The sequence below is a fragment of the Amphiura filiformis genome, chromosome 8, assembly GCF_039555335.1.
Source record: "Amphiura filiformis chromosome 8, Afil_fr2py, whole genome shotgun sequence".
NCBI classification, from domain to species: domain Eukaryota; kingdom Metazoa; phylum Echinodermata; class Ophiuroidea; order Amphilepidida; family Amphiuridae; genus Amphiura; species Amphiura filiformis.
In genome coordinates, this window is record NC_092635.1 from 60,498,570 (window position 1) to 60,567,529 (window position 68,960).

At 36.7% G+C, this 68,960-nt stretch overlaps 3 protein-coding genes and 1 pseudogene across 3 annotated transcripts; all 4 read left to right on the plus strand.

Moving 5' to 3' along the window:
• Nucleotides 1-1,343: 1,343 nt before the first annotated feature.
• On the plus strand, nt 1,344-12,124 carry LOC140159642 (uncharacterized). The gene is made up of 5 exons (XM_072183137.1): nt 1,344-1,407; nt 2,809-3,084; nt 4,336-4,608; nt 10,654-10,767; nt 11,238-12,124. The coding sequence occupies exons 1-5, from the start codon at nt 1,344-1,346 to the stop codon at nt 11,585-11,587; spliced, it is 1,077 nt and encodes a 358-aa protein (XP_072039238.1). The 3' UTR covers nt 11,588-12,124.
• Nucleotides 12,125-18,887: 6,763 nt separating this feature from the next.
• LOC140158326 (uncharacterized) lies at nt 18,888-21,468 on the plus strand. The gene is made up of 4 exons (XM_072181422.1): nt 18,888-19,151; nt 19,408-19,518; nt 19,816-19,891; nt 20,002-21,468. The coding sequence occupies exons 1-4, from the start codon at nt 18,974-18,976 to the stop codon at nt 20,672-20,674; spliced, it is 1,038 nt and encodes a 345-aa protein (XP_072037523.1). The 5' UTR covers nt 18,888-18,973; the 3' UTR covers nt 20,675-21,468.
• Nucleotides 21,469-45,196: 23,728 nt separating this feature from the next.
• LOC140159310 (uncharacterized) lies at nt 45,197-62,833 on the plus strand. The gene is made up of 8 exons (XM_072182736.1): nt 45,197-45,442; nt 49,914-50,240; nt 52,807-53,010; nt 54,155-54,481; nt 56,448-56,651; nt 58,408-58,488; nt 60,143-60,230; nt 60,620-62,833. Exons 1-8 carry the CDS (start codon nt 45,379-45,381, stop codon nt 60,912-60,914), a joined length of 1,590 nt encoding a protein of 529 aa, XP_072038837.1. The 5' UTR covers nt 45,197-45,378; the 3' UTR covers nt 60,915-62,833.
• On the plus strand, nt 57,624-57,742 carry LOC140159745 (small nucleolar RNA U3; annotated as a pseudogene).
• Nucleotides 62,834-68,960: the final 6,127 nt, after the last annotated feature.

Sequence of the window (68,960 nt, forward strand, 5' to 3'; positions counted from 1 at the left end):
CTCTGAATTATGTCCAACACATCATCGACGTATCTTTTCCACATCTTCGGTTTGCAGTCTAGTCTAGGGGTGCTGTAGCTACCGCTTCTAGCTTCTCTAACCACTCCATAAACGAAGAAGTTGGATGATGTCGTCAGCACTCAATTTTGTTCTATCTTTAAGAGATTTTTCTAGTATCTCTCGATTACGTATACGATCCACTGCTCAAAACAAAAACATCACTTCTGGGAAATGTCAACAAGCCGTTTCGCGGGAAAAGCAGTGGACCAAGTCACTTGTGATCAAGCCATCAGCCCCGATGGCGAAAGCTAAAGTAGTGAGTATGATATTCACTCTCACATTTTGTAGTATGAATTTTGTATGTATTATATTCTTGTTATTTGATGAGTGAAAAATAAATGAATGAATGAATGAATGAATGAATGAATAGTACTTGTTTAATGGATTTGTCCAGCAAAAATGTTTAAATTATTTTGGGTGTAATTTATCGAAATTTTTGTAAATCTTAATTCAAACTCGTTATATTGGTTATTTTGAATAGATGCTTGACCTTTAATGTAATGAAAGAAAACTTAACGCTTGTCAGAAATCGAATGGTCATGACATTTTCGAGGATATTTTGATCAATTCCAAGAATGGGATTTTGGACTTTTACTCCTTTTATATGGACTGTGTAATCTGTTTTGAAAATGTCACGCAATAATGTGTTTTCTCAAAAAGATTTTTTTTGTCTACACAAAAGAAGAAATACAAGTAAAGATGTACATGTATATACAGTAATTATTAAAAATTCCTCAGTCTCACGGAAAACCCCCCTTTGAGGGGCTTTATCACTGAATGACCTTTTTTGGTGTCAAAGCTCTCACCGAAAGACCACTAGTTTCGAACTGGTGTCCGCACATCCCCGTCACTTCCAAAGTCAAGTTCACCCCCATCCAACATTCGCATGGTAACATTATTAGTTGGTCACCGTATTGCATGAGGAAAGTTTTGTTCCGGAAGTAAAGATAAGTTTATATAAAATAGAACAAATAATGCCTCTACGTGATATGATACTACGCAATCAGCTGTGCAGGAACTTCCCCGTTTATATTGTCGATATTAATTTTGACGTTGGCATACTGAGACCAATGACCAGCACAAACAACATTTCCTTTTGACATTATATTCTTTGTATAAGGAAGTATAAGGAACCACCGTTGAACGTGGGTGTTTTGTATAACACGGAAATGTGAAATTGAAATGCTACCACATAATTTCTCACGATTCTGAGTTAGTATTTGCCATGTTAGCCTAAGTAATTTGGGAATAGCCTATTTGTCACCTTCACCAGGACTTCAATCATGAGTGCCGTGTCAAATCTGGGAGTGCTTCTCTTCGTGATCACAATTTCAACTGTGACCGCAGGTAAGAACATCGAACTTTGAGTTACTCATTATATCCACCTGACCCACTGTATTTGAATAATTTATAATGATTGCGAGTAGTGAGTTGAAGTGGTTCATCAGAATTCCCTAGAGAGGGGTAGCTATGCTGACGTAAGTGAGGCTCTTAGGGAGTGTTCATAAATACTTTTCGCTTGTCAAATCTTTAACCCCCCCTCTCTTAAAAAAGGATTATGGATAATTCTAGGCTATTGCACCACACTGCCAAATCTTCATCTTTCTTTAATTCTATAATTATGTTTGTTTTCCTTCCACGGCGTTGGAATGGAATTCCCTCTATATTGTATCATGTTAATAATCTTGTTGTATTTAAGTCCGAATACCGTAAAAACTCGATAGTTAGCATATATGCTTATTATCGAGCGCTTTTGAAAACAAACAATTGTACCAAAGTCCGGCGCTTTACCAACTGAGCTAATGGGGTTGAGACACACATTTGCAGGTTTACTTGTTCGTATATAACGAATGTGTATCGATGATTTGCTCAAAATCCTTTACACCTTTGTGGACGGGGTTCTTCATGTTTGCATGTTTTAAAAGCACTCGATAGTAAGCACATATCCTAACTATCGAGTTTTTACGATAGCTGATATCAGCAGATGTGAGCACTGATAAACTTAAAAAAAACATGCTTAAATGTGACATGTCATGTCCAAAGGAGACACTTTTGGGCAGGTTATCAATTTTGAGGTTTTTACATATCTTTAATATAGAGTTATTTTGCTCCACAATGCCGTTTTCCTCAATAAATCCGGACATTTCTAAGCGAAGATATTGAGTTTGTAAGTTATGGTATTATAAAATTGGAAATTGAGATATCGGCCTTTAAAAATATTATTGACAATGTTGAGAGTAGGAATTACCTTGAAAATGTGTCAAAAATACAAGATGCCAGTTATATTCCGGTCTGAAACTATCAGACAACATTTTAAACATTAATGACATCACAAATTCGCAACAAACCCAAATTGTGAAAAAATCACTCCCATGCAGATTTTTGGCTATTTCTCCATTTACGATCTTGCCCAATAGTGTCTCCTTTTGACATGACACGTCACAAATGATCTTGTGGTATTACATGCTTTGGCGTATGTACTTTCAATTCAAATACTATTTTATGTATAGGCCTATATTGTTTTCATAATGGTTTTATTTTAACTAAATGTAACTTTTTGCTATTTTATGTACTTTTATTCATGTACAGGTTGAATGGACACCTCTGCGTTTGGACTTTTAGCCCATTCACTTATCCTGAATTACTTGCTTTTGTCATGTGTAAGAAATGAAAAGTGTTAGGCTAAGTACGTGTTCATAGATTACTTCCATGAATAAAAAAAAATTATGGCCTTTGTTTTACTTGCAGCCGTTCAGGTTATCTGCCCACATGTTGCTCGTGGTACGTCAGATCAAATCACTATCCCCAGACCAACCATTACTGGCTTCCCGGATACCAATGCTGTTACCTATAGCTATTCTAGTGCAGGTGCCAGCATTTCTCGTCAGTCTCTTGGTATCTTCCAATATGATCAAACCTCCCATGAGTTGTCTAATTTACAAACTGGGACGAACGATATATCACTTACTGCTTCAGATGGTCAAGGGAGTAGAGCACAGTGCAGTTTTACTTACGAACGGACAGGTAAATATTAAACAGCTGTATTACTCCAGTCCACTCCAAACATGCTCCAACTATACAGCAATATTATAACATTTGCTGAGGAGGACGCCCTCAATGTTTTTCAAAATTCTGTTTATAAATACACGATTGTAATGTTCTTTAGTAAACTAACATACCCTGCAAAAATCGAGACTTTATGTGATGTAGTTGTGACAAAATCCGAGATTTTGAAGAAAACAACGGAGTACGTTGTTTAATTAAATTACTACAGAAATATTAGAAGGCGATGTTCATAACAAGATACGTACATGGGGTGCGGGAAGGTCATAACACATCAAAAGGACCAACCTCAGTCATGTTCGAAAGAGTGGCTCGCGGAATACTTCCTGGAGTTTCTGGAAGTATCGCTGGCAGGTGGTTTAGCTAAACACTTCAATATCTTGAAGAATGCATGTGATCTTTTCTTTCTCATGCCAGGTTCAAGTTCCCTGGTCTGTGCCTTCCACCAATAGCTCTTGCACGCTCTGTTCATCTTGTTATGTAGTTTTGCCAAATGTAGACATTCTTCTCCCGAATAACTGCTAATGCCTCATCTGTGAACCACTTACTTTGGACAATGAATCATATAATTGCCACAGCAATATAGGGAGTAGGATTCCATTCTTGAAATTGTTCCAATCCTTTGCTGGACCTAGGGTGTCACTGAGTACATCAAATTTATTCCTTATTTCAACTGAATATTGTTGTTGGTTTCAGACTGTTATTGTAGACTTTAACTTGAGACGGATGGAGCATTGCCTGTCCTGAAACGGTGATAAGAATCAATATCAGATCCACGGTACGCTCTCCAGTCAGAAATAAATGAAATTTCTGGTTCACTAAAAATCACTATCGTATTCGGATCAAAATCACAAACCAACTTGTAGTTTGACTTAAAAAAGAACCTCAATAAATAAATATTTGTGATTTAACGTGGACTTCACCATAAGGTACCATAAGGTATTAGAACACTTACAACAATTTGGGATACATCAGAATTACTTCACTTCAACAAGGGCGCAGCTCCTCTCAGCACTTAGATTGTAATTATCCCCTTCAGCTCCCCAATACACCTGGATGGTAGGTGAGGTAAAACTCATTGCCCTAGTGCAAAACACTTTGGCGATTCAGGGATCGAGCACATGATCTCGTGCAACCTCGCGATTATGAGTCAAAGCCTTTACCGCTGCGCCACCGTATCCTCTGAATAATAAATTTTTCATTTTGTTGCAGTCGCAATCAGCTGCCCACATGATACATCTGGTACATCTAGCCAAATTACTGTCACCAGACCAAATATTGCTGGATTTGCAAATACTCATGTTGTTACGTACAGCTATACCGATATAGCGGCTAGCGGTTTCAGTGACCTTCTTACTAGCATTCCATATGGGCAAACGTCTCATGTACTGACCGACCTACAAAGTGGGACGAACCACATAACAGCAAGCGCTTCAGATAACCAAGGAAATGTCGCAGAGTGCACATTTACTTATGAACGAACAGGTAAGCAAGCTTCATAATTTAAGAAACAGGAACTCACATGTTTCACCCATTTTATCTCACACACATTATTTGGATGCAAAGAATAGGGCATTGTCCTTTATTTCTTATCTCCATTACCTACACCGTCCATTGTTCAAAATCTAGAACGCAATTAAACTAGGTTACGTAGGTTACGCGTACAATGTTACGCGTACAATTTTTCATCTGCGCTTTGAATACGCGTTCGCGCTTTACCTTTAAAATATTTACACCCATTATTTACATTTTTACTGCTTCGAACACATTTCTTGGGTATAAAGGATATGACATTCTTATTTCTAATTTTATATTTTTATAAAATGTATATGACTTTGATGCGCTGTATTGGTTATGTATTTTGAAATTGTATATATGGATATGATAATTTGCCTATTTTAAGGTCATGATTGTTTATAATGCTTATATTTCATGTATTCTACAGGGTGTCCCAAAAAAGAGGCCCCTCATTGTGTTCTTTTTTCGCCTATTTTTGAAAAGTTGATCAAATATATTTTGGTATGTAAAGAAAATTGTTAGCTTTAATAAACCGAACTTTTGAAGATATGCCCTTTTAAAGACAAGTACCCGTTTTTCACTCTGTCCACGGACAGCAAACATAGTGGTTGGGATGGGTCATGCTGTGGAGTGGCCTGCAAGATCACCAGACCTCACACCACTTGAAATCTTCATTTGTGGGAAATCCAAGACTGCTATATTCGCAAGTATCCGGCGCACAAGGTTGGTATGCAACGCAATTGATGCAATAAGGACTAGGGCTGAAACCTGTATTCTTAAAGGAGGCAACCAGGTAGAGGGCAGAGCAGCACAATAAACTTATTTCAAAAGAACCAAAGACAAACTAAACAGCCCTTTTTTTTCAGGGCTACCTTTTATTCCAAAAAGAGAAATGACTTATGTTGTCAATAAAAAGAAAGCAAGAAACAATAAAGTAAGAAAGTAAGAAACATAATAAAATAAAAAGGCATAAAAGAACCGAGAAAAACATAAGTAATTGCAAGTATAGCAAAAGAAGTCCCATCCCACATCAATTTTGCCCAAATTAATGACACTTAACAAAATCCATAACCAATAAGCCCATCGGTAAAGCCCATTCCCTAAAATAAAATTGTTATTTTATAAAGTTATCATCGAGGAATGTTTTATATTCATGCATGGTTTATGCACTTTTCAATCTTTGAAGTAGCCAAACCTCCTCCGTGGACAGAGCGAAAACTGATACATTTTTTAAAAAGGCATATCTTCAAAAGTTATGAGCCGATTGAAATAATTGTTTCGGTTTATTAAAGCTAACGGGTAAAGGCTTCTTTACATGTCTTTACAACATATACTTGATCAACTTTTCTAAAATAGGAGAAAAAGAGGGTGCAATGAGGGGCCTCTTTTTTGGGACACCCTGTATGTATTTAAATATTTTGTTAAATTATTTCGATGTATCTTGATGTATATTTTAATATGACCCCATGGCTTCATGGAAGAACAGATGATACTTTAAAACATCTACTGATTGAGTAACCCAGGCAAAAGGAGAAATAAAACAAACAAACAAACACATTTCCAGCGAAGTCCATTGCAGAATTTCAACAACTGGCAGAACATTATATCCTTCGCGATGTTGATGACAAAATCAAAACGGTGTTACTTTCACCATTCCCTTCTTTTTTCAGGAACATGAACCATACTTCGTATGTCAAAAGAATGTAAATGCCTTTTTTGGGAAAGCTGGGCACTTCTGGAGTAATCCACAATGTGCTTCGCAACACCAGTTATCTGTTTTGCAGATCCCATTCTTTGAGAGCACATAGCCGTGATTTCATATACAGCAAAAACAATTGTTTAGTCTGCTCGACTTTTTGTTGTCTCAGAAGGTTTTATAGTAAACATTCCTTCGAAAGCCCCACTCTAACAACATCTTTAATTAAAACAGTATTTCATGTTCTAATATTAAATACAGCTCAGTACCTGAGGGTTGGGATCTCTGAGAGTCACATGATTTCATCCACATGATGATATCTGGAGATTTCTCAAAACAAATAGGGCCCTATTGCCCCTTTGTGGTGATGTCATTGTAAACAGGGGATATCCAGAATTATGTCACAGGAGATTCCCAAGGTATTTTTCTAAATAAATTATATAGGATTCAGTTCATTTCATTCGGCTGCGAAGCAGGCGACTACAAAGTTTCTCAATGTACTACGATCTGAAGCCAAAGTGGCGATGGCATCTGGCACTAGAAAGTTGTCGAAATCCCCCAACAGTTTTTGCACATAAGACAAGTAGGATGTTCTTTGCCGTCCAGGTCTTCTTTTACCATGTAATGGGGTGTAGAGAGCATATCGTCTGAATGGTTCATCTTCCTGCATCCTCAGGATATGTCCCAGGAATTGTAGTTGTCGTGATCTGACAGAGTTGATAAGAGGCACAATGTTGGTGATGGTATAGACCCTTTCATTACTAACATGATCAGTGCGCTTGATGTTCAGCATTATCCTGTAACATGATGTACCATAAGCGTTGATCTTATTTTCCATGTCAGTAAATATCACACAGGACTCGTAGCAATAGAGCAATACTGTAACACAAGTGGTGTGAAACAGCTTGACTTTTATTGCAACAGTGATTGTTGGACTTCTCCACAGATGCTCCAATTTCCAAAATGCATACCAAGCAAGCGCCTTTCGTCGGGAGAGGTCACTGGTGCTAGAGCCCATCATGCAATCAAGATATTTAATCAATATATTTATTTAAGATAGATAATCGGTGACATACTTGATGGGTTCTCCGTATACTTGGAGTGGTGGCTGAGGATTGCAGTTGATGGTCATGTACTCGTTGTGGGAACACTGATGATGAGACCCAGACTTCCTGCTGCAGCCGCTGTTCTGGTCAGCTGTGCCTGTGCCCGCGGGATGGAAGGTTTAAGTAAGGCAATATCATCAGCGAAATCCAAGTCGTTCAAAACCTTGGCAGGATAACACCTGGAGCGACGCGGGTATGTTTTAACACCACTATCAGTCCCCTCGGTAGCCATCTTCATCAAATAGTCGATGAGAACAATGAATAGGAATGGGGCTATACAATGCTAGAACACCCCCCCCCCTGCAATACTCCAGTAGTCACTAGGAAGGGATCCGAGATGTTGCCATCTACCAATACGGCACTTTTTGAGTTAGTATACAGTACACGTATTGCCTTTACGATGCTCTCTGGGATACCATAGTGCCGCAAAACAGAAAACATCATCTTCCTGTTGATTAAATCAAAGGCTTTCTTGAAGTCAATGAATGTTATAGTTAGTGGAAGTTGCTAACTATGGAAAGCCCCCATGATTCTACGGAGGATATGCGTTTGCTGTGCACAGCTTCTGCCTGGTCTAAATCCGGCCTGGTTACTTCTTATTACAGGATCAACATGGTCCCTAATTCTATTCAGTAGGACCCTATTATACACCTTAGCTGCAACTGACATCAGTGTGATTCCTCTATAGTTGTTCATGAGGCTGAGGTCTCCTTTCTTTGGAAGGGAAACAATAACATTGGTAATCCACTGTTCCGGTGGCGTAAGCTTTGTAAAAACTTCTACGCAGAATTTATGGATGATGTCTACCATAGCTTCACCACCACCCTGGAGTGCCTACTTTCTCAAACATTTCATACCTCTCCGAAATTGGCAACTGGTTGTTGTCGTTACACTGGAGGACGGTTCTGGAAACGGTTCTTAGTAGGAGCATGAAGCAGCTTCTTCCAGTTGTAGTAGTTCCAGTAGGCCTCTTTGGTAGTTCGGAGACTGGTGTGCAGTCGTATGCTGAGTATTCGATGTTCTGAATCCAGCTTTACGAAGTTATAAGCTCTGCAATTGCGCAGGGAATTAACCCACTTGCTGTTGACAAGGATGTGGTCCAGTTGATGTTTTGAGCCCGTTGGGTGCATCCATGTCCAGAGACGACTTTTGGGTTGGGGAAATCTTGATTGTGAAGGACGGAGCTTGCATTCCTGGCATAAATTTACTAGTCTCTCTCCATTGTCATTTGTTGTGTAATAAAAACAATCAGAACCAACCACAGCTGGATGAGATAAATGGCTATCTTGGCCAATTCTGGCATTGAAATCACCAATGACGAGGTGGATGTTGTGCCTCTTCACCTTTTCAAGATGGTCTTTTGATTATAGAAGCTGTCCTTTTCTCCTGAAGTTGCTGATTCAGTTGGGGCATAAATAATTGTAACCGTAAGCTGGGGGGTCACGTTAAAAGAAGCTGTTAGTATTCTTTGATTGATGGTCTGAGCGCTCTGAAGACACCTATGGATGTGCCTTAACATCAGAAGTCCAACACCTCCCTGCCTCTGGTCTGTGGCAGAACTGTAAATAAGTACCCAATTCTTGTCGTCTGACCATAATTCGTCAGTGGGGGATGATGTAATAAGAGGGCGTTCTTGCACACCGACAATGTCGACGACTGCATCGCTACAACCCGTAAATAGTTGATGGGTTTTTTCCTTGTTGGTGTAGTGTACGCACATTGTAAGTGGATACTACAAGTGGTTTGAAGGTAGGTAGACGAGACATATCGGGATCAACAGTCTGTGATAGTATGCCAGGTTCTCGCTGGCCCGTCATAGAGTCAGAAGAAGACGTCTGCCCAGCTACATTCGATCTAGTATTTGGATATTTGTTTGTAGTTTTCGTAATCATTAGTTTGCCAGACTTATTTTAGAAATCCACATATTTAGTGGCACGCCCCTGGCCCGGAACATGTTGGCCAGTGAAGTTATTTGACCTATGGTGACATGTTCAACACCATCCTGTTGACCGTTGGAATAACATAATCATTCTCATCCGCTCTTTAGCCGTTGAGAGTTGTACTCTTCATCCGCCATTGGAATAGGTGGTTCCAAACTATTTGAACCATAGCTGGGTTAGATGAAGGATACTGAGTGTACACTGAATGGTTAAAGGCTATAGTAAAGCGAGACATGGCAGAACACCTTGAAACTACGACTAAATCTAACAGAAGACTAAACCTACCATATAGCACCCATAGTGGGTAGGAGAACATGAAAACTAATATGAGATACTGTATTAGGATCACATATTAAGTATCATGTGAGAGTATACTCTTGTACTCCAGAAGACAGGATCACATATTAAAGTGTGCGACACTATGGAATATAAAAAGCATGATATGGGTATGTTAAAAATTGAAATGAGGTATGGGGCTGGCTGGGGGTGGCTACGGGGCGTTATCACAAGGACAATATTGTTCAAGGTTGCGCCGCAGGCTTACAAAGAAACAATAGCAATCAAGCTTAAACTTTAAATTAGCACCCGATAGAGGGCAGGGCCTGAAGAATGAGGGAAATTATGGGGTAAATATTTAACGGAATAAACTGCATAATTATATTATTTAGATTTATTCCGTTAAAAATCTTATTTTAACTTATCAAATTACTAGTTTTTATATTCTATGGTGTCAAATTGTTATTCACAACGTTGTAAATACGCATTAAATACGATTAATAACAACAGAGGGCGCTTTTTCTTTAATATGTGATCCTGTCTTCTGGAGTACAAGAGTATACTCTCACATGATACTTAATATGTGATCCTAATACAGTATCTCATATTAGTTTTCATGTTCTCCTACCCACTATGGGTGCATATAGGATATATCACAATATACGTACTACATGTCACTAAAATAATAATATTGCAGTTCAAGTTTAAATATTGCTGATATTACATAATTATATGAAAAATGTATTCTCACAGCTGGAATAATAACCTGCCCATATGTGGCTTCGAGTACGTCTGCTCAGATCACTTTCATCAGTAACTGGTTTTCCAAATATCTACGCCGTTACCTATATGAAATTCATGGAGGGTTTCAACCCATTATTATACTATTCCTACAGAAACTAAAACATGCAACATGCATAGAAGAATAAGCTATATCAGGTTCTTGTCGCATCTTTTAACTTTTGACTTTTGTTTTCATTTGCATTTGTCTCAGGTTGCAGTTCGTCTCCCTGCATGAATGAAGGTACATGTTACACTGGGAACGGAGGGTCTTATTTCTGCCAATGTACGCAAGTGTTTACTGGATCATACTGTGAAAATGCAATAGGTAAGATATCTAGGAACCCTTTGGTGATAAACTTAACATTCATTCATTCATTCATTCATTCATTCATTCATTCATTCATTCATTCAATAATGGACATATTAAAGAAAATCCCTGTTTTAATAAAACGCATTGTATTCGTCATGCTACTAAATATGACGTAAGTGTACATAAAATCTTAATGGATATCGCCGGCACAGTTTGTAAAATACCAAACCGTTTGTCATTATTTACGGTTTGACGTATGTAATAGTTAATAGATACATTCTGAGGTCTAGTTGAATTAACGTTGCCGTTAAAGTTGACGACAATTATACCACACAATATATATATACACAACCCCGGGCACACAACACGAATTATGTACGGCAAATATGAAAGGTGTCATAGAGAATTGGACAGAAATCATATATAAATATGTGTTTAACGTAATAACAATCATATTGATAATGATTTGTTTCTTTTCCCCTCAGATCCATGCATACCAAACCCATGCGAATTTGGAGGAGTCTGCCTTGCGGGTGATTCCAATACACAACCATCCTTCACCTGTACCTGTCCATCTGGTCTTACAGGTGATACCTGTAACTCCTGTGATTCTAATCCTTGTCTTAATGGTGGAATGTGCACAGCAAGTAATAGCGGGTACACATGCACATGCGCAAATGGTTTTAGCGGTGTTCAGTGTCAGAATGATGCATGCAATCCTTCGCCTTGTGTGAATAGCGGTACATGCCGGGGTGTGTTTAGGACACCAGGGTATCAGTGTATGTGCACCAGTGGTTTTACTGGATTACGTTGCGAGCAAGGTGTGTGCTTCTAGTACACGTACATTGTCTATTCTGTGCTCTCCTCATGAGAATATATTTAAAGTTTGTTATTAATGATATTATGCACCATAAAAGAGAGAAAACTGGGTTTTTTTTAATTAAAAAGCCTTTTTGCCTGTTTTTTTTTAAATATCTTATATAGACCTAGACTACTCCGTAGTTCACTTGCCCATTGTGCATACTCTGGATATTGCATTTAAGCTTAAAACTCTGATTTAATTAATTTGTGCACAATTGATATATTTCATAACTGATCTTTTCAGTCTCCGTACTCCCTCTGTTTGTTAGCTTCCGATTTTTAACTCGGACTTTCGCGATTAATAAACTGGTAGATTCTAAAATCAGAATTGTTCAGTATTGAATTGCTAATATAATTATGACATTATGATATGTTGCATTCAATAATAATTATAAGCCTACGTATACTAGTATTTTGATGTAATAAATATCAGTATAATTTCGAGTTCAACTGAATGCTTTCATCATGATTAATAACATGTTTTATTTATCAAAAATCGACTATGGCATAGTCTAATCTAGACCACATTTCTCTATTTAAAAAGCCCAAGTTTTCAAAAATGTTAGCCCTATGATGTGAATCATCTGACGAACACAAACTAGGTTAAGTCACAATGGCAGTGCCGGGGGCGGGGGAGGGGCATGGCCCCCAGTCAGAACTTTTTTGCGCAAAATTGGTTGATTTTGCCTCCCCTTGAAATTCACTTTGCCCCCCCCCCCATATACCCCGGAAAAATCCTGGCACCACCACTGTTAAATTTCAAACAACGTTGGGAAGTGGTAACATCTACTCATGTTTTCATCTTTCTGAAATTCATGGAAAGTTTCAACCCATATACTATTCCTACATACACTAAAACATGCATAGAAGAATAAGCTATATCAGGTTCTTGCAACATCTTGTAACTTTTGACTTTTGTTTTCCTTTGATCAGTTGTCTCAGTTTGCAGTTCGTCTCCCTGCATGAATGAAGGTTCATGTTACCCAGGGAACGGAAGGTCTTATTTCTGCCAATGTACGCAAGGGTTTATTGGATCATACTGTGAATCTGCTATAGGTAAAGATATCTTGGAACTCATTGGTGATAAACTTAACATTAATTCATTCATTGCTTCATTCATTCATTCTTAAACACTTGAGAACGTTCCTGCAATCTTATTGGTTCGTACCCAGCTTTGCCCGTGTGATATGACACGATATGACACGGGTCAGCGCGTGTGCGTCAACGCGATGTACGCGTACTCGCTATTTGGACCAATCGGAGGCGCACATCAACAACGAGATTGATCGATTTTAAGCCCTAGGTAATTCCCTGCATGTAGATTTAATTTGATTAAAATTTGTATGATATTTTTATTTGAATTGAAATATTTAAGAATGAGAATAAAGGTATTGTTTTTAGCCGCTGTCGTGCATCTATCGTCTCATATAACACGGGCGACATCATTATTTTTGGCGTAAAACAACGGCTTCGCCTCGTTGTTTTACTTAAAATAATGATGTCGCCCGTGTTAAATGAGACGATAGATGCACTTCAGGGGCTAAAAACAATACCTTTATTCTCTAATTCATTCATTCATTCATTCATTCATTCATTCATTCATTCATTCATTCATTCATTCATTCATTCATTCATTCATCATTCATTCATTCAATAATGACACATTAAAGAAAATCACTGTTTTAATAAAACGCATGTATTCGTCATGCAACTAAATATGACGTACGTGTACATAAAATCTTAATGGATATTGCCGGCACAGTTTAATACCAAACAGTTTTTTACACGGCAGACAGATTCTAGACTGCATTATAAGTAATAAAATACACGTCATTATATGGTTTGATGTTTGTAATTACTATACATTATGAGGCCTAGTTGAATTCGAAAATTAAAGATAGAATTTTGTCTTTTCCAATATCGTGTCATAATGGATGGGCTAGCCAATATTTTGAGTAGTGGATGCCGGCGCATTATGTCATAATGTGAAAACCAATCAAATTGCGTGTATTCTTGACAAGACGTACCAACTGAATTAGAATTAACGATTCAAGTTGACGACTATTATTATCTTTACTATACACACAACACGAATTATAATTATGTACGGCAAATATGAAGAGTGTCGTAGAAATGGGCTCAGATACACTGTAAATCCATAAACTTGGTAAGGACGTGATTTGTGTGGCATACTTCATTTAAAATTATATTTTAAAAATGTTTGTTTTCTGTTTTCTCTTCTGCAATGAGCAATGTAACCAGCTTTTTAGTGTGAAGGGGTAAAGCCATATTTTCGTCCATATTTGTCAATTTTCCGACCCATTTTAGTCATTTTAATGACAGTTTACACTTTGCGTCTCCAATAATAAAACAAATCTAACTATACTGCGCCAATAAAGTATCCTTACAGTTGGTAAAATAATCACAATTTTAAAACTGAACAATATTGGGGTAAATTTGTTTTTTAAATAGATGCACTAGCTAATCCTGCACATTATGACACCACATTGAATCCAATGTGACCTCAAGAAGTTATATTTTCTCAGGCATGTATCCTCTGGATCCTCGCATTTAATATTTAATGTCTCATATTGACTGATGTCATGCTATGACACAGCAGATAGGCCGCCCTCTCTAATTATAATTAATTTACATTGGCCGTGCGACATTTACGAGAGAATAAAATCATTACATGTTCAATTCGCCGGCTGATCCGCCATGAGCTAGCTGTTATGGCGTGTGGTGGTGAGCCAACGACATGTAATCGTTAGTGCACGCTGGTTCGAATCCGAACGGTTCTGATTTGTTCTCCCCTTTATTATAATGCCAGTTTGTCTGAGCTCCATTTCTTTAATTATTATATATTTTCTCAGGCATGTATCCTCTGGATCCTCGCATTTAATATTTAATGTCTCATATTGACTGATTTCATGCTATGACACAGCAGATAGGCCGCCCTCTCTAATTATAATTAATTTACATTGGCCGTGCGACATTTACGAGAGAATAAAATCATTACATGTTCAATTCGCCGGCTGATCCGCCATGAGCTGTTATGGCGTGTGGTGGTGAGCCAACGACATGTAATCGTTAGTGCACGCTGGTTCGAATCCGAACGGTTCTGATTTTTTCTCTCCTTTATTATAATGCCAGTTTGTCTGAGCTCCATTTCTTTAATTATTATATATTTTCTCAGGCATGTATCCTCTGGATCCTCGCATTTAATATTTAATGTCTCATATTGACTGATTTCATGCTATGACACAGCAGATAGGCCGCCCTCTCTAATTATAATTAATTTACATTGGCCGTGCGACATTTACGAGAGAATAAAATCATTACATGTTCAATTCGCCGGCTGATCCGCCATGAGCTGTTATGGCGTGTGGTGGTGAGCCAACGACATGTAATCGTTAGTGCACGCTGGTTCGAATCCGAACCGTTCTGCTTTTTTCTCTCCTTTATTATAATGCCAGTTTGTCTGAGCTCCATTTCTTTAATTATTATATATTTTCTCAGGCATGTATCCTCTGGATCCTCGCATTTAATATTTAATGTCTCATATTGACTGATGTCATGCTATGACACAGCAGATAGGCCGCCCTCTCTAATTATAATTAATTTACATTGGCCGTGCGACATTTACGAGAGAATAAAATCATTACATGTTCAATTCGCCGGCTGATCCGCCATGAGCTGTTATGGCGTGTGGTGGTGAGCCAACGACATGTAATCGTTAGTGCACGCTGGTTCGAATCCGAACGGTTCTGATTTTTCTCTCCTTTATTATAATGCCAGTTTGTCTGAGCTCCATTTCTTTAATTATTATATATTTTCTCAGGCATGTATCCTCTGGATCCTCGCATTTAATATTTAATGTCTCATATTGACTGATGTCATGCTATGACACAGCAGATAGGCCGCCCTCTCTAATTATAATTAATTTACATTGGCCGTGCGACATTTACGAGAGAATAAAATCATTACATGTTCAATTCGCCGGCTGATCCGCCATGAGCTGTTATGGCGTGTGGTGGTGAGCCAACGACATGTAATCGTTAGTGCACGATGGTTCGAATCCGAACGGTTCTGATTTTTTCTCTCCTATTATAATGCCAGTTTGTCTGAGCTCCATTTCTTTAATTATTATATATTTTCTCAGGCATGTATCCTCTGGATCCTCGCATTTAATATTTAATGTCTCATATTGACTGATGTCATGCTATGACACAGCAGATATGCCGCCCTCTCTAATTATAATTAATTTACATTGGCCGTGCGACATTTACGAGAGAATAAAATCATTACATGTTCAATTCGCCGGCTGATCCGCCATGAGCTGTTATGGCGTGTGGTGGTGAGCCAACGACATGTAATCGTTAGTGCACGCTGGTTCGAATCCGAACGGTTCTGATTTTTTCTCTCCTTTATTATAATGCCAGTTTGTCTGAGCTCCATTTCTTTAATTATTATATATTTTCTCAGGCATGTATGTCTCATATTGACTGATGTCATGCTATGACACAGCAGATAGGCCGCCCTCTCTAATTATAATTAATTTACATTGGCCGTGCGACATTTACGAGAGAATAAAATCATTACATGTTCAATTCGCCGGCTGATCCGCCATGAGCTGTTATGGCGTGTGGTGGTGAGCCAACGACATGTAATCGTTAGTGCACGCTGGTTCGAATCCGAACGGTTCTGATTTTTTTCTCTCCTTTATTATAATGCCAGTTTGTCTGAGCTCCATTTCTTTAATTATTATATATTTTCTCAGGCATGTATCCTCTGGATCCTCGCATTTAATATTTAATGTCTCATATTGACTGATGTCATGCTATGACACAGCTTAACTAGTAACAAACGCACGGCGCATGCGCGAGCCGGGAAATTAAGTTTTGGTTTTGAAACGTAAACAAAGCTGAATATCAAAACGACTCCATGCAGAAAATCACTTCTTTTTATAAAACTATTCAAAATTACAACAATTACTTTAGGGAATATAAACACCAAAGTCATATCTAGCACATATGTCAAAAAGAAGTTGAAAATTCATCAGATAAGCGAGAAAGGGTCGAATTTTCGGTCCAAAAAATTTCGAAAAAATCATATTTTTTGGCCTTAAAACTTGGCCATAAAAATTCCCGTACACCACCAATTTCATGATTTTTGTCCTCAAAAATTAACTGGGTAATCCTCATAGTGTTTTCAAGTCAATTCCCCGGGAGACGGAGAAACGGACATATAGAAAAAAAGATATTTAATTTTATTTTATTTAATCCACAAATTGACACCTGAGTCGGGGCGTTGCAAACGTGTCGTACATGTGTAGGGACCGATTCTACAGCAAGCTTGAACTTCCCGGCTCGCGCATGCGCCCTGCGTTTGTTACTAGTTAAGACACAGCAGATAGGCCGCCCTCTCTAATTATAATTAATTTACATTGGCCGTGCGACATTTACGAGAGAATAAAATCATTACATGTTCAATTCGCCGGCTGATCCGCCATGAGCTGTTATGGCGTGTGGTGGTGAATCCGGACGGTTCTGATTTTTTCTCTCCTTTATTATAATGCCAGTTTGTCTGAGCTCCATTTCTTTAGTTCATAAATTAATTACTCTTAAACACTTAAGAATGTTCCTGCAATCTTATTGGTTCTTACCCGTGTGATATGACACGATATCACACGGGTCAGCGCGTGTGCATCGACGCGATACGCGTACTCGCAATTTGAACCAATCGGAGGCGCATAGCAACTACGGGACTGATCGATTTTAAGCCCTAGGTATAATTCCTTGCAAAATGTAGGATTTACTTTGATTAAAACTTGTAATACTTATCATATTTTTACTTGAATTGAAGTGTTTAAGAATGACTATTTTTGGCGTAAAACAATGATGTCGCCCGTGTTATATGAGACGATATATGCACTCCAGCGGCTAAAAACAATACCTTTATTCTCTAAATAGTAATTAGTTTAATTTGAAATAATTATTAAACGAGGAATACAATAAGTAAAAGAAAACCAGACGTTCTACTCCTAAAAGTCTTAAAGAGTCTGTTGACGTGTGCACCAAGCTCGGTCCACCTTTGCGGTGCAACAACCGCTCTAGTTCTTCGTTGTGAGACAATGCGAAATAATATTCATTTACTTTTAACTCTAAGGATAAGTGTAGTTATCAATGATACTAATTGCTTGATAGACAACCAGATACACCAAATCAAAACAATGCAATTCAACTCTAAAATGATAATATTATTATATTAAATACATGATAAATGTATTCTCACTTAGTTGCAGTTGTAACCTGCCCAGACGTGGCTTCGAGTACGTCTGCTCAGATCACTTTCAACAGACCAACCATTACTGGTTTTCCAAATACCGACGCCGTTACCTATAGGTACACCCATTCCAACGCAGATGCCAGCATCAACAATCAGTTTCTGACAAACATTCCATACTCGCAATTGTCACATACGTTGTATGATTTACCAACTATGACGAACCTTATAACAGTCAGTGCTTCAGATGGCCAAGGAAATTATGCAGCGTGCACATTGACTTATGAGCGAACAGGTAAGCAGGTAGTGCCCATTTAACTGTGTTAGCGTATTTGGCCATTTTTTTATTTCAATAATTACGAAATTAATCAATAATTGTTGTCCACTTTACGTAAGAGTGAGAGGAAGAAATATGAATTTGGAGTGGAGTGTGTCTATATAAATATGCAGACTAATATGCAGTGATAAACCCTGTCGCGTTGCTTAAATTTCACGGCCTTCTTCGCTTTAATTTTGAATTTAGTTCGTTTGACCTGTATTTTCAGACGCAAACTGCGACCGCGATTTTGAATCACTCAAACGCAATATCCTCAGTTATCTGAAGTAGAACTAGCCCGTTTGCAAATCACTACGCCTTTAGAATAGCGCGAGCTCTTCTGTTGGCTGCTCTATTTGGGTATCAAAGAGTACTGATATAATGTGAATTTCCTTTTATAAGAGCTATGCAATATATCCATGATTATCAAAATGTTAAAACCATTTGAACTATATTGATTGAATTAATATATTGTCATCCTTTATCAATAATCATCAAAAATAACGAATGTACATGACGCAGTATTTGTAATAATGTCCACATACCAACAGAACTTATAAATCAAATTTTCCTTTAACATACTAAAATATCAATAAATCCACACACAATGCAGTTCAATTCTAACCATAAGACAACTGTACTTTTACGTTAGTTCCAGCCGGAATAATCTGCCCAGTTGTGGCTTCGAGTACGTCTGGTCAAATCTCTTTCAACAGGCCATCTATTACTGGCTTTCCAAATACCAATGCTGTTACATATATGTATTGGTATTCCAACGGAGCTGCCAGCATTCGCAATCAGTCCCTTGCTAGCTTACCATACAGGTCAATGCTTCACGAGTTGTCTAATTTACAAATGGGAGTGAACGAGATATTTATTGGTGCTTCAGATAGACAAGGACATATAGCACATTGCAGATTTACTTATGAGCGTACAGGTAAGTTGTTGTCAGTAGTTAAATCTTTTCTCCAAATATACAGGAGTCTTTTTTAGACTTCTGATACCAAAAGCAGCTACTTTCATCGTTTTGTAACTGAAACCATATGCCATTGTGCTCATCCATCCTTATAACATGTACAAGAGTACCATCGGCCACTGGTCATCTCCTGTCAATAATTTGTATCATTTTACGCAACATGGTGAAGTTAAAAGACACATGTCAAGTTTCCTTCTCTTTTACACTTGACCTACAGGATCAACAAGATCAAGTGATGAGGCGCTGTCAACCACACAAGTACCAAATACATCACCATCGCCATCGTTTGGAGACCCATCCAATATAGGGAATACTTCATATCAAATGAGTACGATCCTTACTTGCATCACTTGAAAAACACCTTTCATCCTAACAATCAATGAATCTCATTGTTCCATCATATATTTGTATCAAACTGGCCTCCCAAAAAACAAAACCTGCTCTTGCTACTTTATCTATTGCAAGAGAGCCTAAACACTACAAATAAATCAGCCAATTGATGATAAATAAAAAATATTAGTACCCTTTCCTCAAACAAAGTACGTCATTACGGTTCAGTAAATTAAAAAGACCAAATTCAATAACTGCAAATTATCTATCCCCTTTCTTCTTTTTCTTTTCGAAGTTATTATTGGTAGCGGTATTGGAGGAGGTGTTCTTCTGATTATAATACTAATTCTACTGATCTACACACTTAAAAGGTAAAACAACCCAATAATCTGTAAGACCAAACTGGTACAAATATTGCGATTCATCATTATGTCCTAAGCTTTCTTTTTGGTTAACATTACAACTAATCTTTACTTCTTAGAAACTCTGAAAAGAAGCGTGAGCGTCAACATCACCAACAACAACCTGAATCAATTCAGACATCAACTAGACCAACTAGTCTCCTGGACCGCAGCTCAGAAGATCATACAGCGGAAAACATGTACCATGAAACAGCTCTACATACATCATCAAACCAAACCAATCAAAGAAATGTCCAGGAACCTGATTTATCATATGTCTATGCGTCTGTGTCCATAAATAGGCCACAGGTCCGCGATCCGTCATCGAGTAATGATCACCAAAGGAATGAAGACGCACCAAGTACGCGTGATCCTGAATGGGCACCTGAAGACAACCCATCTACATCGCGTATATTTTGTAATCGTGGACAGACAGCTGAGTTAACATACGCCTATGCTTCGTTGCCAATAAACAGGCCCAAACTCGACGAACCACAAGCAAATCAAAGTACACATACACAAGACACACGGGGTGGTTCTAGGCATCCACCAGAAGGAACATATTCCTACGCCACTGTGCCAATTCATAGGCCAAATGTCCCTGAACATAAACCAGTGATTGGTGACAGAGGTGAAGATGAAGGGTGGATGGATAATAGTATTTATGATATAACGGAAGGAAATGATGTCGATGACAAGGATGAAACAGAGGGATGGGAAGAGAATATCGCGTATGTTTCCTCAGACCGCTAACTTTCTTATACTTGTTTCGTTGTAGATTTGATCCTTTTAAATACTTAACTCCATAAAACAATTTTCAAAATTAAAAAAAAGTATGTAATTATTTAGTTATGTTTGGTTCATGCGTTAAAATACCAAAAATCAGTTCCCGACGATACAGTTATTTCAGGGACTCCTTGTATATACATTTGTTATGATACAATTTGTATAATATAATATAATATAATATAATATAATATAATATAATATAATATAATATAATATAATATAATATAATATAATATTCAGATACCAAACTTTCCACGCTTTCTTCCACGAACGGCCTAACATGCGACATTCACCCGATGTTTCGCATAAATAATGGAAGTAGTTGTCAATGGATCCCCAACAAACAATTCTTTCATTGTTTATCATATAGGCCTAGTTATTTCAATGATTTGTTTCACATTTGTTTTTTGTAAAAAGGATAGAAACTTAACAATTTACAATGAACGACATCGAATGGATAACATGGTTTCTGCGTTTGTTTCCCAGTTTGCTGAAACCAGTGTAAATTCCGGGTATGATGTTTTGGTACCGAGTAACATGTAATGTTTTTTAGCATTAACAGATATTTTGTTGAATTGGAACCATCTGTTCACTCAAACTCTTTGTTGAAGACCTCCTCGATAACATTAAACTGACTGTGAGAGTATGTGGTGAAAAGCAGTGGCCCCAGTATTGTGCCCTGTGGCACCCCGCATGTAAGATTTTGTTGTTGAGATGGAACACATTATTTTATACATGTTACATATACATGTTATATTATTATAACTCGAGAGTAAGCACAACAAAGCTGGCATATGCCTCTACAGGGATGATGGGTTGGCAGTCCTCAGAAAGTACTCAGGCACACAATGCGATAGAATGAGGAAGAATCTAATACGGATCTTCCAGTCATTTGGTCTAAAAATAACTGTACAGGTGAATCTCAAGAAAGTAGACTTCCTGGACGCAAGCATGGACCTAAGTACAGGTTTGCATGAGCCGTTTATGAAGCCTAACAACCAATCAATCTACATAAATACTAGATCTAACCACCCAAAATCCATTGTGAGACATATGCCAGCTGCTATTGAGAAAAGAATATCCACACTATCTTTAAACCAAGAAGTCTTTGACAAAGCTGCCACAGCATACAATGATGCGCTTAGCAAAAGCGGTTACAAGGAGAAAATAAAGTATAGCAAAGGCAGTGCAACAGAGGGAAGCAGTAAGGGAAAGAAAAAGAACAGAAAGAGAAAAGTACTCTGGTTTAACCCACCTTATAGCAGAAATGTAAAATCTAACATTGGGGGTACATTTCTAAAACTATTGGATAGGCACTTTCCACCAGGAAGCAAGCTTCACAAAATTTTCAACAGAAACTGCGCCAAAGTCAGTTACAGTTGCATGAGCAACATGGGTGCAATAATCAAAACGCACAACAACAATGTCACCAAGAAACCCAGCAAAATGCAGAGAAAATGCAACTGCAGAAAAAAAAGATAGCTGCCCCCTGCAGGGAAAGTGCCTATCATCACAAATCATGTATAAAGCAGTAGTAGAATCAGATAGCATGAAAAAATCATATGTAGGCTTGGCGGGAGGGACATTCAAAGAGAGATTCAACAACCACACAAAATCGTTTAGGCACTTTAAATATGAAAAAGAAACAGAACTATCGAAACACATTTGGGAATTAAAGAAGAAGGGCAAGGACTATTCAATTAAATGGGAAATTGTAAGCATGGAAGTAAGGCTAGCTTCAGACTTGGTATTGTACGTACAATATTGTATGTACAATACTTTTCGTGACGTCAAAAAGTATTACACGTGCAATAAATATACGTGCCACGACGAGTTGAATCAGATTAAATAACGCGCTATAAGGTGCGCTTCAGACTCCGTATTGTACGTACAATATTGTATGTACAATATTTTTCGTGACGTCAAAAAGTATTGCACGTCCAATAAATATACGTGTCACGACGAGTTGAATCAGATTAAATAACGCGCTATATAATGTAAAACCCTGACGGTTCATTGTTTGCTAAATCCAAGCGAGGTCACCCGAAAATCTATGCAAGAGAAATTTCTACTGCTGCTGATGAAAAATCCTAGAGTGCGTTTGGAGGTTTTTCTGCACTTTACCAGTAGGCCTAATAAATTCATTAAAAAATAAAAATAAAATAAACATTTAGAGGGAATGTTTTTACTCACTGCTCATCTGATCCACTTTCCCAGGAAACTAAATACCGATACTCCTTAGTTTTATCGCTGACTATCCAGACATAATTATGAGTAAACATCAAATTTAATGTTTACAAAACAATCAAATATATATACATTCGTTTGCATTTTGTACATTAATATTAATATTAATAATGTACAAACATTAAAAAAGGGGGCCTAAGAGTATGTCTATTTTTAATCATATTATACTAATTCCGCCATGCCCAAACATATTTTATATATGAAATCGTGTAAAAACAGACCACTTGTAAATTGGAACCCCAAATTCTAATCAAAAATAAAAACAACTTTGTTGTCAAATACACTAGGCCTATACATTGTACTACAGGAATTTAATAGATGGTGCATTTTAATAAATAAATAGATTAACACGGATAACGGACTAGAAATATTTGGCAATACCGGATTTACCACAGAGCCAGTGGATAAAGAAATTAATTAAAATTAAAACAAATTAAATGAGAAAATGAAAGCAAGGACATTTGGTGAAGTATTGTTTTAGAATGCGAAGGAGTCCTAAATGTTACCCAGGCCCAGGACACTGATTAATGTACATTCAACCCATAGTTATTTTGTCTACTTTTGCCAGCATTCAACCTGTTCAATGTAATTTATGCCTATTTTCAATAAAATTCCGAAATCTGATGTACGGTAGGCCTATCAACGTTGTATCGTGCACAAATTATGATTCGAGACTATTTCATTTGACACGGTTGTATGGATTTCAGAAGATCGGTCCTATAATAGATATCGAATAGAGAATTACAGCAGGAGGCTTTGAGGATGCCGTAATCCTCTTGATAATCAACCAATCAGAGAGACATATTTCAGAAATATGTTCGTATAGTTGAAACTCTTTCAATATTTTAAGTAATCACGTTTCACATTTAGCAGCACTTTGGCTTGCAATAAAGCCACGAAGGGACGGTAATGCTAATATACGATTTCAGTCAAATATTGGTGCAAATATACGATTTCGGTCAACTATTTGGCTATTCTTTGCCCAAAATTATGAAATGTTTATTAGTAACAACTCTTAGGAGGGTTTTCGAGTAATTTTAACGAAATAATGAGGTAAAATAAAAGAAAGCCCACTTACAATTTTGGATGCTTAACTGTGGTGTTCTAGGGGAATTAAAATATCACAATTAACATGTTTAATTCAAAATCGTTGTCCTACAAGCACGTGTTAAATGGCTCGATTCACATTAGGTATAAGTTGGGACATTGTCAGATTGTGTGGACATTACTAATACAAACAATAAGGTTAAAAAAAAAAACATTTAAAAATGATTTTAAAAGATCGTCTATTTTGTAGCTTACACTGATTAGACCAAATATCTGCCTCGGACGAAAAAAAATGTTTTCCATGCTGATTTGTTTTTGTAACGAGTATATCATTTCAAAAAGAAAGAAATAAAGGCGGATATTACTTTTTAAAATCTCAACGCATTACTATTAATAGGCCTATAATTAATGAAAAAGTATAGAAGGCGTTGCATCCGGGTCTACAGGCCTACAAATAATACTTAAGAAACTGACTAAATCAATATATGACTAAATATAAATGAATCTCTAAATCAATTAATCAATCAGTAATCAATCAATCAATAAATAAACAAATAGGCCTAAATAAATAAATCTATAAATAAATAAATAAATAAATAAATAAGAACTGAATGTGCCATTTATATTATTATTACAATTTTAATATTTTTTATATTAATATCAGTATTAATATTATTAACTTTAAAGGTGTCCATTGATTATATAATAATTCAAGTACAGATGAATACAAGAAGACATAAAAAGATGTTCATCATTCCGTGCACGAACACTGCACTAAATTTACCACTCTTAGAAATTTGGCAACTCCGTATCAATTAAGCAACCAATGATTGTGGCAAAATATATATTTTCCCGGTACATACTTTTTATTGTACGTGCAATACTTTCTGACGTCACGAAAAATATTGTACATACAATATTGTACGTACAATACGGAGTCTGAAGCGCACTTAACCCTGACGGTTCATTGTTTGCTAAATCCAAGCGAGGTCACCAGAAAATCTATGCAAGAGAAATTTCTACTGCTGCTGATGAAAAATCCTAGAGTGCGTTTGGTTTTTTTTTCTGCACTTTACCAGTAGCCCTAATAAATTCATAAAACAATAAAAATCAAATAAAGATTTAGGGCAAATGTTTTTACTCACTGCTCATCTGATCCACTTTCCCAGGAAACTAAATACCGATACTCCTTAGTTTTTTCCTGACTTTCCAGACATAATTATGAGTAAACATCAAATTTAATGTTTACAAAACAATCAAATATATATGGTCAATTCCAGCCAAAGCGGGACAAAATTCTCTCTGGGGGCCATTTTGAAAATGTTTTCCTTTTCAATTCTAGACTTATCAAATGAGACGATCATATCTTGTGAATCATCAGGTGGAAGTGCCATCGGATTGAAAAATAACTTTTCTTGCTAGACCAAATAAAGTGTTAAATGCGCATATGCATGTTACCCACGAATTCAAGCCCTTTTCACCTGTTGTACGCCATAAAATTTCACTTTCTTTAATATCTTTCAATATTTTATGTGTGACTCATATACACTAGAAATCGGTGAAGATTTTGAACGTTAAATAGAATTTTATTACCTATATCTACAAAGAAATATTTTGGTTATTACAAATTATAAGAAAGAACCAGGTGTACAGTTAAGATTGTGTCAATTCTTCGAACTCTTTCCAAAGTGGCTGTCATTTAACATTACTGTATTATTTCGAAAGATTAGAATAAATGCTTCATATAAATATAAAGTTAGATTTTGTATCTCGTCGCAGGATGAGGATCTCGGATGGATTCGTGGGTAACAGCGTCTGGAAAATAGCAATGCCTATTAATTTTATAAAAAAAAAAAAAAAAATACTTTTCCGTATGTCAATAATTCAGGCTGCAATGGCACTAAAATGAATTTTAATCAAAATACAAACTACATGGAATATTTAGAATGGATCATTATGGCATTTTGGGTATAAAAATTTTGAGAATAATGAAGTTGCCAAATTCAAATAGACAGAGCAAACAGTTTTATATTATTATTTTAGTAAAATCATTCCATATTTTCATGCAGCAATATTCTATTAACTCGTGTTTGACCATGTTGACAGTTCCTATGAACTAAAACACTATCAATACATTGTTAACTATAATTTAGGTAGGGATTCGTGGGTAACCAAAATGTTCGTGGGTAACACATATTTGAAGGTATGTATTGGTAAGCGGCAAAATAGAAAATATTACAGAAGGTTGGAAACCATCATGCGGTTATTCCTCCATTGTGTTTCAATGATTCCCGTTTCTCTAACCAATTGCATTTACCCAAAAAATGGTAATTTAGGATAATCAATCAAAACTTCATGATACAGCTTCAGTATACCTTCAAGAGGACGCTATTAAACAGGATTGTTTTGGAACCTATTTCGCTTGTTTTCAAAATGTTAAGATGTATAAGAAACATATAATTTACGAGAAAATCCTTGGATTCGTGGGTAACGCCGAATTCGTGGGTAAAGCTATAAGTACTATAGTATCGTTTGGGGTTTGCGTTTCTTAGGTGCATAAACTGTAAGTACTGTAAAAATTATAGCATACCCATGGCTTGAATATGTGCTGATTTAAACTTAAAATAAACAATCTCCTTGTTTTTCAAGTTTAGCATCTATTCGGGATTCGTGGGTAACAAAAGTTTAAACCGTCGTAGATTCTTTTTTAAAGCGGTGAACGTATTTTTACGATTTACAATTTTAAGCGCTTGTCAAACTAAATTCAGTGTCCAAAGTCATTAAATGTTAATTTAAGTTATGGCAATTATATTTGCTGGACTCGTGGGTAACAGTTGATACGTGGGTAACGTCAAATTTGATTTTATGGAATTTTATGGGTAAAATGTATTTGCATAAAATAATCACTTGGACCTCAGAATTATAGAACGAAACTTCGTTTCCTGATATAGTCATTTATGGCATATTCACTTAACATTTTTCAGAACGATCCTTTTATTTTTGATACGCGGGTAACAAAATTATTAGCCAAATTGACTTAATGGTCTCTAGAGTCCACAAACTTTGGTGGAATTCAATCGTTTTACATATGATGAGAGATCATGCAAACGTCTTTCTAACGGTAATAATTTCATTTTGATTGAAGGACATTCAATGACATATATGGTGCTTTATCTTTGAATTCGTGGGTAACGCCAATTCATTTAAGCCATCATAACTTGTCCCCTGGTATGACTTGCTAGTAAAGGCCTATATGCACAAAGAGAGCACATTGGACGTGACATGATATGCTCCATCAATAACGTGATTTCCTTTATGAATGACATTTTAAAGTGGAAAGTTAACATAGAGAGAATTTTGTCCCGCTTTCGCTGGAATTGACCATATACATTCTTTTGCATTTTGTACATAAATATTGATATCAATAATGTAGGCCTACAAACATTAAAAAAGGGGGCCTAAGAGTATGTCTATTTTTAATCATATACTAATTCCGCCATGCCCAAACATATCTTATTATGAAATCGTGTAATGGAACCCAAATTCCAATCAAAAATAAAAACAAATTTGTTATCAAATACACTAGGCCTATACATTGTATTATAGGAATTTAATAGATGGTTCATTTTAATAAATAAATAGATTAACACGGGTAATGGACAAGAAATATTTGGCAATACCGGATTTACCAGAGAGCCAGTGGATAAAGAAAATAATTAAAATTAAAACAAATTAAATGAGAAAATGAAAGTAAGGACATTTGGCAGCATTCAACCTGTTCAATGTGATTTATGCCTATTTTTAATAAAATTCCGAAATCTGATCAACGTTGTATCGCGGATCGTGCACAAATTATGATTCGAGACTATTTCATTTGACACGGTTGTATGGAATTCAAAAGATCGGTCCTATAATAGATATCGATTAGAGAATTACAGCAAGAGGCTTTGAGGATGCCGTAATCCTCTTGACCATCAACCAATCAGAGAGACATATTTCAGAAATATATTCGTAGGGTAGAAACTCTTTCAACTCTGAAATATATATTTCAAGTAATCTCGTTTCACACTTTGGCTTGCAATAAAGCCACGAAGGGGCGGTAATGTTAATATACGAGTTCAGTCAAATATTAGTGCAAATATACGATTTCGGTCAACTATTTGGCTATCCTTTGCCCAAAATTATGAAATGTTTATTAGTAACAACAACTCTTAGGAGGGTTTTCGAGTAATCATACTGCAGTTACTGTCCGTTTTCCTATACACAATACACAGTGCTCTCACCATTGACGTGTGACCTCAACAAATGATGTATGTTGGGAGAATGGACACTTGCCTAGTTAACATCACTGTGTGAAAAATAACCAGCCAATATTTTATTTATTCTCCAAAACTTCTAGCAAATATATTTCTCTAACATGACCTAAAATTACAGCTAGGTTAGATGTTCAGAAATGGTCGCACTTTTGTAAAATATGAGTGAGGGCAAGGCATAGCTAGCCAACTCCCCGTGTTAATTGAATGGAGATTTGACCGAAAATATTGGTATCGGACCGCTCACTTCTGAAGGATGCCACAAAAAAACAGTAAAAGCTACATTTAAATTATTCTAAATAGGTTCTAGAAAATAAAGTTTTGTAACATGTCCTAAATTTTTAGCTAATTTAGATGTTTGGAGAGGGTCGCACTTTTGTGTTTTAGGAAGGATATGTAAACGACAGAGAACACCAAAAATATGAAGAAATTATTTCCAAACTGTGTTAAGTCAACAATCATTATGTTGCTCATTTTGAAGAATGCTGGTTAACAAAAAGCAGGTCTTTGTCTCATTTCGTGAACAATGGTACACATACCATTGTTTCCTTTCGTTTCCTTTATAATCGGTTACCCAACTGAAGCTGTAATACCAGCTTTATTGCGATGTCGCACATTGAAAACAGACACTTGTACACAACCAGAGAAGATCTGATTTAATCAGTTGAGCTGCTTCAATGAGTGTTATCTTGGTTTAATAGCTTTTAATGGGGTTTAAGTCCTGCAAAGGTCGAGATGAATTCTACTGTAGACATGACTGCATCATGTTTTAGCGAAATAATGAGGTTAAATAAAAGAAAACCCACTTACAATTTTGGACGCTTAACTGTGGTGTTCTAGGGGAATTAAAATATCACAATTAACATGTTTAATTCAAAATCGTTGTCCTACAAGCACATGTTCAGATAGTGTGAACATTACAAATACAAACAATAAGATTGAAAAATAAATAGCCATTTAAAATGATTTTAAAAGGTCGTCTATTTTGTAGCTTTATGACACTGAATAGGCCAAATATCTGCCTCTGACGAAAAAAAAAATGTTTTCCATGCTGATTTGTTTTTGTAACAAGTACCGTATGTCATTTCAAAAAGAAAAAAAAAAGAAGGATATTACTTTTTAAAAACTCAACGCATTACTATTAATACGCTTATAATTAATGAATGAAAAAGTATATAAGGCGTTGCATCCGGTTCTGATGAGGGGGAAGGGGCACAATGGATTTTCTAATATTTCAGATCAATGGGGGGGGGCTTCCGTGCCCCTAACGCTACGGTTACTGCATTAACACATTTATGGATGTATTGTGATGATCATACGTAGGCCTATCATAACATGCCTCAACGATATCAATATGTAAAAAGTGTTGCAAATTCATAACACAGCGTGTTATAATGTAACGAATGCTATGCCAAAACTTTAAAAATTAACAAAAATATCAGTATCAATAAAATCAGAACCAGAATAAATACAAAGGCCTACAAATAATACTTTTAAACTTTCTAAATCAACATATGACTAAATATCAGTATAAAGGAATCTCTAAATCAATTAATCAATCAGTTATCAATCAATCAATCAATAAATAAATAAATAAATAAACAAATAAATAAATAAATAGGCCTAAATAGATAAATCTATAAATAAATAAATAAGATCTGAATGTGCCATTTATAGGCTATTATTATTACAATTTTAATATTATTAATATTAGTATTAATACGACGTATTATTAACTTTAAAAAGGTGCCCGTTGATTATATAATAATTCAAGTACAGTTGAATCATGGTAGGTATTATGATACCTACCATGGTTGAATACAAGAAGACATTAAAAGATGTTCATCATTCCGTGCACTCACTAAATTTAGAACTCTTAGAAATTTGGCAACTCCGTATCAATTAGGCTGAGTTCACATAGAAGTATACGGTATACGGTATTCGCTATACGAAATACGCTCATTCGATCAGGCTGAGTTCATATAGGAGTATACTATGTGAACTCAGCCTGATCGAATGAGCGTATTTCGTATAGCGAATAGCGAGTATGTCAGTTTACCCATTTTCTTCGTCTTAACAAATGCTTGTAACTTTACTTCTTGAGGTCACATTGCATTCAATGAGGTGTCATAATGTGCAGAATTAGATAGTGCATCTATTAAAAAAATGAATTTGCCCATAATATGGTTTAGGTTTTTAAAATTTGGACGGTATACGCTGCACTAAAATCGAACACGCGCGATTCCCACTATACTATACTATATGCAGGTATACGGCCTTTTCGAATAGCTCTTATGTGACCCGGTACTATGAAATTACCTTGCTCGATTTAATCTATACGCGTGCACCTGCAAAACGTGCATCGTATACCCGAATAGTATACTTCTATGCGATCGTAGCCTTATGTGACCCGGTACTATGAAATTGCCTTGCTCGATTGAACTATATACGCGTGCACCTGTAAAACGTGCACCGTATACCCGAATAGTATACTTCTATGTGAACGCAGCCTTAAGCAACCAATGATTGTAGCAAAATATATCTTTTCCCGGTAGATACTATTTATTGCACGTGTAATACTTTTTGACGTCACGAAAAGTATTGTACATACAATATTGTACGTACAATACGGAGTCTGAAGCGCGCTTTAGCTTCAGACTCCGTATTGTACGTACAATATTGTATGTACAATACTTTTCGTGACGTCAAAAAGTATTACACGTGCAATAAATATACGTGCCACGACGAGTTGAATCAGATTAAATAACGCGCTATAACCCTGACGGTTCATTGTTTGCTAAATCCAAGCGAGGTCACCAGAAAATCTATGCAAGAGAAATTTCTACTGCTGCTGATGAAAAATCCTAGAGTGCGTTTGGAGGTTCTTTCTGCACTTTACCAGTAGCCTAATAAATTCATAAAACAATAAAAATCAAATAAAGATTTAGGGCAAATGTTTTTACTCACTGCTCATCTGATCCACTTTCCCAGGAAACTAAATACCGATAGTTTTTCCCTGACTTTCCAGACATAATTATGAGTAAACATCAAATTTAATGTTTACAAAACAATCAAATATATATATATTCTTTTGCATTTTGTACATAAATATTGATATCAATAATGTAGGCCTACAAACATTAAAAAGGCCTAAGAGTATGTCTATTTTTAATCATATACTAATTCCGCCATGCCCAAACATATCTTATTATGAAATCGTGTAATGGAAGTGGAACCCAAATTCCAATCAAAAATAAAAACAAATTTGTTATCAAATACACTAGGCCTATACATTGTATTATAGGAATTTAATAGATGGTTCATTTTAATAAATAAATAGATTAACACGGGTAATGGACAAGAAATATTTGGCAATACCAGATTTACCAGAGAGCCAGTGGATAAAGAAATTAATTAAAATTAAAACAAATTAAATGAGAAAATGAAAGCAAGGACATTTGGCGAAGTATTGTTTTAGAATTCGAAGGAGTCCTAAATGTTATCCTGGCCCCAGGACACTGATTAATGTAAATTCGACCCATAGTTATTTTATCTACTTTTGCCAGCATTCAACCTGTTCAATGTGATTTATGCCTATTTTTAATAAAATTCTGAAATCTGACGTATCAACGTTGTATCGTGCACAAATTATGATTCGAGACTATTTCATTTGACACGGTTGTATGGATTTCAGAAGATCGGTCCTATAATAGATATCGATTAGAGAATTACAGCAAGAGGCTTTGAGGATGCCGTAATCCTCTTGACCATCAACCAATCAGAGAGACATATTTCAGAATTATGTTCGTATATTTGAAACTCTTTCAACTCTGAAATATATATTTCAAGTAATCTCGTTTCACATTAACACGTTTATGGATGTATTGGGATGATCATAAATAGGTCTTTAACATACACCATCATAACATGCCTCAACGATATCAACATGTAAAAAGCTGTTGCAAATTCATAACACAACGTGTTATAATGTATAATGTTATATGCAAAAACTTTAAAAAACAATGAAAATATCAGTATCAATCAAATCAAAACCAGAATAAATACATAAGCTTACATAGGCCTACAAATAATACTTAAGAAACTGACTAAATCAATATATGACTAAATGTCAGTATAAATGAATCGCTAAATCAATTAATCAATCAGTAATCAATCAATCAGTCAATCAATCAATCAATCAATAAATAAATAAACAAATAAATAAATAAACAAATAGGCCTAAATAAATAAATCTATAAATAAATAAATAAATAAATAAGAACTGAATGTGCCATTTATATTATTATTACAATTTTAATATTATTAATATCGTTAGTATTAATAGGCCTTTTAATATTAAGTACAGTTGAATACAAAAAGACATGAAAAGATGTTCATCATTCCGTGCACGAACACTCACTAAACTGATAGCATTCTGACCATTACGTAGGGATTTTATAAAATCTGTTTGTGTTCATAAAACTAGTCATGCACTGCGGTAATATAACACAGCCCATTGTCAGGACTTAGTACACGACCTCGTACTGCTATTGATTTTTAAGCGGGAACTTTGATTTTAGACATGGTACACGTTGACCATGCGTTGACTCAATTATTCCACTTTCACCTGTACTGCTTTTGTTCAGTATCGCGGCAAGTATGATACTCACTTTGATGTAGCATTTGACCAGCTTCCACATTTGAAATTGGAGTTGGAAGATACCTTCCCCTAAATAACAGCTAATAACAGTATTGCGAACCTTCAGCATCCATGGTTCGATGTAGAGAGTCTGTCCTATTCAGAGGAAATATTGCAATTACACACCTTATTGCCTTTTAACAATAACCAATGACACTAGCACGTTATTCCAGTCAAGCACCAATCTTTAATCCTATTGTTGAAGAGGATAATAAGCTTATACTTATGTATAGCATTAGTAAAAAGCTTAAGTCTTTGTTTGCTTTGGCTAAATCCTGTTCAAGTGTTGGGCTAACCAACAATTAACAATGAGAGGACATTCCAATTATGACCATTTGATATTTAATGCCAGCAATGTGGAAAAAAGGGAATAATGTAGTGCCAAAATAATGTACCCTTTTACAGAAGGAGCAAAGTTTAACAAGTTATAACTCCGCTTCTGCAGTACGAATGTCAGCGGCGAATGTCAGGTTATTATTTCCCAGTCTTTAAAAAATTGCAGGCAGAGGTGGGAATCGATCTCGGTACCTCCCGGTTAAAAAGCACTGTGCAAAACCACTAAGCCAACTAAATATCTGTTGTGAGATGCTTGACATTAATCGTTGATATTGCTTAATGGAACAAATCGCGGAATTAAATTAGTAATAAAAGAAGTATATAGATTCTTATTTAGCGGTCAAATTGGATAAAAGGGGAAACATTTGTCCCTGCTCTGAAGAAAATATAGGTTAGAAAATTATCAAATAAATTTAAATTTAAAATTGAGATTTTATATTTATTTCTTTCACGAGGCGGCATTATCACAGACAAACACTGTATAAGCTAAAAACTCGACCCTCATCACTAGATGCTGTCATAACTCAATGGTAGAGCATCAGACTGCTGATGTCAATATCGTTGGTTCGAGTCCTCCTGCCAGCAATGGTTATGTTTTTGATTTAATGCTACGCTACAATTTGTTCAATTTTTTCGTTTTTTCGTTTATTTATTTATTTATTTATTTATTTATTTATTTATTTATTTATTTATTTATTTATTTATTTATTTATTTATTTATTTATTTATTTTTGTTTATTTATGTAAAAAATTTGATATATTTGAAAGAGGTATTTGAGCAATCCTATGGGGTCATTTTGAACCCCCACCCCTCCCAAATTGCCAAACGCACAACACCTATGAGTTTGCATCATACATGTCATCATCATAAAAAAACATTCTATGTATACCTGACGCCGGCAACTAGACTACTATACAAAAAATAGTATCACATCTTTCCTGCTCAATCAATATATTATAATACTTGCAAATAGATCATAGTTTACTAATCTAATCCTGTAATATAGACCTGTTATATCACCTGTAATATAGGTGATCATTGTGTACATGGTTTGTTATGGTAGGGATTAGTGTCCGATCTCTGTAATGTAATGTAAATGAAGCATATTGATATGCAGGAAGAATCGATCAGGGCGCTATCTATTAGGGAAAGATAAACACTATTCAAAATATTAATAGACAAGAAGAAAGGGATGTAGAGATGTGTAATTGAGTCATGCATGATTTAACAGAAGGTTCTTTCCAAAACCCAAACGTAATGCATGTGTATTACTTCCATGGTTTCAAGTATGTTGTTTATATTCGGAAAAAAGTGACAGGGATGATAGATTTGTAATCCATAATTACAGAAATCCAATCAAAATATCGAGTTCAACCCTATACTTACAGATTTTCTTAATTTCAAAATATTGGAAATCATGCATTTACTTCTAAACCGCTAATTAGCCGTAAAATTTGATATGCGCACTTGGCACATGCGATTATAAAATTAATCCCGCATCTATTTGTGTGCCCGGGCTGCCCGAAATTGCTGTTGACCAGAATGTTCCAGAGTCGGGTATTATTTTTACATTCTGCGTAAAATAAATTGTATTTCATTTCATTTTCTGTTTTAAAACTGCTATCTGAGAGTCTAGCATATATACATTTAATCGGTAGGTTTTTACATAATTACATACCTTTAATAAAATTGTATAAATTAAACTGATAGCATTCTGATGATTACGTAGGGATTTTATCAAATCTGTTTGTGTTCATAAAACTAGTCATGCACTGCGGTAATATAACACAGCCCATTGTCAGGACTTAGTACACGACTTCATACTGCTATTGATTTTTAAGCGGGAACTTTGATTTTAGACATGGTACACGTTGACCATGCGTTGACTCAATTGTTCCCCTTCCACCTGTACTTCTTTTGTTCAGTATCGCGGCAAGTATGATACTCACTTTGATGTAGTGTTTGACCAGCTTCCATGTCTCTTACTTCCATGGTGTAACCAGGAAAGTTGAAAAAGAAGGAGGAAGAACGGAATTATATCCTTGAGATAATCCCGTAGGTTATCCTGTCGCACCTATTCATAGTCCTTTATTCTCAAGTAGTTACACATCTACTTGAAAGTAGCCTTTGATGCGATGTGCCTTGCCGACTACGGTTGATTAATTTTCACTCCAGAATTGAAACCATATCCAATGTTTCTATAGATAATTCCTTGAAAGTATGACACGTGTGTGTTAAGAACCTGATGTTGCTCTGCAGGGATACCGCACGTGGATACTATAAGAAAGAAATGTAGTTTTGTAAAGATTCCAAAAAATCCGCCCATTTTGGAATATATATTAATTATTTAGGAGAGTGTTTTAGGATTTTGTTAGAAACGGAATGATTTTTGATCATCTATATTTTATTGTTTTAATGTATTTTCCTGTCATTTCCTGCAAACCTAATAAAGATATTTTGATAATTGAAAATAGTCTGTATCATAAATCGTAGAGATTGAAAGCGTAACCAAGCGTGCAAAATTATTATTTGCCATGGAACTTCGGTCATATTTTATTTGAAATAAACTGGATGTTAGGATCTGCATGCATGGTATGCATGGTATTGATGGTATCACAGACACTGACCTTTCCCTAAAACCAGTAAGCAGCAACTTGTGTATCACACCCGTCATGGGTTCGAACCCTTTTGTTGTATTTTATTGTTAAACCTAAATAGCGTGATTGCTTTTGAATGAGCGGCAACACACATATTTTGTTTGAGGAAAGCTGGATCTATCTCCTTCTTTTACATCTTCTCTGGTGTAACCTATCCGTCGTTTTATCTTTTCAGTTTCTGTTTCCGTATCCGTAATAGTTTTGTAAGTCATTGTTATTCTGAAGTGGTAGTCTCCCAGGTATGACCAATCTTTTATTCTAGCCTTTTGTTAGTTACTGAAAATTTGAAGCTCGTGAATTTCAGTTTTCGTTTTGGTAAGTTATATTGATTTTTTACATAAAACCTTGAGATGTGCGGTTGGGTGCCAATCTAGACAAAAGAAGAGTCTAAATTTTACGGTCCTAAATTCGCGGTAAATTGTACGGCTTCAATTGACTTGTGTTTGGTGTATATGTACTTACGCCTAGACGTAAGTGCCTCGTAAAAAGTCTTGCATTGAAATATATACTAACCATGTTGCCAAGTTATAAGCAAAAGTCTTTCATATTGGCGATGAAACGAGCGTCTAAAATATCCCAATGAGGCGCGTACAAGTGGTGATTTGGTAATCATGTTTTATATTGAAATGCAATACAAAAGAATGTGCATTGGAGCAAAGATAATGTATTCTATTCATGGCAAGCTAATCTGATAATTGGTTGGGCCTATATGCAAGACTCGGGTTTATTTTAAATGTTTATTTTTGCAGAGCTTATTTTCAGTCATGGATCATACTGATAAATTTCGCGAGGGGGAGGGAAGGAGGGAGATACTTAAGTTGAGACTGAACAAGCGAGAGTGGGAGGGTGAGGAAGAAAGAGAGGAGAGGAGAGACGGAAAGACTAGAAAGATAAGAACTCGAGAGGAGAGAGTAGGGACCGGGGACGGGGAGGGAGTGGGGAGACTGATCATGGGGGAGGGGGGGGGCAGGAGGAAGCAAAATAGGGAGATAGACATTGATACGAGGGAAGGGCGACACTGTGGCCCTGCACAAGTGCAATGGGGCGCGACAGGCTCATAAGCGGACCTTTTGTGATTGAAGGGCTTATTTTCAACGCTTTTACAGAAAAAAGTGGACCTTTTCATTCGGATTTGCATTTTGTCATAATAATGTGAATCAATTTATCACTGTTAAACACGAGAGGGCGCTAGACCATTAAAACAGCGGTCGGACACCGGTGTTCAATACTATTTTATCTCCAGCCTTTATGGGCTTTATTGACACAGGCAATTACCTCTATTGAAATAAGCTGATTGGTACTTCAGAGTTAACAATGAAGTCAGATTACAGTAAACTTACTGAATCCGTTGCGTTTTCGTATCTGAACAATAGAGTTACGGAAACTGAAAAGATAAAAAGACCCTATGCATGGATGAAAAACTGGAAATACTCAAAATAATCAATCTCAAGAACTTCATGAATAAAAGGTCAGAATTGATCAGTAAGTGTAGGCACGGGTCAAAACCATCAAACCGTGCCAAGAAAAAGATATAGACCCTATGCAATAAACCAACCGGAACGGTATAACAATTGAAATGGCAGACATGTTGGAGGACAGTTCTAAGATAGCTTAAGATGACAGAGGGACAGGTCTCTAGATCGATTCCACAACCATTCATACCTATTCTCTGTTTTATTGTATTATCATGCGAATTGCCCTGTGGTACCTTACGGAGGACAGAACTTTATTTAAATGAGGATGACTCTGTCATGAGTGACGTAGTATTGCATACCCTCTATATAGTTAGGGGAAAAAGTTCACTTTGGTGACCACTCTCTGGCTAGTAAGGTTTGACGATTGATTCGACGTCTATGGACCATTTAGAAAAAAAATAGCCACCATGTCCCTCGCGAAAATCCCGGCATTTTTCGCTAGAGGCTAAAATCCAAAATGGCCGCCACCACCATCCCGGCATAATCATGCACAAAGACACTTTTTTTTTTATGTCGAGTACAAGGATCCCGATTCTGACATTAGCATTACGGCATCATTTTCCAGAAATCCAAGAAATCATGAAAAATTTAGTTTTGAATGGCCGATAAGTCGACCACCATTTTACGAACTCATATTTACCCAGAAATCCAAGATGGTGGCCGCCGACGCCATCTTGAAAAAAAACACTTTTTGAATCCGAATCTGACATTGAGATTTTTGCCCAGAAATCCAAGATGGCCACCATTTGGTAGGGCGTAAATGTGATTTTTGAATGAGAGCAGAAGCATAAGTGTGTCATTTCCGCTATATCTGGGGTTCATGTCCTTATATGGGGTTTAAACTGTTTTATCTTGGGTTTACATCCCTATATCATGCATAAGGCGCCTTACCTGGGTTTAGACGGTTTTATCATGGGTTTACGTTCTTACCTGTGGCTAAGATGCCTTAACATTAGCATATCGCAGTAAACCCAGATAATGCATATAAACCCCAGATAATGCGCCGTAACCCCAGATAAGGGACGTAGACCGCCGATAAAGCAGTCCAAACCCCAAATAAGGCGCTTTAACCCTAAATGAGGAACATAAACCTAAGATAAGGCATCTAAACTCCACATAAGGTGCCCAAACTCTAGATACGGGTCGTTAACCCCAGATAAGATGGTGTAAACCTCAGATAAGACATCTAAACCCAAGATAAGGCGTCTTAACCACAGATAAGAGACGTAAACTCACATATGACAGTTTAAACCCCCGATAAGGCGCCGTAACCCCAGATAAGGGACGTACACCTCAGATAAACCAGTCCCAACCCCAAATAAGGCGCCTTAACCATAAATAAGGAACATAAACCTAATATAAGAGAAGTAAACCCCAGACGGTGCCTTATCTGGGGTTTAGACTGCCATATCTGAGTTTACGTCTCTTATCTGGGGTTAAGGCGCCTTATCTTGGTTTTAGATGCATTATCTGAGGTTTACGACCCTTATCTGGGGTTAACAACCCTTATCTAGAGTTAAGGCACCTTATTTGGGGTTTAGATGCCTTTTCTGGGGTTTATGTTCCTTATCTAGGATTACGGCGCCTTATTTGGGGTTTAGACTGCTTTATCTGGGGTCTACGTCGCTTATCTGGGGTTACGGCGCATTATCTGGGGTTTATATGCCTTATCTGGGTTTAGACTGCGATATGCTAAGGTTAAGGCATCTTAGCCACAGGTAAGGAACGTAAACCCAGGATAAGGCCGTCTAAATGACAGGTAAGGCGCCTTATCCCTAGATAAGGGATGTAAACCCAAGATAAGGCAGTTTAAACCCCATATAAGGGACATGAACCCCAGATAAGGCGGAAATGACACACTTATGCTTCTACTCTCATTCAAAAATCACATTTACGCTCTACCAAATGGGGGCCATCTTGGAAACCTAAAAAATTATTTTGTAACGTCAAATTAATGTCAGATTCGGATTTCTTGGGGTCGACTTACCGGAAAAAGTGTCTTTGTACGCGATTTTAGGTAATTTGGTTCAAAACTTATTTTTTTCAAGATGGCGTCGGCGGCCACCATCTTGGATTTCTGGGTAAATATGAGTTCGTAATGTCAAAGTAATGTCAAATTTGAAATCCTTGTGGTCGACTTATCCAAAAAAAGTGTTTTTGTACACGATTTAAGGTCCTCTTGTTCAAAACTAAATTTTTCATGATGGTGCCGGCCACCATCTTGGATTTCTGGGTGAAAATGATGCCGTAATGTCAAACTAATGTCAGAATCGGAATCCTTGTACTCGACATACCCGAAAAAGTGTCTTTGTGCATGATTATAGGTGCTCTGGTTCAAAACTTAAATTTTCAAAATGGTGGTGGCGGCCATTTTGGATTTTGGCCTCTAGCGAAAAATGCCGGGATTTTCGCGAGGGACATGGTGGCTATTTTTTTTCTAAATGGTCCATAGAAGTCGAATCAATCGTCAAACCTTACTAGCCAGAGAGTGGTCACCAAAGTGAACTTTTTCCCCTAACTAATAGCTTTGTGTGTGCATCTCAGCAATCAGTTGCCTGACGATCGCCGTAATGCGTGAAACACAGTGTAGCAGCTCTAGCAAATAAGTGTATAGTAATCAATTTGTGTTATATTATTATAAATATTATGTTTCTATTAATCAAATAATCCAAACCATATGTGTGTAATACCTCTAAAACCACAGTGATAGAGTTTATCAATCAATATTGTGTGGTCTATAGTATCGAATGCTTTTGATAAATCTAAAAGACACCTGCTGTAAAATTGTCATTGTCAACAGCTTTAATAATTTTGTTAACCAAGTCAATCACTGTCATATATGTGCTGTGGTGCTTTCTAAAACCATACTGACGTTTGTATAAAATGCGATGTTGATCTAAATATGACATGCACCTGTTAAAGACCAGGCGTTCCAAAATCTTGAAAAAAAGGTAAAACAGACACTGGGCGATAATTCGAAAACAAGTCATTTTCATCTTTCTTATACAGTAGGATTACCTTTGCTACTTTAAAACTGTCAGGTATTTTACCAGTACAAAGTGACTCGTTAAAAATTATCTGAAGTGGTTTAACTATCATTGGAGCAACTTATTTTATTATGAATTAACCAAGGCCATCATGCCCTGGACCTTTGTTGGAGTCCAGTCCATTGATTATTTTTAGAATTCCGTGCTCAGTGATAGGTGTAAAAAGCACAAGAGTGGGGTGGGTAAAAAGTAGTTCTGCAGTCAGTATAATCCTACAGTGGGATTCTTTTGATATGTCCTACGGGGAGGAAATTCAGTTAATAGTAGTCTTTTTTAAGTCACTGTTATACGGGCTACTTTTATTTTCGCCGGGGAGGGGGTTTACGTCAATGAGGCCTTCAGCAACTTAATCCTCTAGTGGTCAAAAAGATTTAATGTCAAACTTTCCCAATCAAATCGAAACTCTATGCATTTACGAACCGCGAAAGACGGGCGATCTCCTAGTTATCTTAAATATCAAAGTGGTTGGTTAACACAGTTTAACCAAGGTTGTTTACATAAGATTTTATACATTTTCTTAAAGGGTAGACTGTTTAACAAAGAACCAAACAGCAAAATTGTGAACATTGTACACACGTTTAAAAAATATATCAACTGCAGTTGTAACATTTTCTGAATACAGCTGTGAATGTAAACATCAATATATTGCCACATCCGTCGCACTGGTAGACCGGTTCGACAAGTTGCGTGAACATGGCAAAAGCAGACAACCAGCTTTTTTTGTTAAATCGGGTACGCTGAATTCGAACCTGTTGTCTGACAAGACTCCATAGAGTTGTACACATTTTTGATTTTGCATGTATAATGATTTAATGTACAACTCTATGGAGAAGGCAAACCTAACTAATGTGTTGAAGCCATCAAGACCCCAAGCCAATATCTCTCAGAAATGTTGTCCAAGAACATATCTTCAACATACCTGAAATTGATGGTGGGGCAAATTGTCTGACATTGGTTTTCAGGGGGGTCAAAATGTAAAAAAAGTGGTTTTGCATGGGTAATATCTCAGCTAAATGTATTCTAATATGCTCAATATTGGATAAGAGTAATGTCCTACCAAAGGGCTCTGACTGGCCAAAAAATGGACAATAAAATTATTTTTACTTTTGGAGTTCTGACCCCCCCCAAAGTTGGTCCTGGTTGGACGAAGTTGCATTTTGGGGGCCCTATATCTTTTAAAGTAAAGGGGTTACAAGTTTCCTGATACCAGATTTGATTTCTACACCAAAAGTACCCCAGGATACATACTTTTCAAAGTTTTAAAGGGTTCCTTTATACATTTATGGACCTCCAAACATCGTCTTTCGCGTTGCGACACATTTTTACGCTGACCCCCTAAATTTCAAATTGATGCCACGGGAAAACGAAATGGAGTATGAAGCTCAATTTTTCAGGATTTTACTTTCTCATCAATATCTACCACCACACAGAAAAAGAAAAAAATTGAAGAGGTGCTGCGGTGCACATCCCTGGAGTTGACATGGAATGGGCCCTTTCCTCAATGTTTCGTGTCAAAGGCTTTCTTGAAGTCGATAAATGTAATGACAGGAGAGGGATAGCGTTAGCCCATTCAATCAGCGTACTTAATGCTAGGATGTGTCATACAGTTGTTCCCCCTATATCCTGAATCCAGTATTGTTGGTTCTCAGTCCAACGTTTAACTAACCGAGGATTTAAATTAGGCCAATGCTTCTGTTAGTGTCTCCAATGCTAATTGCTGACCTGATTTAGGGATTGGTATCTCCCCTGATAGCAGTGCTTTGTTACAGACTCATCCAAGTCACATCCCGTCCGCACGCGGAGGTATTCAACCTTCAACGCAGAATTTGCCTTCGATAAGTGCTTGGTTAGCTTTGTCATATTCGTCTTGAGCAAAGACCCGATGCGGATTAGTGCTATTTCTTCATCTTCATTACTGATGAGAGGGAGCTCGTGACCATCTGACGCTGCGGGTCATTCCTTTACAATGATTTACCTATTTTGCTCTTTTGCTATCCGATTGATATGAATTGACTTGTTTCTGACTCGACATAGCCAGTCTCGTGTCCTGTCCTGTATTGTTCTGTTCTGTGATGTTTTGTTCTCCCCACCATCTCTCAAGTTGTCACTCATTGTGTAAAGGTGGGGCCAGTCTTAAAGTCCTTCTGGTCTTATATGGCCTCTCCTTCTTATGTTTTCCCCCTTCCATGGCAACTGTCAATTGGTAGCAGGCCCCTTTTTCATCCTAAGTGCCTCCTCATAACTATAGAGGACTATAATAGTTTGCTATCACGTACTCTTTGTATTTATTGTTCACTTATATTAAACTCATATTGAGTGTACCAGTCTAAATGTATTTTTTTCACTTGTTTATTCTTTATTTACATTGTACTGATATATTGATTTAAAATTTTGCATTAATTATAATCTATTATTCAACTAGAATTTGCCTAGAATGCAATCTTACAAAGTGTATTGTGTTTTAATTTATTATACTGTATTATTTATCATTCATTTTCTATTTTTATTGTTGCTATGTAAAGCATAATGTGAATAAACCACTTTGAACTTTGAACATTCATCAGCTGACCTTTACCGCAACTTTCCTACAAGTGATATTGTTGCTTAAAGGCCCATTCAGTGATTTGCTCATCCGGACGATCGTAAAAATCATCAAAATTCAGATTTTGGTACCTTTGTCATTGTCATAGATGTGCTAACGTATCCTGCGAGTGGTTCAGCCGAAAGCCGTGTATTTAAGACAAAATAAGACATTTTATACGAATCTGTAATTTAGGTACTGTGTTACGAGTTGTACTTGACTCAAGGCCAAAATCACCTTTTACCCAAATTCACACGAATGCACAACACAAATACACTGTTTTTGACAAAATCTAAGTCTTTAATTGAAAACAAAGTATGATTGGTACATATAACAACAATATCGCATATACAATAAAATCACACAATCACAGTTTTACTCTATCAGTACTTAACCAGCTGTCTTCTTGTTGGTGATCCTAGAGTTCTTGCAATGTTCTGGACGACTGATGTAATATATCCTTATTCACTTGTCCTGCGAAAATCAGGGAAGTCTCCTTGCGCTGCTTTCTCCAAACTTAACTCCTTGCGGAGCTGTCTCCAAACTTAACTCCTTGCGCTGCTTTCTCCAAAAATGGTGCTATTTCCACCTTTCACACAATATCTTCAGGAAGCAGGACTGCGATGCAGCTGTTCCCATTTATATTGACAGTAGTGTTGCTCCATTAACCAGACTTCAGCAAATCGGCAGAAGAATATATATTCCTTTCTTGGAAGAAGTACGTTCTTTGACGTATTCTAGATCTTCTCCGACAACACTGGCATGCAGTAGTGCATTGACTACGTAAAATATTTCTGGTTAGCAATTTCCTTTCTTTGAAGGAATTGGACTGTAAGCATATTAGCTAGTTAGCCCAGATCAACACTAAAAATTGTGAAGAATTATGTTTACATTTTCTTATATACCAAGCACTGAAAAAAAAACCATTCTTTTAATAGGCAATTACTATCTTCACACTATTTTGCAGTCTGGGAAATTCCCAAGTCTTAATTATAACATTAACCTTTCATATGACATAACTTCCTGAGGGGAATCCCGTGATGTCATCTTCACTTTACAATGTCAGGGGGCTTCCAAATATTCCAAATTAGATATGATTCAATTTGTTTTGCTCAATTTGAGAGGGGAATTCCCCTAAGATGTCACCACTCATGTAATTTTGTAAACAAAGATAAAAATCAAATTAAATTACTCAGGGCACATCACAACTGACAGTATCTAAATTAGCTACATGTATTTGAATTGGGCTTCAACCTCGTCAGTACTGCTGTTTTCTTCGGGTTTTTTTTTCAAATTTGTCATTTCAAAAATACCAAAAGACTTATGACTTATGACTTATTCTTCACTTTTAAGCAATTTATAAACAATTTCAATTTTTTTACACTTGCGCTGGGATCACTGAATGGGTCTTTAAGAGGTGGCATGTGCTGCTTCTACTTCCTAGATCCTACTGTCCAGGTCCTCTTCTATTATAGTAGGTTATAGGTTTCGTCGAGGTGCTGCTTTGAAGCCTGTTATCCTAGCCTAATCTCTCCAGTAGTGTCCTGTACTGCAAGTCATATTTCATGTTTATTCCAAGTCTCATTCCAAGCATTAGTGACTGTCGGATCACTTGAGAAGCGTGTTCTGTAAGATTTATTCTAATTTAGGTACGGCATTCTTCTGGCCTTACTAGTCTTGCAGCAATTTCCTCATATTCTGTCCATTTGTTGTAATTCGACGTTAGTTTTTTTTAAATAATAAAATAACTGAAGTTGATTGTGAGTTGAAGTTATAATAACAGTTTTGTTTTGTCATGTTTGTAGAGCCTCGATGTTATGAAACTGACAACTAAATTACATGAATTATATCAGAATGTTTTAAATCAAACCTCCAAACAGAATGTTACATAAAGTAACTCGAACAAACCTCGTAATATAGAGCTATATAAACATTATTTGTTGTTTCTAAATAAAAACAACTGATTTCCTTAAATACAGCCACGGTTGTTACCTAATTCTTTCCATTACGTTAAACATACAGTCATGACAAAGACAAAGAAACAACTTCTGTCTGACCTATTTTGTTTCCAGTTCAATGTTGGAACGTGACCTTTTTCACAAAACAACTTCAGAAATATTGAAAAAGCCACGGTTGTTTCCACACATACTTTGAGGAAGTACATTTAGCTAAATAGTCACGATTTATGTTTTCACTGACAGTAACGACGACAATCCATAATAGCGTGAAATATTACTACAGTGGAAAAGTTTGTGTTCTTGAGCAATGTTTACACGCGACATGAGAGTGTACATATTGATGGTGATATTGTTTAAGTGGGCATACACAGGTAAGTGAAATTATTTAGTTATGTAGCTGAATTAATTAGAATTTGCTGTTCCCGGAGGATTGCTGGCTATTTTTTATAGTGTCAAAAATAAGCTGTAGAAAAAACAGTATTTTTAAATAAATGATTATATTATTTTAAGGTTACTACAAGAAACGTATAAAAAACACGAGTTTTGACAATTCTGCTATTGATTTCGGCATCGATGTAGACAACACGCGACATGGTACTACCAAGAGGTGAAGTTTTGAACAACTGACAAGTTGTAGTCTATGGCTCCACATTTGGTTTTCCTGGAGCGGGTTGATACATAACGTCGGTCTCAAGTTCCATGTTGTGCTGCATGTCAGTGTGTGAGCCAGCAGCTAACACACAATCGTCGGTAAACAGGAAGTCATGAGCTGTTACCTCCTTTGTTTTGGTCTTTGCCTGAAGTCTACTCAAGTTGAATAAATTCCCATCAAACCGATAGTTGAGACTAGCTCCAGTAGTGTCGATGCCTTCAGCAACAACACTATTTCCAGGAGTGTGGTTGCTAAAGGCATCGTGAGGCATGGGAGAGAACATCATGCTGAAGATTGTTGGCGCAAGAACACAACCTTAAAAACAAACGCATGCTGAATTTGACTTACTTACTTAACTTAGCTGCACAGGATGTTGTGTCCCCTTGCCCCATGCTGAGTAAGTCTCCTTCATTTAGCTCGGTCCACTGCTTGTGATTCTGCTTCCTGTGGGGTAATTTCCTTGTCTCTCTGTATTTGGTCCTTGGCGGTCTTTTTTTGCTGAAGTCATTTATGTAGGCTTGTTGAGGAAGCCGATGTTGAGGCATCCTGAAGATATGCCTCGCCCATTTCAAACGTCTCCGGCAAATAACATCATTGATGGAGCTTGTAATGTTGTGACTCTTGTCTGATGGAACTACTGCGGATTTTGTGAAGGGTGGAAATTCCAAGCAAGCATTGCCCTAAGGCATCACATTTCAATGACATCCAGTCTGTGGCGATTGGATTGACGTAATGCCCAGGATTCTGTAGATCCTTACTTTTAGAGATCTGGTGATGTCATGGTTAGACTAGATGGTATTTAATATTCTCTTCTACTGAGGGCACAATACTACACAGAGAGACAAAGTTATTTACTTTTTCAATGGGGATTTTGTTCGTCAGACATGACCTTGCATTTTGTCGGGTTAATTTTCATTCTCCAGTTGCTGCATGCTTTTTCCAATTCATTAGTGGAGATCTGCAGGTTCTAAAAATCCATATCCATAAGTGTGGTGTCATCTGTATACCGGATGTTGTTAATGCACATGTCAGCCATATGCACACAGCCTAGATTTGAAATGTCCAGATATAGATTGAAGAGACATATATAGAATAAATAGAAGACAGCCCTGTCTCACACGAACTAAGACTTCAAACCAGTCAGTGATATTTGCATTTACCACGACTGAACATTTGATTTGCTCGTACATTCTTGCAATGAGGTTCACCAGTTTGTTGTCTAATCCAACTGATCGCAGATATTTTCAAAGGGCCTTTGAAGTCTACGAAGTTCCAGTGTATTGGTATGCGTCTTTCTTTGGCCTTTTCGCAGATTTGGCGGACTGTAATACCGCATCTGAAGTGCCTCTGGAACTTCTGTACCCACATTGTTCCTCTCTCAAATGATTATTCACAGTCTGTTGTATTCTGTTAAGAACCATCCCACAGAAATTTTTTCCCGAGATTGACAGGAGAGTAATAGCTCTGTAGTTGGCTGTGTCCAGTTTGTCGCCCTTTTTGTACACAGGGTTATTAGACCTTTACTCCAGTCTTGGGGAATCTTTCCTTTAGCCCAGGCTGTGTTGATGATCTCCAGCAACATTTGTTCTAACTTGAGTCCTCCTGCTTTCAACGCTTCAGCTGATATCTTATCCCAACTACAAGCTTTGTTATTTGAAACTTCTTGATGGCCTCTTAACCATAACCTTCATTTAAAGAAAAGGACAAACTTGATGTAGCGGGGTTGACAGGCTCTGGTACGGAGTTCAGTATATTACAATCTCTGGGGAATTCTATAATCAGATGTTTACTTAAGTATTCCTCCCAGTACTTCATTACTTCCTCTGGGGCTTCGGCTGCAGAACATTGGCTTTATCGCCTGCTACTAGCTTTGTAACTTTCTTAAAGAGATCGTGGCTTATGTTCTTTGTATTGGCTTCTTCAATTTCTTGAATAAGAAGCTTTCTTTATCACTGCTTCACTTGATATTTGACCCCTTTGTTCAGCTTCCGATAACCGTTCTTATTTGGAGCTTGGGTTGTTTAACATCAATACTCTGGCTTTACTTCTCAAGTGGCACATTTTCCTGACTTCTTCCGGCAATCCCTACACTTGGCGAGCCTTCCTAATACCAACTGATTCTTTTGTGGTTTTGTTTATGGTGTCCCTGAATTTAGCCCACAGGTCTTCTACATCAATATCCTCCAGTTGAAGCAGGGGTTCAAAATTACCACCAATATTGGCTCTGAACTCTTGTGCAATCAGGGGATTGGTAAGCCTACTGACGTCATAGCATTTTGAAGTTGTTTTCAAGCGTTTGGTTCTGACCGGTACTGAAACCACGATCACTAGATTGTGATCTGAGCCCACATGTTGAGTTATAATGATGTCAATCATGTTTTTGTTTTTCCCACAAGGTGAAGTTATCTTTCAACATTCTTCATGATGGAAGTGGGTGTTACAGTCTGTCAACTTGTGGATCATGCATAATTCCAATAGTTTCTCCCTTCTGCTTTTCATATTTCCAATACCATACTTGCCCATTGTGGGGGTCCATACATTATTGTCAGAGACTATTTTGGCGTTGAAATCCCCCATCAAGAAGAGTTTCTCCTTCTTATTGACTTCTGAAGGTGGTGTTCCAGCCCATCATAAAATTCATCACTATCTGCATCGCTGTGTGTAGATGTGAGGGCGTAAACAAACAATAAATTCCTTCCTTCATTTTAAAGTTTGCTTTTATGATTCTAGGAGAGACAGATTGATAGCTGACCAGGCATTTAAAAAGTGGCTGTGACATCAGAAGCCCAACTCCTTGCCATCATTTCTTTCCTACAAGTCCAAGGATGTCAAGACAAAATCTTCTAACTTCATCAAGGCGGATTTCCTAGTGACCTTGCGTCATTATACATGTAGCGTCCTGGCATTCCAAGATCCTACATTAATACCACTGGAGCTCCTTTTCTTTGTAGGTTCCTCGACATCAGTCTTTGTTAGAGTTGGCTGTTTTGCTACTATTGGCTTAATTGTCACAGTGCGGCTCCTTGCATTTGAAGCCTGCTCAGCTGTGGCTTTTGTTACATTTTGGCATTTTGTCGACTTCCAGCTACTTACGCTGATCCTGATTATCTTCCTTTGATCTATATCTGGATGTACCTGTTGAGATGCCAACCAATCATCGGGCGGACTCTTAGCACCCCTGCCAATAGGTAAAATTATACACAATTATTTTGCGGTTTTATACGTACATCTGTGTATGTAGCTGTACTTCAGATGCTGTTTGGTCAAACTGATGAGTAGGTTACATTGTAGGCTTCTTAGCACGTTAGTGTACACGTTTCTGTCTGCTTTTCTCAGTCCGGCGAGAAAACACGATAGAAATTGGTCAAGCTCTTCATCTGACAACGATTCAACGGCAGCTAAAGAAGTCTCAGCAAAGATGGCATATGCCTCAAAACAGTTGATGGCGAACTGAATTTGTTTCTTGATATTTGAAGCTTCAGGCTGAGTATTGTCCAAACTTTCGCTCAAATCAGCCTGTTACTCCCGCCACGATGTTGATAAACAAACAAAGTTTCGTGTAAAGATGCGGCATCGGTTGCGTCACCAGAAAGTGTTTGTCTTGAAACTCACAATCATATCCGGGAATCGTACTCGACAATCTCATATCCAGCGACAACGTTCATGTTTCCTACTTAATACGCCATATTGTTCCAACAAATGGTGGAGGCGTTCAATGGACTGAAATGAATGAACTAAAAATGGACGGCAAATGGAACAAAATTGCACGATGAGGGACGTAAACTATACAATGTACTATTTTTCAATGAAATGGGACAAATATTCAATGTCACGTGACACATAATCCGCCGATCAAATGACAAGAATCAATTCAGGTATCATATAATAGTTAATGTATTAACACCGTAGTGCCTATTTTGATATTGTGTGGATATGAATATTTTGTGAATGGTGGATATAAATGAATGAATGAATCATAAAGAATGAACTTCGAAAGGTTTAGTTTAGTTTGGTTGAAAGGATAAATCATTATTTTGATAAATGATCGCTAATTAAAACCTCCAGGGTTCTTCTATCTTATTGGTGTTTGTTCTTCTTCTCCTTTTTTACAGTGGAAACTATTGCACAGTAAAGAGAATTGTCGTATTTATAATAGTTGATTTGCATAATATGTCAATAATAAATTACAGATGACGATGCCTACCTTGGATGCTTTTATGACGGCTATAATGCATTGACTAACACACCTGACCCACATCTTCGAGTGTTAGCACTTGCAAGACTCCAGTCTCCTGACATGACAATTGGCAGATGTATCAACCATTGTGTGGATTTACAGGATGACATCCAGTATGCAGGAGTGGAAACTGGTAACGAGTGTTACTGTGGTACTGCAGATGCAGATTATGACCAAGGTGGTCTGGGTAAACGCCCTGATGAGGAATGTAGAAAAGAACCATGTGTTGGTAATGAAAATCAGGCATGTGGAGATGATTTCAAAATAGCTGTATATAATCGTAAGTGTCATATAATTATAGCCCACGATTCAACCATTAATATTTTTCACATTAATGATAAATATTCTGTTGTAATTACATTCCCATCCATAACAGCTAGATGAAAATAGCATACAAATGTACCAATATTGACTGCCTATAAGTGGGATAGTAAATACCATGAGGCCACATTAAAGGGCAGGTCTATTGCAAAAACAAAGTTATCTCTATTCAGAGAGAATAATTATTACATTACAAGTTGACACTTGTTGCAATATTTTTGTGCGTATTTCTCCTGAAAAAGGAGAAATTGTGTGGGTAAAGTTCAGCCTCGTACGTGTTCTTCCCCCGTTTGAAGCGTACGTGTTCTCCCCCGTTTGGCTGATGACGTAGGTAAATGAAGCGGGCACTTTATCGTGCTCTCATCATACAATCACAATCACTTTGACAAGTTTGACATTAACAACAATTGAATATATGAATACAAAAGCCACCTAAGTCCATACTTTGGCCAAATTGAGTTAAGCATGGGAAATTGTTGCTATACATAGGCCTGTTATATGCATGAAAGAACAACTCAAATTCATCCTGTGTGTCTATTGGGCATGTGAAAAATAGCATGTATGAAAGAATCACCCAATTCCATGATTTGAGTCTTGTAACACATTGATTGAAATCCAGTATGTATAAAAGTCCACTTGTAACACATTCATTGCTGGAGAATAACTTTTGAACAAAAAATGGGTTTAATAAAGGAAAGTGTGTGGTTTATATTACATGGCAGAATGCTTATCAACATTATACATACCTGTGTGTTTTATTTTGTATTATCTTACTAGTGGTAATCTCATTCTAACATTGTTGTCTTTGTATATGATTCAAAAAACCACAAAAAAGTCCAAAATTTAAAATGAACCCCACGAAGTCCCTGAAATGCTAATCGTCATACCTAATACAGGTTAATCCACTCATTTGCACGTAAAACTTACCATATTGACCAGGTAAATCTAACTGAAGGAATTAAAATGATACATAGGTTTTTCTTTCAAAATAACTTCGCATGGACTTAGGTGGCTTTTGTATTCATGTATTCAATTAGTTGTACTACCACTTGCCATAACAATGCTGCATAACAATATGCACACTATTGATCTCATTTCGGGAACAAAACCCACATAGTATTGTTACTATGCGTTTGCTTTGTAATATTTCATCCAACTGAAACTTTAGCATTGCAATATACAGGGAAATCAGATACATGAGTTTGTGGACTTCACACGGTTTATATGCTAGTCTCAGATGAAATTCTAAGCTCAAATTATGTATATATTTTTAGGCCTAATATTTTGCATGATATTGATATACATATGAATTGCAATATCACAATTGTCTAATATATAAAAAAAGAAGCGGTTGATTTTATCCATGTTTAAAAACCATTAAATTTGTAATACTTAATTTTTTTCTGTGAACAACAACAGTATACGTTCTGTCCATTGAGAGCGTTTATAGTCTCTTTTCTCACAGCGGGCACATCTCATCGGGATTTGCCATTTGGTCTAATGCCATTTGGTCTAATATCCATTTCGTCTACACCCATTTCGTCTAAACCCATTTCGTCTATATCCATTACGTCTAATAATCATTTGGTCCTTTAACCATTTGGTCCGATAACCATTTGGTCCGATAACCATTTGGTCCGATAACCATTTAGTCTAATAACCAATAAGTCTAAAACCATTTAGTCTAACAACCATTTAGTCTAATACCCATTTGGTCTATAACCAATAGGTCTAATAGCCATTTGGTCTAATACTCATTTGGTCTACAAACCATTTAGTCTTACAAGCATTTAGTTTATTAATAAATAGACGAAATGGTATTAAACTGGTTATTAGACCATACGAGTATTAGACCTAACGGTTATTAGACCAAATGGGTATTAGACCAAATGGTTATTAAAGAAATATTAGACCAAATGGTTATTAGACTATATGGTTAGTAGACATACCGGTTATTAGACCAAACAATATTAGACTAAATGGACATTAGACTGTATAATTATTAGACTACGTGGCAATTAGCCTTTCTGCTAATAGACCAATTGAATATAGACTAAACGGGAATGAGACGAAATAGTATTAGACCAAATGGCAATAGACCCATCTCATTTCATGACGTCACCGTTTTTCTAGGCCAAATCTGTCTCGTTCGAAGGAACTCACCGCTTAAGTTGGTTTTTCCGGAATATCAATTTTAAACGTCTTATTTTCTCAAAAAAGGAGTCATTTTCATTGTCATCATAATATTAGCTTGCCAATGATATGATGTTGTTTTTGCAATAGACCTGCCCTTTAAAGCTTTCCATTTTACTTTTACAAATCTACTTAACTTGGATATATTTAGGGAACTAAACCAGCGCATTACACAGAAATTTCACATTTTGATTCCCCCATCTTTTAGCTTGTCTTCTTTTTCTTTTCTCTGTTTACTCCGAAAATATACAAGGAAGTAGCTGCCGTGAAGTTAACCAAGTCTATTGACATTGTTGGTAGTATTTGCATTGATTTTTATATATTTTTTCCAGTGTCTGTAATTCGATGCCAGCTTCCAGAAATGCATACTTTTTTGAATTCTGAAGACTTTGTATCAGTGCAGAATTTGATAACATTTAAATGCCTACGTGAATATACTCTGGTAGGAACACCTTCAGTACAATGTATATTTGACGATTCCATTACCGATACAAGATGGGAAAGAGAACTTCCGATATGTACACCAAGATCTTCAGGTATGTGATAATAATAATTAATGAAATAGAAAACTGAAATTTCTGAAATTTGCATAATTATTTCGTTTCACCAAGTCGAAGAATTAATCGATTCCATAACTTTTGCATTCTGTTTCACCCCCCTCTTCCCTAAGAAGAAAATGGTTAATAATTTATGTTGCATATAAACACACGGTTACAATTTACAAATTATATTTTTCACCTCTCTTAACTTTGGAAAAAATCATTAAAAAAGTTAATTAAATAGTTTATCTGCTTGCTGCTTATGATGTTTCTGAAGGTCGGACTCCCGTGATGATCTTCCATATTGCTCCATCATGGATGGAGTTTTGATGTCCTGTCTATTTAAGAGCTTGATGTAATCTTAGCTCATCTTTACGAGGTTTCCCCGTGGGTTGCCCCAGAGATTTCTTTCGATGCTTATGTTGCCAGGTATAAGAACCTTGGAGGTAACTCCATATTTGCTACTGGTCCAGTATTTCCGGCCTCCAGAACTCACTCTCTTGCTGGTGGTGCTGCTTTCAGTAATGCCGCTTCTTGCATCTGGAATACTCTCCCTCTCTAGATCAGACAATCTTAAACTGTAGATTACTTCAAGAGTAGCCTTAAAGACTCTCATATTTTGTTTGACCTTGACTGAATTCCATGAGTATGAAACCCCGACTTGATTTTTTTAAATTGTATATTCTATTGTATATTTATTAAAAATCACACAGCAGCCAACGGCTGAATCGCATGACATTTACATTAAAAATAGCATTATGAAAAATACATACATTATAATTAAAACATTCAAACATTAAAAACATGAAAATAAATAAAAACACATTAGAATTGCACTTGACTGGATTTGGAACAGTATCAAAAAATGACTGGCAAGAAAAAAACACCTAAATTGCTTTTAGGAGGTTGGTGAGAAAGGGTAGGGGACTATATTGAAAACTGTTGGTCCTACATCTAAAAGACTCAAATTTTGGTTGTCTTCTGAGAGTCATATGGGATTGATACCTACTAGGTGCAAACCAGGGTGAGAACCTCACAGACGTGCTTGCTTTTCTCCTTACGATGGAAACTATTGCACGGTAAAGAGAATTGTAGTATTATTGTATACAGTTAATTTGTAGATGTCGATAATAAATTACAGATGATGATGCCTACCTTGGCTGCTTTTATGACGCCTATATTGCACCATCCGGTCCAATTAACGCAAATCTTCGAGTGTTACCACTTGGAAGACTCCAGTCTCCTGACATGACAATTGGCAGATGTATCAATCATTGTGTGGATCTCCAGGATGACATCCAGTATGCTGGGGTGGAAACTGGTAACCAGTGTTACTGTGGTACTGCAGATGCAGATTATGACCAAGGTGGTCTGGGTAAACGCCCTGATGAGGAATGTAGAAAAGAACCATGTGTTGGTAATGAAAATCAGGCATGTGGAGATGATTTCAAAATAGCTGTATATAATCGTAAGTGTCATATAATTATAGGCCACGATTCAACCATTAATATTTTTCACATTAATAATAAATATTCTGTTGGAATTAACGGCTTTAACGGCTAGATAAAGATAGCATACAAATGTACTAATATTGACTGCATATAAGTGGGATAGTAAATACCACGAGGCCACATTAAACCTTTCCATTTTACTTTTATAAATCTATACAGGGTGGGCCAAAAACAACTTTACCCAATTAAAAAGGTTCATATATCAAAATTGAAAAGTCTGCTTCAAATTGTTTTCACATATTCGTAAAGAACATCTTCTTAAGAGTATTTGGTGAAAAAACTAGCCAAAAATGTATTAAATTAAAAACGTTACCCTAGTTTTAATCAAAGGGTCAAAGTTAACTTTGTCCACGCGAAGGCCTATACTAGCTGTCGCGTCGCATCACTTGCAATACCGAGTTCGATAGAGAATGAGAACCACTCACCAGTATACACACAAATTTGTTCAGCAATTTTATATAACACAATCAAATAAGTCAAACATAAACAATTTAAATTTCAAGCTACGGTATTTCGTCATGATATGCAGCTATCATGCTGCAAAGATATAAAAACAATTCTCTTCAAATATGCGCAAAAGTAATTGTAACCTCAGACCTCAATTTTTTTGTCAAATGTTATCTACAAGAAAGTTTATACTTTTTACGTTCGTGGTATGTTCGGCCGGCAAATTGTTGCGTCGACATCTGACTCTGGGGTGAGCTGCAAGTTCCCTTTGAACCGCTGCAATATTTGCAGCTGAACGGTCAGTTCTTGGACGTCCGCTTCGTGCTTTGCATCTATTCATCACACTCCCGAGGTTGTGAAAGTTGTTCATGTGTAGAGTTATGGTAGTTTTGGCGGGACTCTAACGTTCGGGAAACGAATCCGAAATTGACGCAGTACTTCCAAAAATATAAAAGTCCTCTCTTGTGTTGTGAATTGCCTTATCTTGACACCTTGCAAACCTATTTCGAAATAAGCCACACAGTCTCAATATGCACGAAGACCTATTTAAAATTCAAAACTTGCGCCAGATGAAACCTTTGTATTTCTGTCGGTTTCAAATTTCCTGGGGATTCGAGTAGTGATTTGGATTTTAGTGTGTTGTTTATGATTATCATGCTTTTGTTCATTATATGATATGCTATACTGTTTCTCTATTCAAGTGTAATTGCTTTATAATGTTTTTAAATGTGTTTACTATAATTATTTGTATTGGTTGTATTATGCCTAATAGAATATGTACTTTTGTAGTTTTTGCATAATGTATTGTAAGTTTAGTTCTCTGTTCAGCGCATTGAGGCCTGGCATAATGCGCTTTATAAATTACTTTATTTATTTATTTTATTTATAATTGTGTAATTTTTATGCTAATTGTTGGTCAATGACAAGAGTGAAGTTCGAGTACATGACAATTAAATGCCATGGGTATTTAAATCGATTGTATTTCTTTCATGCATGTAAAACAATCATCACTTTTCAAAGACAAGCCAAACGTGTTTATATTACATGTATGCCTAATGCATAGGCCTATGGCCTATGTAAAACTAGCATAATTTTGTTAATTTAGCTTCTTTTGCTTTTATTTCTTCATCACATACTCTTAGAAAGATATACATTTAGAATATGTAACATTGTCATGAATAGCTCTTCTATAATTCGTGCAACCACCCTCTGAAATTAGGTAAAGTTGTTTTTGGCCCACATTGTATACTTAATTTGAATATATTTAGGGAACTAAACCAGCGTTTTATACAGGACTTGAAGACGCGACGAGGCAATAAGAAATTTCACATTTTTATCCCCCTATCTCTTCCCTTGCTTTCTTTTTCTTTTCTCTGTTTACTCCGTAAATATACAAGGAAGTAACTGTCGGGAAGTTAACATAGTCTATTGACATTGTTGGTAGTATTTGCATTTATTTTATGTTATCTTTTCCAGTGTCTCTAATTCGATGCCAGCTTCCAGAAATACATACTTTTCTGAATTCTGAAGACTTCGTGTCAGTGCAAAATTTTATAACATTTAAATGTCTACGTGAATACACTCTGGAAGGACCACCTTCAGTACAATGTATATTTGACGATTCCATTACCGATACAAGATGGGAAAGAGAACTTCCGATATGTACACCAAGATCTTCAGGTATGTGATCAATTCGAATTATTAAAAACAGGTACGCCATATGAATTAATCAAAACTGTCAGTTGTGTAATTATTTCAATGGTTTATTTTGTTTTACATTCTTATACTAACTGCCTGAATTTGTTATCCCTCATTCCATTCATGAGCGTATATAACAAGCAGTAAACAAGCATGATATGCGTATTTACCATCATCAGCGCGTATAAGCGCGCGTACCCGGAGTGCTCGAACTCATAACAAGGTACGGTCAACGACCTTTTGGTGGCGTAGTCACCTTGAAGTTGACCGACTGGGTACCGAGCAGGCAGCGCATAGGCGCTGGCTACGGAAGTCACTTTGATGTGACTACAAGATGTGGACCACTGTCGGAATCTAGTCAGTGGTGTACATCATGAGTCGCCGATGCGGCATCGAGAGGTAACACATCGGAGGCCAGCAGTTGTAGTCACTGCGTGATGACACTGCTGCACAGTACGCTACTGCCTTGTTTCCGATGTAGTCACCCAGATAACATATACTTATTGGGCCAATATTGGCAAAAAGTTGCATCGGCATTACATCAGTATATAATATTAGGCCAATATTGGCTCACCATTCATTGGCAGCTGATCTCTGGCCAATAATAAACCAATCATTGGTTTAATGTTGGCCTTTTATATATCGTTTGATCAGTATATAATATTGGACCAATCTTGGCTTTCAATTGGCAATTTTTACATTGGCATCATGTTGGCAGCCAATATAGGTTATCACACCAATTTCGGTAACAAATTGGGTAACAATATGGTAACAAATAATTATTGTGATGAGTACTAGTGTTTGGAAGACCTTATTTAAATCCTAAATATTATACTAAGTTGAAATAATAGGAAACAAAACCACGGATGATAAAACGCAGGGCAAACGCTATTTAACACCACGGATTATTTATTTTAAAGAAAATACACATGAATTTTCGGCAATTTCAATTCTAAGACCATACTTTTAAAGATAATTTCTAAAGTACGTGTCACCATGCTATCAAATACTCTTGATGGCTATTCAACACCACGGTGATGAGTCGTATAGTTACTCTCTTACCGCGAAGCGGGCAAGAGATGATACATATCGTCTTTTCCCGAGCCAATAATTAAAGTAATCCATTGCATCAATATTGGCCCAATACTAAAATTACATATTGTTAAAACATTGGCAGCCAATTGTTTGCCAATGAGAAATAGGTACAGGCCCAATGTTGGTTCAATAACTGTGACAAGGTTTGGGCCAAGCTGGGGCCAACATTGGCCCAAGCCCAATATTGAGCCAACCTTGGGCCCATGAGCAAAACATGATTGGCCCAATACTGTCAGCCAATGTTGGGCCAATTGAACTCAAACATTGGCCCTTCATTGGGCCACCATTGCCATGCTATCTGGGCACTCTTCTGTAGTGACTCCGTCGGCCACCATAAGGTAAGTTATTATGGCGTGACGGCGGTGGTGACTGCAGAGATCCAGTGCGATGTAGTCACTCTGCCGCCAGGAATTTTGCAGTGTATGTAAATAAAAATTAATGAAATAAAAAACTTCAAACAAATGTACTTTCAGGAAGCATATAGCCATGGATTAATTTTGTACTTTACGTTATCGCTCAATCACGTATTCTGTGGAAATGACCTTAATTGTGAGATATTATTTTAGTGTTCAATTGATTTCAGTTTTATTTCGGTGTTAGTTTATTTGAGTGGCTTTGCTAAAGTTGTTGTATTTCCTTACAGCTGCCCTCACAGTCACAACGACCGAAGAACAGACATTGCTGGCAACAAGCTATGGCATTAATATGGCTAACAATGGTTCGGGTACGTCTGATTGATTTGCATAATCTGCACCTGTAAAATTAAGGTGGTATTGGACCCATTATGAAAGTGCTCTAAACATGTTTTAAACAGATTAGTTGAGTAGAGCAAAGCACACTTATCAATATGCCTTTAGTTTGAAGCAGATCGGACATACGGTTTTCAAAATATATCAATTTATATTTTCTTTATATCTTATTGTTTTTATCAATAATCAATATAGTTAATGAGCTAAAATGACTGGAGAAGTTCATTAACATATAATTTTTGCCAATATTTTGCTAAAAATCCATGCATAAGTGTTCAGGGTACTTTTATTTTGCACACTTTTGCCTTGAAACTTGGTCAAAGTGTTCCTAATGTGTTCTAATGTATTTTATAATGAATCCGCCCCCTAATTTACATATTTGTATAATTAATTAGCATTTATGCAAATTAGCTCATTAATTATGCAAATATGCAAATTAGAGGGCGGCTTCACTATATAATACATTAGAAACATTTTGACCAAGTTTCAGGGCAAAAGTATGCAAAATAAAAGTACCTGAATATTTATGCATTGATTTTAGCAAAATATTGGCAAAATTACATATTAATGAGCCTTTGCAGTCCTTTTAGCTCATTAACTATATTGATTATTGACAAAACAATAGGATACAAAGAACATACAAATTGATGTATTATGGAAACCGTATGTCCGATTTGCTCAAACAAAAGGCATATTGATCAGTGTACTTTACCCCACTCAATTAATCTGTTTAAAACATGCTCAAAGCATTTCCTAATTTCTAGAAAATGCATCAAATGTACTCTATTGACCCTTGGCTAGATTGTATTAAGAATTTCATTAATTTTCTTCCACATTTGGTAGACTTTAAAAACGCTAAATTGTCCCGCGTTTCTAAACATTTTACGTTTAATCCTAAACACCAATGTCAAATTCCAAGCCTTCTTCATATGTTTAATTCTTAAATGCCATCAAAGAGCCATCAACTTCCTTAGTTTTATTATTTTAACATGCTTAGAAAGGTAGTGCAATTTAATGTTTAGAAAAGTCCATACAATCATCCCCCAATGTTGACGCCTGTATACGGGTTTCTAACCAAAATTAACCCCATATTTGGTCATTTTAAAATAAAAAGTGCCAGATTTTGTTTGTGCTACGCGCAAATTAATTCCAGTTTTGTACTATATTTCACCAGTTTAGCTTCAATATGGCAACATTTTTTGCGCGCTTCACGCAAATTAATTCCAGTTTTGTACTGTATTTCACCAGTCTAGCTGCAATATGGCAATTTTTTTTGGCGAAAAGTGCTGGATTCACTAGACTTCATTCTTCAAGAAATTTTCTCGAACCATAATGTCAAAAAGAAATCTATGCCACTGTTAATGATGTTTTTTTAGGACATGAAGGGGGGATCAAACAATTTTAGTCCATAAAAAGGGGATCCAAAAAAAATCCACTCTTTTTTAGAGATCAAATAATTTTTGACGTCCGAGGTTCCAACTTTTCCACCCCCCCCAAGTATAAATTTCTGAACACTTCCAAAATTAGGCACAAGTAATTATCACGCGATTCTATAGCCGCCCTGCGAAGTTTTTTGTTTGTTTTTGTTATTAATTTCCAATCAGATTTTTGCCTCTGCTACTATTTCAGGAGGTGCGATAGCTGGGGCAGTGATAGGTGGTTGTGGACTAGTCATTCTAATCATCATCTTCGTCGTATTAATCATCGTTCGAAAAAGGTTCATAGCGTTATAATTATTCCATATATTCAATATTATAAATTTACGTTAATTCAGAACATGCATAGAACTAGAAGATGTAGAATTATTTATTTAAGGAATCGATAGTAGTAATGTCGACAGAATTAATTTCGCATTAGCTCTATAATGTTTCATTTAGGTCCGTATGCACAAAAGAGGAGGACCGGGTCTAAAGTTAGACCTGGTCTAAGTACAATTTAGTACCATGAGAATTTGCTAGCTACTCTACGAAGGAAATAAGAGTAAAGGACCATTCCAGTTACATCAGGTCTAACTTTAGACCCGGACTAACTCTTTTGTGCATACGGACCTTAGTGTTTATCTTTAATTGTGATTGCAAAATTCTTAAATATCCTCCTTCCCTCCAGACGTGAAACCAGCCATACAAGCAATTCTACCAAAAGGAATGAAAACATCAATTCCGATGAGTACCTTGATCTTGATCCAGCATCACGAATTAAAGAGACGGAGTATCAAGGAATATATACAAACCCTGTTAGCAACAACAATGCTTCAAGTCGGGATGCTGAATATCAAGAAGTCTTGCATAACCAAACAGATGGCATTACTTCACGTCGTGTCCCAGTACCACCGCCGGTCAAAGGGATAACAGATTCAGGCAGTTATTATAAGAATGTAAAACAAAATAAACCATTAAAATAATTACACAACTGACAGCTTTGATTAATTCATATGGCGTACATGTTTTTTAATAATTCGAATGGATTAAAAATAATTGGCATCGACGTACAATGTCATCGCCCCGATATCTTCATGGCAGAAATCGCCATGGTAGATTGAATCCACCGCCACGCATGGCCATTATACATATCGACCTGCTTAATAGTTCAGTCGCATAATAGGCTGAAGGACATCTGACTAAGGCTACTGACAATAGCCCCGATTAGCTCGGTGACTAACCTCGCTGTGTGTCAGTCAAGCATGGTATGCCATAGGCCCGGCCATAGGTCATATTCTTGTAGACAACCTTCACGATTGGCCTATACACTGCGCTATATAATTCGGCACATATAAATCAGAATTATTGCGGAATTATTGTCAGTTTTTGACTCAAGACGCAAGCTACTGTCTCAAAGCGCACGCCAACGACTATCATATCTGTTCAAGATATATGCAAGGAACCACATTTGGTTTCTTTATACGAAATCATATACGGGAGATATTCATCATTTTCTACACCGGTATCCAAAGATTTTCTTCTCATATCAAACTCGTGCATAGCAAATTCACGTGTATCGATCCCGGGTATTTATTTTAGTATCCCTGCTGTACCAAGTAATTATTAGCCAGGCGATGTCGGTGTGCGTTGTACTCGTATGTCGCTATGAAATATACACTCTGAACGATGGTCAACAATGGCCCTATTGTAGTACAACGTTCACTCAGTCATTAATGAGGCAATACAAACGATCGAATTTGGTGTTGAAATTAGCAAAATTTTGAGTTACACCTTTTCAATGTAAAATTAATTTTCTCGGCCAAATGAAAGGCAATAATTTTCATTTATTTCAGTAAATGTCATGAAAAACTGTAATGCTTGATACTGTATTTTTTTCAAATCCTATTGTTAAACTTAGGCGTGACATTCAGTCATTTAGTGCAAGATTTTCGATTTTGATAGGCTTCAACTCTGCCCGCGAGCCTTTTTTTGATCAACCTTTTAGCTTTTCAAAGTAATATAGTTCGCTAATGAAGGAATTTTCCCAACGTTCTAACGCACATCACCGTGAGCGATATATCATAGTTTTGTCAGAATGTCCGTTTTGATTTCACCATTTTTTACTGTCGGCTGAATATTTTTCAAAATCAACGCGTGAAATCTGAGGCTAATACTAGAATTGTGTATCGATATCTCTGGGTGCCCGGCCTGGCTACAGTGTTGCCAGGACTTCAATATAGCAAAGAAATTCCCAGGTCTAGCGCTCCTATGACTGATCATGTTAAGGACGATGCACACCGTCATCATCCCTATATCTTCGTGTTAAAAATTGCCGTGATAGTACGATGAATCCTCACGTTTTTCAACAACTACGCATGGTGATTTTGTTCGAGATAGGCCGTGCGACTCAGGCTATGCATACAATTTGAGATTTTGAGAGCCTGCCACACTGTTCTATTCTATGTTTTACGATTTTCGCATGATCAATATATGGCTGGCCGTAACCGCCACAACGTGGAGCTGCTAAATTGACGAATCATGTTAGATCTTTTCATTACGCGGGGCCAGTGGATGCATCCTCGTCAGAGAGAGAAAACTCTTGCCAAAATTAATGTTTACTATGGGGATTTTAAATGAATCGATTGTAAATAAACCACGACCAGTTGTACAGGATAAATACCATTGTTTGATTAGTGTATAGTCAATGTTACCTTGCATGCATGTGTCATGTGTGTGGCGTGTTTGTTTGTTTGTTTGTTTGTCTACTGTGTCAGGCCAGGATCACTGACACCCACGGTACTGATACTCTCATACTATCACGGTGATCATATTGTTGAATGTTGTTGACTTTAAAATAATCATGATGCAGTCATGTCTACAGTAGAACTCACCACGACCTTTGAAGGACTTAAACCCTATTAAAAGCTATTAAACCAAGATAACACTCAATGAAAACATCTCAACTATGTTACATCAGATCTTCTCTGGTTAAATACACACTGCACTTGTGTCTGTTTTACCTGTGCAATGAGCAATGAGCTGGTATTATAGTTTCAGTTGGGTGAACGATTATAAAGCGAACGCAAGGTAACAATACTGTGGGCTTTTGTTTACGAAATGAGACAATAGTCTGCTTATTGTTAACAAGCGTTCTTGAAAATGAGAAGCTTAATGACTTAACACGGTTTAGAAATAATTTCTTCATATTTTTTGGTGTTATCTGTCGTTTACATATCCTTCCTAAAACACTAAAGTACCAATATTTCCAAACACCTAAATTAGCTAAAAATTTAGGACATGTTACAAAACTATATTTTCTAGAATTTCAGAGAATACTTTAAATATTGGCCGGTTATTTTTTACACAGTGACGTCAACTAGGCAATGGCCTATACTTCTAACATACACTATTTGTAGAGGTCACGCGTCAATGGTGAGCGCACTGAGTATTGTGTATAGGAAAACGGACAGTAACTACAGTGTGTATGGCCTACTACTAGTATATAAAGTAAATCCGAACTGGTTTGCAGTTTGTTGAAGGTCGAATTCCGCAGGGACACCGCGCAAGTTATACAAATTAGCTCCCGGCGATACACTACAGATCGCAGAACTGTGTGCATAGTTTACCACCACTCTGCCTAGCTATATAGTTATGTACAATACTGTATGAGTTTCTTATGAGTGCATGTCCATCTTAATAATAAGTCAGTTCGTACTTTTCATAAACTACTTTTTGAATCATAACTTTCGTGACCGAGGATATCTTCCAACTACGTGACGCTCGTCTGGCAAATTCTTAATGAATACATTCGCTTCACGTAATGAGTAAGTCGTACTTAATTAGTCAGTTTTACCTCCGAGTAATGAAAAACTCTAACATGATCATGATTAGTCAATTTGGCTCCACGGAGCAAAAGTCAGCTACGCGTAGCAGCTCCACGTTGTGGCGGTTGCGGCCTACCATATCAGTATCCCATATGATATTTCTATTGCAAGAAAATTTTATTTGTTGTCAGGTTTTATCTTAAATACACTAACTGGAAATTAAATACACTAATTAGTGAGGACCGGTATTTTGCTGTGGATATGTTTAACTGCAATTTGCGGGTAAAAATTTGAAATCCTGAGTAAAAATTGTGATCATATTCAACTCTTTGAGAAAAAATTGATATAAAAGAATGCATGTAAAATCCAGCTGCAATACAATGTACATTATTGACACACTATCACTCTCTTTATCTACGTCAATAATAGAATATCGATTTCAATCGAATTGAATACGTTGAGTTTGTAGTTGACTACTAAGCGACCATAGCGATCGATTGCTAGCCAATCAGATAGAACTCCTTTTCTTGCGTTCGGTGAAATACCAGTCGCCCGTCGCTCACCAACGGAGTATTAAATTTATATTTATCGTATAGGAAATCGACACTGTGCGATGAGGATCTTTCATCACGTGAGTGATTAATTATTTGATTTCATCATCACCGTGATAATCGGATCAATGTGTTGAAATTTGCTTCTCCTCAAAACAACTTTGCCCAACATTTGGTAAAAAAAATCAACCACATGCAATTGGGCAATATGTGACCCGGCAGCACAAATGAGCCGTAAATTCCCTAAATTGTATTCTGAGTTATGGTGTAAAATGTGTACGAAGGTCATATTCATCGGTAACTTAGGGACTGTTGCGTTATTGACCCGCAGAATTTTCCGGGTCGGACGATCAAGGTAGACGAGTACATAATCGGGCCGTGGTCTTTACATCATCGTCCCCTGGAATCACTGAAGAATGAAAAGGTCATTCATAAACCAGATAATTGAGAGGAGCGTCACGACCGCCCGTTGTGAGAATCGATCTTGTAAATTACCGGTACTCGATGCTATTGTTATAATTGGTAATAACTTCTCAAAACCACTTATCACAACACAAAAGGAAACTGACCGCATATAATAGCATTTCGCTGTCAAATGTTTGATTCTGATCGATGATTGCTGAATAGGCTGCAGGGTCTATGACTAATTATAATAAAATAATAATTATGGCGAATAATATAAGGATTATTAATTTGCTTTTGAAAGTTATTTATTTTCAATTTTACACAATCTAAAAAAAATAAATAAAGTTTTATTAATTCTATAGTCCAAAAGTCAAAAGTAGAGAAAAAAACCTTCAGCAGTATTGACATATTTTCTTAAGAACTATTCGATCTGTTTGGAAAATAGTAGGCCTATATGTTTTTAATTTTGGCTTAAAAACTAGTAGGCTTACACGCAAATTAATAACTCAAAATGTATACTGGTAGCACGCACTATATTTTGGATCTGAGCCAAATCAGTAGTGGTGTAGCCAGGGGGAGCCGGAGGTATATACCCCCAGACATTTTTCAGCGATAAAATGGGAACAGCAAAGAGAAAAATGTCGTTAAAATTACTAAAAACCGGACGAGAAAAATGACAAATGGGACGAATATTTGGTTGTTCTACTTCACTCTATAAGGCTGGCTACACTGCTGCAAATCAGGCTCTCGAATCACAACCAAGTAATATAAAAACACGATTTTCTTAAACATGTTAAAGTGCATACTACTTTTAAATAAGATTATTTTTTCTCATGGCTCAACCCCGGGGCTCAACGATGCAATAAATTAAAGTTTAAAATATCATATACATCTGAGTCTATTATCTGATAAACTAGTCCTAAACGAAAGCAAAATTAAAATTCAATATGACCCTAAAGATAAATAAATAAATATGTCAAAATAAAAATGAATTAATGAATAAAAAAACAAGAAACTGCTTAAATATTGAAATGAAAAATGGATATGAGAGATGAATATTAAATTAGTAAATAACTTGTTTGCATCCAGTTCTTTTACGTCAAAACTTTTTAAAGCTTTTTCAATGACAAAAAGTATGTTTATACAGCTAAAACATGTTTAACCTTGTCTTGCTTGTTGCGAAAGTTTAATAGAATAAATGTTTATATAGCTTGGGCAGGATCGTCCATAAAGCATGATATGTATAGGCATATTATAATACTGCTCGTGATTTAAATGTTGTATCATTTTATTTATTATAAATTAAAGAAATATATAGTAATTAAGACGGTTTAATCAGGAATCGTTTCTCTAAATCAATAACATGGTTTATAAAAACTAGTCCAGTGCCCCAGTTACGATCAATGTAATCGGTGACCAAACTAATTGACCACTTCAGCAAAGCACTTGAACGGGCACTTGAAATTGACCACCGCAAATTGCTGTTTGAATACACGATCGATCTCGGGGTCATCATGGTCATGCCTCTTCCGTCCCGGTCTTTGAATTTCATCGGGTAGCTAAGCTTGTTTCGTCCCGGGTCGTCCCGGGCAGGTCTTTCGGGTCAATAACGCAACAGTCCCTTAAGCTGGCCCGACATCCGTCTCATTTCGATAGTCAAAAACTAATCAATAATCCTATTGTTGAAGTGGATAATAAGCTTCTACCTTAGATGGCTATAGAACTTTTAATAGCTCTGGTCTTTGTTTGCTTATATTGCTAAATCCTGTTCAAGTGGTGGGTTACCAGGCATTGTATTTTTGTACAGGTATGCATAACCAAAAATTAACAATGAGAGAACTTTCTTAAACCTCGTTGACTTGGGGATGATTTGAAATGACAATGAAAATTTGAAATTTATTGCCAACAATGTGGAAAAAGAGACAAATGTAAAAACGTAAAAAGCTATAATTTTGTTGAAGGAGCAAAGTTTAACAAACCATAACCCCGCTTCTGGATATCGTTTGAAGTCAACTGATATACCATTTTTAAGTTTATGATGTTTATTTTTTAAACACGCAATAAAACAAAATTGACCGGGGGAGGAATTTACGGGTCATTCGCCGTGGACGGTCACATATTTTAAACAAAACTTTCATTTACAAAACATAAATATTACGCTGTACGTTTTATCAAGCAAACTGTTTCGAACACACTTCCAAATAACCTTCGTAACATCCCCAGACTTTCGTTATTTAAACGCCAGCTTAAAACCAATGTGTCTTTTTTCTTACAGGTTCTTTCTTCTTTCTTTCTTCTTTCTGCCGACCACTACATTTGCTCTAGCACTTACATGCTTACACCGATTTTAACCTAACTTGGTCACAACCATCATTGACCATGCCCCTACATGTCATATGAAACTCGTGGGGTCAAAGGTCACGCAGGGGTCATAGGGGTCAAAAACGTGATTTCAACTCAAAATGCTTCTTCTCTCACAGATTACGTAGGACCATGACACCAATTCCGGTATAAAACGAAAAACCTTCAAAATTGTTTATATGCTAAGAAAAACATAGGACAGTAACGGTATGTGCACACATGAATTGTGGTTACCCAATTCATATGTGGTATTTTTTTATTTGGGGTCAAATGTCATTAAGGGGTCACTTCCGGTCTGAGACGAAAAACCTTCAAAATGTCCCTTGTGCCACAAGTAACATAGCAAAATGGTTCCACGTGCACCCATGCATTGACATTAGCCAATGTCTATCGGCATTTTCATATATTTTGGGGTCAAATGTCATTAGGGGTCACAACACGGCTGTGTTCGTGGGTTAGACCACAGCTAAGTCTAGTTGTTTTTATGTTTGTTTGTCAATTTCGTGCTTTACGCGCTTTGAGTTCCTCATTGGAAGAGATTGTGCTTTATAAGAACCATTCATTATCATTGTTAATTTAAACAGGTTTTTGTTATTAAACAAGAACCTGTTCAAGCAATTAAATAAAAATTGCTTGCCTAAAAACAGAATAACTTGGATGTTAATACTTGACCTAATGTTTCAATTGTCATGAAGGTGACTGGGTATGGTGCCTTTTGTTTGTGTTTGTTTGAAATTGCTTTTAGAAACTCACCGAAAGTCATAATGAAGCAGCCAAAACAATACAAGGTTAAACATGGAACTTTATAAAAACCTATTAAGGAAAAAACATTTGTGGCAACAATGAGCCTTGTATTGAAAGTCATGGTTAAAATGAATACCATCCCTACATACACCCCCACTACCCACTTCACACACCTCTGCACCCACCCCACCCCCATTGGCCTACATAATATTACATACCGGTACATAATAATATTTATATAGCACGGCTATAGCTATACATTTAGAAAGTAGGTCCTAGTGCTAAATTATGACAAATAGACCTACATGTCAAATTAAAAACAAACCCGAACACAAGTCTGAAGGGTGTAATGAAAATGCCAACCCGCGATGGGGGGGGGGGGGCATACAAAATTCACCTGGAGATAGGAGGGACAGAAAATTAAAATCCCCTATAATAACACGCATATTTTTCTAGGTTTGGAGAGTGGATTTTCCCATTGACCTCATCCTAGGTAAATAAACAAACAAACAGACAAAATGGTTTTCATAATCATGGAATCCATAGTCCCTATAAATTGAAATTGCAGGCTATCACGGGAGCAAATTTCCAAAATTCACCTCTCATTTACCAGAACACCCAATTGGGGATTTGGGCTACCAAATCGCTGGTCGGGCAATCCTTGCTTTCAATGGAAAAGGGACCTGGATGACAACAATGGAAATATCGATTATTTCTGCTGGTTGCTCTCGAGATGCAGAGTTTGACATTTTCGGAGCATGAAGGGGAAAAGGGTAAAATAAATTCTGACAAAACTATAATATATAGACCCACACGATGTGCCTTACAGAGGTGGGAAATATCTTTCTTTAGGAAACTATTAGTTTGAGACGCTAAAAAATGAATTCCGTAAAAAGCTCGCGGGCGAACTAAAGGCCTATAAAAATTAAAAATATCACACTAAAAGACACAATTTGATGCTTAATTTTAACACCAGGATTTAAAATGTTTTTAACTGACGTTACTGAAGAAAAAAATATTGCTTTATATTTGACCGAGAAAATAAAAGGTGTGTCTCTGAATTGTGTTGATTTTAACATGTATCGATCGACTTTTAGCGCGACTATGCATAACAAAAGAATTTTTGACCATCGTTCTGAGTGTA

Excerpts from the sequence above, each read along its gene's own strand:
- LOC140159642 (XM_072183137.1), top strand. The coding sequence starts at position 1,344 with ATGAGTGCCGTGTCAAATCTGGGAGTGCTTCTCTTCGTGATCACAATT. Across the intron at positions 3,085-4,335 it reads TTTTACTTACGAACGGACAG|TCGCAATCAGCTGCCCACAT; the intron begins GTAAATATTAAA and ends ATTTTGTTGCAG. Across the intron at positions 10,768-11,237 it reads ATACTGTGAAAATGCAATAG|ATCCATGCATACCAAACCCA; the intron begins GTAAGATATCTA and ends TTTTCCCCTCAG.
- LOC140159310 (XM_072182736.1), top strand. The coding sequence starts at position 45,379 with ATGTTTACACGCGACATGAGAGTGTACATATTGATGGTGATATTGTTT. Across the intron at positions 54,482-56,447 it reads CAAAATAGCTGTATATAATC|TGTCTCTAATTCGATGCCAG; the intron begins GTAAGTGTCATA and ends TATCTTTTCCAG. Across the intron at positions 60,231-60,619 it reads TTAATCATCGTTCGAAAAAG|ACGTGAAACCAGCCATACAA; the intron begins GTTCATAGCGTT and ends CCTTCCCTCCAG.
- LOC140158326 (XM_072181422.1), top strand. The coding sequence starts at position 18,974 with ATGTATTGGTATTCCAACGGAGCTGCCAGCATTCGCAATCAGTCCCTT. Across the intron at positions 19,519-19,815 it reads GAATACTTCATATCAAATGA|TTATTATTGGTAGCGGTATT; the intron begins GTACGATCCTTA and ends TTCTTTTCGAAG. Across the intron at positions 19,892-20,001 it reads CTGATCTACACACTTAAAAG|AAACTCTGAAAAGAAGCGTG; the intron begins GTAAAACAACCC and ends TTTACTTCTTAG.